Source organism: Lepidochelys olivacea (assembly GCF_965140295.1).
Source record: "Lepidochelys olivacea isolate rLepOli2 genome assembly, chromosome: 23".
Lineage (NCBI taxonomy): Eukaryota > Metazoa > Chordata > Testudines > Cheloniidae > Lepidochelys > Lepidochelys olivacea.
This window is the reverse complement of record NC_140433.1, coordinates 9,429,571-9,496,088: the sequence shown is the minus strand read 5'-3', so window position 1 is coordinate 9,496,088 and position 66,518 is coordinate 9,429,571. Positions and strand designations below refer to the sequence as shown.

Here is a 66,518-nt window from a genome sequence, read left to right as displayed (position 1 = left end):
GGTTCGGTGGAGCCCTCTGGTGTTGGGGTTGCAAGTACTGGATTCAGTGGTGGCAATGGGTCTGGTGCTGGTTGTTCCACCGGTTCTGGTTCTGGGACTGGCTTTGTCTGGGTCTCTGTGACTGGATCCACTACTGCTGTTGCAGACATTGGCCTGGGGTCCGGGTCCATCACCTCTGACCGGGTCCTGATAGAAGTTTCCGGAACAGAGCTAGGCATGACAGCTTGTTAGCCTGGCTGCGGATGACCATTCCCACCCTCTTGGCTAGCTTCACATGATTGGCCAAGCCTTCTCCCAACAGCATGGGGATGGGATAATCATCATATACTGCAATTGTCCACATTTCTGACCAGCCCTTGTACTGGACAGGCAACTTGGGTGTAGGCAAATTGAAAGAGTTGAATTGTCACTTGGATCTCTGGGTTGATTAAATTTAGGTCCACTAAGGAAGCATGGATAGCCAATACTTGTGCTTCGGTGTCCCTCAACACGGTGTCCTTCTTCCCACCCACACTCACAGTTTCCCTCCACTCCAAGGGTATCTGGAAGGTATCTGGGCCTGAGGACGTCTGGTGTGATTCTGGTGCAATGAACTGTAATCTGTTAGGGTTCCTGGGGCAGATGGCCTTCACATGCCCTGGCTCGTTACATTTAAAACATCGTCCAGCTGACGGATCACTGGGGCAAGGTGGGTTGCTGGAGAATGGTGTGGCAGGACGATAAGGTGTCTGGAGTATTCCTTGGTGTGTAGTTGGGGCCTTGGGCTGCCCCCAGTAGTAGGGTGTGGTCTGAGGGTGTCCCTTCTGGTACCCGCTCCAACTGCGACCAGGGTTGTTCCTCTCTCCTCCCTCCACCCGTTTTGTTCCAGTTTGCCCCGCCTCTCTGGCGGTCTGGGACTGCTCGTATTGATCAACATAAGAAGCAAGCATTTCTGCTGAATCTATTTCCTTATCCCATAAACACTATTTTATTTCCTCCCTGGACATATTCAGGAATTGCTCCTGAGCTATCAAATCACACATTCCATTAAAACTAGTGACACCCCTTCCTTGGACCCATTTATTTAACAGATCCTTCATCTGGTTTAGATAAGCCACATTACTTAGTCCAAGCCCTCTCTTAAGGGTTCGACATTTTACTCTGTACATTTCCAATGTAATTTGAAATTGCTTTAAAACCAAATCCTTGAACTTATTATAGTCCAAAGCCTCATCAATAGGCATCTTATTGAATATGTCCAGAGCTCTTCCAGTGAATTTTGCGACCAATGTGGTCATCTTGTGAGCATCAGGAATTTTATGGAGAGTGCACAGTCTCTCAAAAGTGAGAAAATATTCAGCAATATCATTGGATTCATTATACTGTGGACATAGTCGCTGCCGTTTGTAGATTGTTGGGGAAGGATTGTTAGGGTTATCCAGCAGATTCTGCTCAGCTTCTCCATCTCCAGTTCATGCTTCCTCTCTTTTTCCTTTTCCTCCATTTCTTTTTTCTTTGCCTCCATAGCACTCCTGTGAGCAGCCTCTTGGTTCTTTTTTTACCTCCATAGCTCTCCTGTGGGCAGCCTCTAGGGCTTTTTCTGCCTCTTTCGCTGCCTCCAGTCTGGTTAACTCCAGTTTGTGTTGTGCTTTGGTTTCTGTCATGTTTGCCTCTCTGTTTTTAACTAACTTTACACCCAAGAGTTAGAAATAAAACAAACAAACAAAAAAACTTGGCTTGTCAAACAAAATAGGTTGTGCTGTAACTGGATACCTATCTTCTCTGATAGTGGTTGTCAGCCTACAGAAAAATCCTAAAAAAACCCAAACACCTTTGTCTCCAGGCAAATAGACAGAAAACCCCTCTAATTGCTCTTAGGTTAAAAACAAACAAACAAACAAAAAACTTCTTCAGGTCTGTGAAGACTTGTGAATTTCCCTGCAGGAGGTTAACTACCCTGCCTTTAGGTAGAGAAAACTCCAGCTCACAAAAGACAATTCCCTTTTGTCTCTGCTGTGGCCCCCAAGCAGAGATAAGAAAAAAAAGCCTCTAACTGCTTTCAGCTGAAAACCTGCTTTCCAGCAGCCCAAAGGAAAAAAAATCCTTTTTAAAATCTGTGCTTCATGTTCAAAAAATCTCAAATTGATCTCAAAATGATTTCAAGTTAATCCCAGCGCTCTGCCACCATGTCTAGGTTCCTTCCCCCACTCTGAACTCTAGGGTACAGATGTGGGGACCTGCATGAAAACCCCCTAAGCTTATTTTTACCAGCTTAGGTTAAAACTTCCCCAAGGTACAAACTATTTTACCTTTTGCCCTTGGACTTTTTTGCTGCCACCACCAAGCGTCTAACCAATCTATAACAGGGAAAGAGCCTGCTTGGAAATGTCTTTCCCCAAAAAAATTCTCCCAAACCCTACACCCCCTTTCCTGGGGAAGGCTTGCTAAAAATCCTCACTAATTTGCATAGATGAACACAGACCCAAACCCTTGGATCTTAAGAACAAGGAAAAAGCAATCAGGTTCTTAAAAGAAGAATTTTAATTGAAGTAAAAGAATCACCTCTGTAAAATCAGGATGGTAAATACCTTACAGGGTAATCAGATTCAAAATATAGAGAATCCCTCTAGGCAAAACCTTAAATTACAAAAAGACACAAAAACAGGAATATATATTCCATTCAGCATAACTTATTTTATCAGCCATTTAAACAAAACAGAATCTAATGCATATCTAGCTAGATTACTTACTAAGTTCTAAAACTCCATTCCTTTTCTGTTCGGGGCAAAAGCATTACACAGACAGAGAGAACCTTTGTTTCTCCCCCCCTCCAGCTTTGAAAGTATCTTGTCTCCTCATTGGTCATTTTGGTCAGGTGCCAGGAGGTTATCCTAGCTTCTTAACCCTTTACAGGTGAAAGGGTTTCTCCTCTGGCCAGGAGGGATTTTAAAGGTGTTTACCCTTCCCTTTATATTTATGACAACCTCTCCCAGCAATTTTTGCATCAAGCTGATAACTTCTGGTTGAGCTGTAGCATCTCTTTGAAAAAGATATCCAGTCTTATTTTAGTGATGGAAAATTCACCACGTCCCTAGGTAATTTGTTCCAAGTGTTAACTACCCTCACTGTTAAAAACATGCACCTTATTTCTATTCTGAATTTGTCCATCTTCAGATTCCAGGCTGTAGGTCTCATGATTTTTTTAATCCTAAATTAAGGAGCTCTCTACTATCAGACATCTTTTTCTCATGTAGATACTTGAAGACTGTGATAAAATCATATCTTTCCATCTATTGAGCTCTGTACCAGTTAGCAGGTGGGACACTATGATGTAGAGAATGTTTTATATAATAACAATTCTGTAATTACTGCAGCTAATATAGACTCTAGTGTGCTGCTTATTCAGTAGGGTTTCATGGAAGAAGCACCTGTGTTTTTTGACCTAACAGCCTGTCATTTGTTTTCCAGGATAAGATTAACATGTATATTTTGAGTTGGACTTTTTCTGGCTCATGCATCAGCAACAGAACTATAAACTGAATTTTGAGAGCTAATGTTTGTTGCCAATCATTCATGAAACAGCAAGAGCCCAGCTTGACTTTCAGAGTTCATGCTGAGTTTGCAGAGCAACTGGTTACTTGTAGACAGAACACATTTTCACTAGGTCATTGAGAGACACTAAATATGGAGTCTAACAATATTTAAAGAGTTATATCTCAGAGAGTGAACCTTTATTTCATACTAGGGCTTTATCATAAGACTGGATAATGAAGAAGGGTTGTAGAGTCAGATAATATCTTGTCATTTAATTCTATTATGGGGAGAAGGCTGTAGAGACGGAGAAAGCTATGTATTGCTGGACAATATATTTAATTGACCATTGCTGCAAGATACTGATTCTTGATTCCCATCAATTATACGGCAGAATCGGACTCCCAGAGAGGGCAAGTTGTTGTTCAGATTTTGCTTAGCTTTTATTACGTTCAGGAGGGTCAGCAACAGGGTTACATGACAAACTTTCCTGTTTCTTAACAGTGGGAAATATTTCAAGCAAGTGTAATAAAGCCCTAGATTTATATAAAATCCCAGTATAAGTGAGACATCCTGGTGGACATTGTATTTATTTCCCTAATTAACCAGCTGTCCAGAATAACAGTGGGCCATTTAGGAAAATAGCTGTCAGGAATAAGCTATTAAGAAATGAAACACTGATTCATTTTAAGTTTTTTTATTTTATCAATTTGTTTCTTCAAGAGAAAAAAATGTCAGCTTTCACAACATGTAAAATGACTCATTTCTTCTCAGTAGTGGGTTAATGCATCCTCTTCAGCAGAATTTTTGGTACTTGTGTCTCTATTAAGTAGAATTTATCTCTATATAACCTCCCTAGGATGCACATGCTCCCTGGCAGAGCTTCCAATATAGCAACCAACCTTGTTTAAAATCACTCCAATTGAATGGACTAAACTGTTTCAGATATAGTTAAATTTGGTTCTTCCAAGTATTTTCTTTTAACACACTTTGTTGGGAAAGGATTCGTATCAGATGGAAATCTTTATTTAAGGCACAGAAATGAAAAAGCAGTCATGAAAACTGGGATTTTGATGGGGATCCTATGGAAATTTGGCACCCAATTCAATGTGATTTAGGTGCCTAAATCCCTTAAGTCCCTTTGGAAACCCCAGTCTAAAGCATTCCTCCCCAAATGCAAATACAGGTCTAGATGTTGAGCTCTATTTTGCTGCTAAGCAAAAGGAAGGGAGATTAGGGTCTTTTCTTTCCCACCAAGTCTAGATTGTGCAATGCACTCATCGTGTATAGACAGGGGAATTGCAGGGCTGTAAAATTCCAGAGGGAATGCTGCGAAAAGGGCTGACCAAAATTTGTCATAATTTTTTTGTAATCAAAAACAAAGTTTTTGAAAAAACAAAACATTTCACAGAAAGGTCTGCTTTCCTAGAAAATTTTTTGATTTTTCACCAGAATGCTGAAAATATGAAAACTGAACATTTTCATCGAAAACCCAAAGATTTCCCAGTTTGCAGCCAAAAATATTCAGCCACCAGTAGCTTTTAGCTGAAATATTCGTTTTTCAGAATTTTGCTATTTTGGTCAAAAAATCAAATGTTTTTTGCTAAAAAATCACCAGGAATTATATGAGGTTTTTCATCTTCACAGTCATTTTCTGCTACAGGGGGCAGATTGCCTCCTAGAACTCCCTGGTGCTCAGGGGTCGAGCACTCCAAACTACACTCCTACATTGGGTGCAGCCTATGCCCCTCTAAATGACTGGCCCGTGGGGTTAAAAAGGGCCAGAACCATGGCAGGGGTATAACCACTGCTGTGAAGATAGTGCTCAGTTTTGAATGTCTGTAGTAGTGTTGAGCAAATTATGCAAAGAAGGTAACATATTTGTATCTTTTTCTACTGGTGAATTATCTGAGAGCATTTCTCACTTTTCACAAATGTATTCACTATTCAGAGTTATTTTCCAAATAATTGAAACAAAACAATTCTTGGCTGTGAGCTATTCAATGTGAGTAACTGACATTTGATATTTGAGTTGCCCTGGTTAGAATTGTTTGGATGGATAAGTATTCTGTCTTGATTGGGTCCTGGGTTCAGCAAACCATCCCTATTCTGCAAAGCACTAGGGTTCACTAAAATCTAAGGAACTTAAGAATAGTCTTAAATTTTGCTGAAGAGAGATGGCCTTTGCTGCATTGTGCCCTAGATGATCATATCATTTGACATCAGGTTTCTGGTGTGAATATTTGCATTTACTCATTCAAAATTTGCATTCCACCAATATTCTGTCATCTTTGCTTATACTTTATCATTTCCATTAACATTGCTGATATTAAATTAGTTCACTAGATACCTGATGAAAGTGAACACAAAATGGACAAAAGCACAGCCGTCCTTTATTCATTTTTTTATTCAAGTCAATATTTACTGAAAAATTATTGGTCCATTTGACCAGTTATTGTTTTTACTCAGGTCATTTCACTGGCAATTTGCCTGGGTCAGGGGTTATGAAGTATCTGTTTCGGCCTTTGGGCCATCTTCAAAAATGTCAAAATTGTACCATTCCCCCTTTCTCTTAGATTCAATATTAACTAATTAAACCCTTCCTTTTCTTCTATATTGGTTCAGGTTTCCTGGTTCCCCTTGTGTCCTCTCTCCTCAGATGGAGTGAATTTAAAATTCCCATAACTATTAGATCCAATGTTTGATTTCAGAGAGAGGTTAAGGGGCTGGGGACACTGAGAGGGCGGATTCCTAGATATTGGTTATCATTGCCAGGATTGAAGAATGGGTACAGTTTTCTCTGAAAATCTTGAGTGATGGACACAACAGGGCACATTAGCGCTACATTATAGAATGAGATCATTCCCTCTTCCCAGTCCAGAAAAATGCCAACCACTGGGCACTTTTTATCCTCAGAGGTGATTGTGTCACTTTTCCAACTACAATGATATTGACCCTCAGATAGCCGCAAACTCCAGTATTCCTTCTCAGGAGGTTTCTCCATCTTCTCATTTTTCAGTTTCCCCCTTTCATTCTCAGTCAGCACCCCCAGCTCCCACTCTGGCTTGTCCCCAACCTCCACCTCCCAGTATTGTTTCTTCTCTGAAAATCCTTCATTTGCCACCACTATCAAATCCCTGCAGGCTTTCTTCTCTGCAGTGGAAATGACTCGATTTTTATCCTTGAGTGAAAGTTTGGGATGTTTACAGTCAGAATCCAGAGTGATGTTAACTGGAGGGAGGAATAAAAATGTTCATTTCATCAGTAACTAGAGACTTAGTAACTCTCACTGAAATAAACAAACAAATATCAAAGCTGGTGAGGAAAATTAAAGACACAGTAGAGAGACAAACAAAATATTAAATATCTCAGCAAAATGCACTACAACTGCCCAGAACAAGAGCATATGTAATATATATATATATATATATATATATATATATATATATGTAATAGCAAGGGCACATACAGCCCTGGCTAGTTATAGCTTGAATTAACTAACACTCCTGGCCCAAATCATCTCCTCCCATGGTAAAAGCCATGGGCACAGAGAAAAGAAATCTCTGATCTCATAAGAACAGTCATAACGGGTCAGACCAATGGTCCATCTAGCTCAGTATCATGTCTTCTGACAGTCGCCAATGCCAGATGCTTCAGAGGGAATGAACAGAATAGGGCAATTTTGAGTGATTCATCCCCTGTCATCAAGTCCCAGCATCTGGCAGTTGGAGGTTTAGGGACACCCAGAGCATAGGGTTCCATCCCTGACCATCTTGACTAATAGTCATTGATTGACCTGTCTTCCATGAACTTACCTAGCTTTTTTTTGAGCCCTATTATAGTTTTGGCATTCACAACATCCCCTGGCAACGAGTTCCACGGATTGACTATGCACTATGTGTGAAGAAGTACTTCCTTTTGTTTCTTTTAAACCTGCTGCCTATTAATTTCATAGAGTGAGCCCTGGTATTTGTCTTATGTGAAGGAGTAAATAACACTTCCTCATTCACTTTCTCCACAGCAGTCATGGTTTTATAGACCTTTATTATATCTCCTCTTAGTCTTCTCTTTTCCATGCTGAAAAATCCCAGTTTTTTTTAATCTCTCCTCACATGGAAGTTGTTCCATACTCCTGATAATTTTTGTTGCCCTTCTCTGTACCTTTTCTAATTCTAATACATCCTTTTTGAGATGGGATGAGCAGAAGTGAACATAGCATTCAAGGTGTGGGCATAACAGGCATTTATATAGTGGCATTATGATATTTTCTGTCTTATTATCTATCCCTTTCCTAATGGTTTCTAACATTCTGTTTGCTTTTTTGACTGCCACTGCACATTGAGGGGATGAATTCAGAAACCAATCCACAATGCCTCCAAGATCTCTTTCTTGAATGATAACAGCTAATTTAGACCCCATCATTTTGTATGTATAGTTGGGACTATGTTTTCCAATGTGCATTACTTTGCATTTATCAACACTGAATTTCATCTGTCATTTTATTGCCCAGTCACCCAGTTTTGTGAGATTCCTTTGTAACTGTTTGCAGGCTGCTTTGGACTTAGCTGTCTTGAGTAATTTTGTACTGTCTGCAAATTTTGCCATCTCACTAGTTACCCCTTTTCCCAGATCATTTATGAATATGCTGAGCAGTACTGGTCCCAGTACATACCCCAGTACATAAACAGGGGACACCACTATTTACCTTTCTCCATTCTGAAAAATTACCATTTATTCCTACCCTTTGTTTTCTGTCTTTTAACCAGTTACTGATCTATGAGAGGACCTTCTCTCTTATCCCATGAATGTCTACCTTGCTTAATAGCCTTTGGTGAGGGACCTTGTCAAAAGCTTTCTGAAAGTCCAAGATGTTTGTCCATTGGAAAATGCCAGTTTATCAAACTCTGTATTTTCTGCAGGAATGTGGAATTCCGCAATTTTGAGGAAATTTTGTTTTTGAAAAAAAAAAAAGCTCATAAAGCACTTTCCATTTCAGCATTTTTATAATGGAATATTTTGATATTTGTCTTAAAATAATTTTCCCTTCAAAATCTATTTCATTTTATAATGTAAATTTTAACATAAAATAAAAACTTTTAAAAATGAAAATGAAATATTTTATCAAAAGGATAGGTTTCAACTAACCCAAAACAATTTTAAAAAAATTTATTTCACAGTCGATTTTAAAATATGACTCTTTCTTTATAGGACAAATCACTGCAGGACAAAACCAAATCTCTAAATGTCAGTATTTGCCATTAAAATGAAAATGTGGCTTCCTGCACAGTTCTAGTTGTAAGATGTGAGAGAGATGGAAGTTTTCTGCAATGTCCTTGAAAAATTTATTGCATTAAGTTTAAATACCTTTGGAATCCGTTGTATTATATGCAAAGATTATGTATTATTGTGGGCTGGGATTGCATGTAACCTCTACAGGGGGGACAGTGAGGTGAACTCTTGGAAGTGTTATGAATTTCAGAGGTCTGTATTGAACAACGTGCCAGAGAAGAATGGACTTTTGGGACAAACAGGTTCAAGTGGTTTGCCTGGGGAATATCTAGGGGAAGGTGAATGGAAATTCCCCATCTCTGGTTATGCAAAAATCTAGGTTTTTGAAGCTACACCCAAAGTCAGGGACCATTTGTCTGCTGATTATCTGTTCCCAGAGACTCAGGATCAAAGTTCCCTACTGTATAAAGGAGATTTACGGATGTGCTAGTTCTTAATTAAGGTTGTTTTGAATTTGTAACCACAGGAAAGCTCCTGTGCATTTTGAATGACTGATCACCAACCAAAGCCAGAGGTAAAAGTTGGGATGACCTCTAGTAAGTTTATTAGCCTATTTGTAGGGTCTTCTTATTGTTTTAAATGTTGTCTCTGTAATGCTTTCACCTTAAGAATAAATGTGCTTGCTTAGAAAGAGCTGTGTGATCATTTTTGGCTGTGAGCAATTATAGCTGTTCATGGACTCTAAGAAGAAAGCAAAGCACAGATGCTGGCCTATTCAGGCAGTCTGGCTTGCTGGGAATAACACAGTGTAGGCAGGGAACTGTGCAGTCTACAAAATCTCTAGTCAGGAGGGAGAGAGACATGGGTCTCTGCACAAGCATGTTTATGGCTGAGAAGCTAGGAGCCTAGAGCGGGTGTCCTCAAGGGACAATGGAGAGGACATAAAAGTGCAGTGGCCTTGAACTGTGACATAAGGTACCTAGAGACAGAGGCTTTCAAAAATATGAATAAAATAAATAAACAATGCTCATGTGAATTGTGTAAGAGAAAAACATATGTGTTTAAAGGAATGGATCACATTTCAAAATATTCTGCAGGAAAATGGATTTAGCCATGCAACTTCTCCTCAAGTGAATGGGAGCCAAAATATGAAGGTCCCTATCCTGCTGCCATTACTCACCCGATCCATGGATACCAATAGAGTTGCTCACATGTGTAATGCCAGGAGCACTGGGCCCTAAAAACTTTCTTCACAATGGCACTTCATAGTCATTCATGATAGCAAGGGAGAGTTAATGGGCAGGGAAAGAGAGTGGGAGTGACAATAGGCCAGTAGTTAGGATCTAGGAGTCCCAAGTTAAAGTCCCCCATCCAATTACTATTTAATTATTGATAAGAAATGGAACAGCTACCACAGGAGAGACTGAAGCCACAGCTTCAGCTTGGAGGGGGAGGGATAGCTCAGTGGTTTGAGCATTGGCCTGCTAAACCCAGGGTTGTGAGTTCAATCCTTGAGGGGGCCATTTAGGGATCTGGGGCAAAAATTGGGGATTGGTCCTGCTTTGAGCAGGGGGTTGGACTAGATGACCTCCTGAGGTCCCTTCCAACCCTGATATTCTATGATTCTATGATTCATTCCGTAGCCTAGCACATATTGTGCCTTCCTCTAACATGGGGGACCCAAGCTTGCATCCACAATCCTCAACAAGCAAAGGATGCAACTGAGCCTAGGTCTCCTACCTCCCTGCTGAGTGCCCTAACCACTAGGCTAAAGCCTACAAGAGAGGCACAAGGACCTCCCCCTTCAGCCATTTTGTTAATCTAGTCCTCCTTTCCTTTGTTTTTGTCAGAATGCCATTTTCAGGTTGAAATGAAACATTTTGGCTTTTTCAATGAAGTTGAAATTCTTCAGCTAACTCAACACAAATTCCTGAATAGTTTCAGTAGACTGGAAACTTCTTTTTTCAACTGTTAAAATATTTGTCCTAGAGTCTTGCTCAACTACAGTCACCAATTCTTTTATCAACAAATATTGTCCCTTTCTTCTGCAGCTAGGTGCCTAGTCAAATCCCAGTCACATTGCTCTTCAGGGCTGTTGAGCAGACATTCTTTATTCCTCCTTTCAGAACTCAGGACACCAAAAATATTTAATCAAAATATTAAACTTCTGGGAGAAAATAATGTGTGTATAATTCCAGATACAAGGCATCTTACCTGCATTGCTACGAGCCCTCCTGAAGTCTACAACAAAAAAAGAGAATTCAGAATTTCAGCTATAGCATATGGCTTATTTTACATTGAAATAATACAAGTTGTGTAATATTAAACATGGTCTTTCAACTCACCCAGCTCAGCCATGGCTTTTTCTGAAATGGAAAAAGATTGTTACATCATGCTTCTTCATTATTCCCTTGTTAATTCTGTTTTGTAGGAAATCTTTACTCCCTACATGGACTTAGTCAAGTAATATACACTCAGGTGAATAAGGGTCAGCTTCTAAGGCCCCAAACCTACAAAAATCTACATCCATGCTTAATTTTAGACACCGTGAGTCCATTGTGTTAAATGGAACAACTCAGTGCGTGTACAAATTTAAGCATGTGTCTAAATCTTTGCAGGATTGGGTCTAAACATTTATCTTTTTGCCATATTAGCTGCAATAGAATATCTACTGTGCTGTGTTCAATGGCACCCTCATACAAACTAAACTATGCAAAAAAGGTGGCTAAATCTTGAAGTCCATGCTGCATTTAAACAATGGTAATTTGCCTGAGTGAAAATAATGTAATAAGAGAGTAAGAGTCAGATATGTAATGGTATTAAGCACCTAAAGATGCAGCTAGGTACCTAGTCGGATTTTGAAAAGAGGTTAGGTGTCTAATTCCCATTGGTTTCAATGAGAGTGAGGCACTTAGCATGATTTTCAGAAATGTCAGAGTGCCTATCTGCATCTTTACAGAATAAATACTTTTTAAAATCTAGCCCTGGATTCCTTAGGATTTGACCGGCTGACTTGCATGCTTTAAAGTTCTCAGCTTTTTTGATGTCTGAATATAGTGTTTTGTTTTGGTTGTTTTACACTGCATTTCCTTCTTTATGGAAAAGAGATAAAAAGAGCTATGTGGATTTTTTTCTAAAAGTGATGCTATAAAAATGGTTTTGGGGAAGTTTTCTGGCCTATGTGATACAGGAGGTGAGACTAGATGACCACAATGATACTTTTTGGCCTTGGAATCTATCTATGAATACAGAGGGGGGAAACAAACCCCCCCAAAAAATGATGAAGTTGGGGGCTGGCCACCACCAAGGGGCCAGTAGGCTGGGATGTCTCTGTTACCAGGAGGATGCTAAACTAAAGACTAGAGCTGGTTGAAACTATTCCAATGAAACACTTACCAAATTTCTCCTGTATTGCCTGAATTTCTACAAAGAAACACAATTAAACTGTTAACCAAAAGACAAGAGGAGTCCGCAGATGACAGCAACTAAACAGAGAGTTTTAATATAATCAAAATACATTATGGAGGTAGTTTCTGGGAGTGCAGAATGCATTGATCTGCGGGTAGTGAACAAAATTTGACAGATATTTGGCTTTCACAAACACTTAGGCTATTTCTGTTCTCATGGTAGTGAGTACATACATTTCACACCCAGCTAGCACGGGTATAAATAGAGGTGTGGTCAGTGAGGCACTGTTTAGGTTAGTAAAGACACTCCAGAACCTTAGGATATATTCCCTACAGGGCTCTCCTCATGCCCAAGAAGTTCATCCCACATCTGCACTGCTACTTTTAGCAGTGAAGTTGTAACACCGACAGACCCCGGTCAGCAGCGGGCGGGATCGAACCTGGGACCTCTGCCGCTAAATGCATGAGCCTCTACTGCATGAGCTAAAAAACACATAGCTGTTAGCTAAGGCTGTAGAGCAGCCTCATTAATCTCTCTCTGTAAGTGGTCTCGGTGTCACTAGATGGGACAGAACACGACACCCAAGAGGTGTGTGGGTTACATACTTTGCCTAGCTGAAGAAGTGCATCCCAAGCTTCAGAGACTTCCCAGTCGATATCCCAGATGAGCCCCTACTTGTAACACCGTTAGACCCCGGTCGTCAGCAGGCGGGATTGAACCTGGGACCTCTGCAGCTAAATGCATGAGCCTCTAATGCATGAGGTAAAAACCATACAGCTGTTAGCTAAAGCTATAGAGCAGACTCATCAATCTCTCTCTCTCTCTCCTCTCGGTGCCACTAGATAGGACAGAACACCACGCCCAGGATATGTGTGGGTTACCAAGTGTCTCACTGCCTTCCTGCTGCCAGAACCTTTCGCTGCCATGTGTAGTTACACACAGCAGTGCAAACACAGCCTGCTTTTCACTGTGGTGTGTAGCTACATGTATCCAACACACCACCGCCAGCACAGACAATGCCTTAGTTTTATGAAGGCCAGGAATTAAAACAGTGCAGTTGCAGCAATAATGTCACTCAAAACAAACAGCCACAAATGAGATCTAGAGTGCAAGAAACACTCATAAGAGCGGGAAAATATGGACTTTATGGTATTGTAGAGAAACAACATCACTGAATTACCTGTAATTTAGATTAATGAAAACAATAAATCAAGAAAGAAAAAAGATAAAGTCTCCATGTGTGAAGTAAAGCGTGTTTCTTCTTTGTAACATGCTGAATTTTTCCCAAAATGCCCCCTATCCCTGTATATAAGACTCCTAGAAATTTCAAAACTCTGCTACATAGATACAGTAAATTCATCGCATTTATCCCGTTTATTTACAGTTAAGTCCTGGGGCAGAGGTTCTCTGCATTTTTGTCTGCCATGAAGGTGCCTATCAACAGGGCATTTAGCTCTTCCTATAGTTGGTCATTTGCTGTCTGAGATCATAGAATCATAGAATATCAGGGTTGGAAGGGACCTCAGGAGGTCATCTAGTCCAACCCCCTGCTCAAAGCAGGGCCAATCCCCAATTTTTGCCCCATATCCCTAAATGGCCCCCTCAAGGATTGAACTCACAACCCTGGGTTTAGCAGGCCAAAGCTCAAACCACTGAGCTATCCCTCCCTTCCTGCCCTTTAGAAGATTCACCTTCTAAAGTAACATTTTCACCTATATCATCTTCAAGCCTGAATCATCTTCCTCCCCAGTAGTGATATGGCCACACCATTTGAAGTCAAGCCCTTTCTTTGTCTTATCCCCTTTCCTTGTCTTGTGACAGTTGATCAATTCATTTCTCTATTAGCGCCACTCTTGCCTTTTCCAGCTATGTCTCTGATCCTAGTACATTCCTGAGAACACTTTTATTCCATTTCCTTTCTGCCCCATAATATCATACAGGTGTCGGCAGAAAACCCTGGCAGACATGTGGAGCTTTATCCCTTTATGCTGTGCTGCTTTTCAGACATTCCCTTTGTGATATCTGTGCTAAGTCAAATTTAGTTGGTAAAAAGAACAGGAATACTTGGGCACCTTAGAGACTAACAAATTCATTTGAGCATAAGCTTTTGTGAGCTACAGCTCACTTCATCGGATGCTCTAATAAATTTGTTAGTCTCTAAGGTGCCACAAGTACTCCTTTTCTTTTTGGGGATACAGACTAACTCAGCTGCTACTCTGAAACCTTTGGTTGGTAAGTGACATTTAGCAATGACCTTGCTGGAGTTTGGTGAAAGTGTTTTAGTTATTATTAGGTTCTTGAGAAGCAGAAAATAAAATCTTCAGGTTAAATTTTCATGTTTGCTGTGGGTCTCAGATATAGGTGGTAAAAAAAGTTTAAAAAAAGTATAAATTTTTTCAAAATATATCTAAACTTAAATTAATTTTTTTATTGTTGAAAATCTCAATTGATCTCAACAGGATTGGTTGAAACCCCCTTCCCCCACCAAATACATTTTTGATGAACATTTTCATCAGAATTTTTCTTCATAAAACCCACAACATTCTGAAAATTTTATCCATCTCTCGTATAATCATTTGTGTATAATAAGCTTATTTTGTTAGTTTGTAGTGTTGCTGTAGCCGTTCTTGTCCCAGGATATTAGAGAGACAAGGTGGGTGAGGTAATATCTTTTACTGGACCGACTTCTGTTGGTGAGACAAGCTTTTGAGCTTACACAGAGCTCTTGTCTCTTTCACCAACAGAAGAAGGTCCAAAAAAAGGTAGTTACCCACCTGTATCTATTTTGTTAGAACAGCCAGCTCAAAACAAGCACCCATGCTGAAGACTGAAAGAAATCTCTTGAGTTTTAAATATTAAATAGTGAGAGATGGAATTACCTTGTTGAGAGTTTTGGTGCTCAGTGTCTGCAAAATAAAGAAACAGAAGAGGTAATCTCAAAATAATAGGCAGAGGGGTTAGATTTTCATTTGCCAAACCCCACACTAAGATATATGACAGTGCGAACGTTTTGTCTGAGATTTGTAGAGGTACCTAAGGAATCTGGACATTCAATTTCTATTAAAATTAAATCAGGCATCCAAACACCACAGGCAGCTTTGAAAGTCTCAGCTTTCAGATTCATAGCTGTATATAGGCCTTTAAGCATGACCATCTCCCCATCTTTTTCTAACATTTGCAAACAATACACACATATGGGGTTTAGCAAGCTTTTGCAGAGAGAAATAAAATAAAATGTTCCTTTAGAAATAGTGTCCTGACAGCTCTCACAGTTTATTTGTTTATGGTTCCTCTAGCTACACAACCACAGTCGCCACAAACTCCTTTATTCCACCCAGACACACACAGCAGCCTCAAAACAGCTCAGATTAGGCCTGTTTTGACTCATTTCCCAAACCCATCATATCTGAATTCATCTAGGTCAAAAGAAGCCAGTGTAACTGCTCAGATCCATCAGCTGCTTCCCTCTCCCAGTGCTAAAGGGGAAGCTGCAGTCTCTGAAAATGTGGGTTTCAGCCTTTTCTGTGTCCTCTCCCACTCTGTCCTCACTCCTATTATTAGCTAGTAGAGCTGGGTGGGAAAGCCTGTGAGAATGTTCAAGGTTGTAAAAACTTTCCCATTCTATTGGGTCGAAACCCTAGCCCTATTGAGATTTCACACACGCGCGCGCACACATAGACTCACCCTGAGGTAGCCAATGGCATAGTGGTTAGGGTCCTCTGCTAGGATGCAACAAATGCAGCTTCTAGTCTGTATTCTGCCTACTTCATACCAGATGAGTGTCCTAACCACCAGCCTATTGACAGTGGGATCTCTCTGGGGTTTCAACCAGAAAATGCATCTTGGACCTGAAAAACTTCTCTCAACTAAAGCTTTGTCAAAACGGATACACTTCCGTAAAAAGTTTGGGTTTCAGTGAACCAGCATTTTCCAATGAAAACTCTTCACTGGAAAACTCCCAACCAGCTCTGTTAACAAGGGGCATGGAAAGAGTCAGAAGATGGGGGAAACTGGAACCCAAGCGGTCAGTGATCTGGAGCCTGCAGGTTTGCTACAGAGGCCCTCCTGTAGCTCGTCGGAGGGGACCCCAGACTTGAAGAAACCTGTCAGACTAGGATTTAGCTTACAGGTTGAACAGTCTGGGGGAGAGCTAAGTGATGTTGGGGATGGAGGGGGGCATGGACAAGGCCTTTGGCAGTGTGGCTGGGGTACTCAGGTGGTGAACAAGGTTGAATATGGTAAAACCCAGCATTGTTCCAGTGCCCTGCTGCACAGACCAGTTCCCTGGCCCCAGTGGGCAGCTTGGTTTCTAATGGGAAAGCCATTTTACTGAGTCACACACATTTTCTTTTTTATAACAAATCTTAGTGGAGATTTTCAATGGGACTTTTACTTCTAAATCCTTTAGGTGGTTTTGAAAACCTCACCTATAATATGTATGGGATCTAAATGTCACAGGCAGGTTATTAGGCTTTAAATCACTATATAAATCCTACAATTTAAAGGGGAAATGTGGCTGAGCTGGGTGAGAGCAGGATTCAACCTTTCAAATGAAATCACCAAGCATGAGAAATTCAAACCCAGCTGGAATTTTGGGGGGAAGTTATTAATGCTTGAACAAAGGATTTCATTGGGATTTTCAAAAGCACTTAAGGAGTTAGGTGCCTAATTCCCATTTAAATGCAACAGGTGGTAGAGGTGAGGGAGTAAGGAGCCTAAACACCTTTGAGGATCTGGGCCTGAGCAATTTAGGAGCGCAATTCTCAAGGAAAGTCAGTGGGGCTTGTGCTCCTAACTCCCTTGGATCATCTTTGAAAATCCAAGGCTGAGTGCTTAACTCCCTTGGGCTCCTTTGAAAAAAACTTTGAATGGAACAACTGTCTCCCTCTTAACTGCAGCCTCTGTACCATGACATTATAATATTTGGACTTGGACTTCTTGACAGTTCTCCTGGCAAAGCATACACTTACCCAGAGCAGAAAATAATTAGTTGAGCTAAAATACACTCTTACCCAGTTCTTTTGTGAGAAGTCTTATTTCTGAAAGAAAACATATTTCAGAATTACAGCGGGAAACACACATTAATATACTCTAGTTCTGAGGCTTTTATCAGATGCCTCCAAGCTTTCTATTTAGAACAATGTAAATTAATTATGGATCTTTTATTTCCATCTGGACAGGAAGTGGTTGAATTTAACACTATAAGCCAGATTTTCAGCTGATGTTAATCTATATAGGTCCAGTGTTGGAGTAAATCAGCATAGCTCCACCATGAAGCTTCATCAGTTTACACTATTTGAGGATCTGATCCCTTAAGGGAAGGGAGACTTTTCTAACATTCAAAACCCTTTGTCCTTTTCCCCCATTTGATGGCAGTTCAATACTGACAACGATCCCAACTCTTAGGACTAATGAATTTCTCTTCCAAACCAAGTAACATTAAGAAATTAGTATGCAGTAGTTAGATACAATAGGTAGAAAAATGGATGCCAAAGATAGATAAAAACCAGAGACAGATGTCAGAGCTGGTCTCATGCCAGCAGGTCACATTTGCAAACAATTCACAAATACTAGGAGTCTGGTTCAATTTGACCATATTTAAAAACTTTCATATTTGTGACTAAGCAAAGCTTCAGAGGTGGCCAGCACCATTCAATTAATTATATGAATTCAGCATCAAACATGTATTTTACCCAATCAAGCTTTTTAGAATGCTTTACTTATCAAGTCTGCAATACAAACAAAACCGTGTGACTTGAGTGGATACAGCTGAAATACTGTATGCCAAACACCCAATGCTAGGTAAAGGACTTTCATAGACTGCCAGTTCTTCACTGGGAAATTCTGGCAACTGTTTTCACATACAGTAGAGCCTCAGTTTTACAACCACCAATTTTATGAATGACTAGTTATACAAACCATTTTTCCTGATGGAGAAAAATAATCACATAACAAATGTGATGTTAATGAGGAACAAATCGACTTTCCTTCATATCCTGATGCCTTATGTACCCTGGAAATTGCTTTCCAGTGGTGTAAAGGTCAAATAGAAAGCATTGAAGTACGCCATACTGCAACTTATGCACTGGACTTACTGTCATTTTGACATGTTCCATTTTATTAACTTTTTGATTTTATGAACTCTTCAATCCCCGATTAGTTTGTAAAACAGGGAGTTTGCTTTATCAGGTACATTCACAAAAATCAGAACCTGTTGATGAGTAATTCCTTGATTTTATCATTTGTCAAATACTATTTTTCACCAGATCTGATAGATGTACAGAAATATTATTGAAAGGATACATAACATATGTTATAGTTACCGTCTTCGATGGATTTCTTGTCATTTACTGCACACAGAGAGAAATATATTACAAACCTAGAGATAATGATTAGTGCATTAACAGCTAGTTTCAAAAGGTATATAAGTATTACATTAGAACGATGTTAAAAGAAAGTTCAGGTTGTGAAATCAAGCACTCAGAAGTTAGGAAATTCTCGAATTAAGGCTGCTGGAACAACCTTAATTCAAACTCCTTTGTGCATATGACCTATGAGGAAAGGTTGACAGAATGGGATGTGTTTAGAGAAGGGGAGGCTGTCAGGGGACATGATAACAGTCTGTAAAAGGTTGTTATAAAGCGAATGGTGATCAATTGTTGTCCATATCCACTGAGGGTAGAACAGGGAAGAATTGGCTTAGTTTTCAGAAAGGGAGATTTAGTCTAGATATTAGCAATGACTTTCTAACTCTCACGATAGTTCAGCACTGGAACAGGTCACCAAGGGAGGTTGTGGGACAGGTTAGACAAACACTTCTCAGGGATGGTTTAAGTAAACTTGATCCTGTCTCAGTATGGGGGTTGGAGTAGATGATCTCTAAAGATCTCTTCCAGGCCTACATTTCTACAATTCTATGCATTCTGACACGTTTTGAGGACAACATATAATTTCTGCAAAATTTTTGTTTAGTCAGAAAAAAAAGTTTGGACAGAAAAAATTTGACCAACCCTAACGTGGACAACTTCATACAAGAGAGTGTGTCCCATGGAAATCTCTCTTCCCATTCATGGTAGCACAGACTACCCCTCCCATGAAATAATACCCCTGTGGCAACTTCAGCATTGGAAAGTACTATTAGGGAGGTATTTCATGTGTTTTTATCTGTCTTTTAATACAGTTTAGCAGCTAGGAACAAGCAGGAAAGTCAGCTAGCCTGTTCTCTGTGGACCATCAACAAGTGCCCTGCAACATTAGCAGAATCCAGCTTTGGAACTGCTGCTAGAAGTTATTTTAAGACAAATGTTAAACTTTCAGGGCCCACCACTGCGAACTGAGAGTAATCAACAACATAGAGGAGAATCAACCCCAGGGTTTGTACTGTGCAACTAACTAGTAATGCTTAATACTTACACAATACTTGGAGATGAGTAAATATTATATTTATTGGGACTTACCAGCCTGAGCAGTTGTTTCATTGTTTTCTGGAAAAGTAATTAAATAAATAAAACAATGCTTCTTTTAAAAGGAGACAATTTAACTTCATATTATGGTTCTGTGTGCTTCACAGCAGTCATATTTCATAGACCGCATAGGACTGGAAATGTGTGATTTTTCAAGTAACCATCACACAAGTCAGATCTGATCCACACTAACAGTTAAAACTAGTGCTCAAGAAAAATGGGCAACTCCCGAAGGCTGTGATGAATGCAGTAGCTGTTTGGTCAGCTAGATGAAAGCAGTGTTTCCACTCAGTCCATTTCCTTGTGCACAAAGCCCTGTTCAGTGTCACAAGTTCTGAAGAATGGTTGGGATTTACGATATAGTAACAGGTAATACATATGTTGTAGTTGTGTTTTTTCCTTTCCTACATGTTGTTCGACATCTATGTGCCATGAGACTGTCTGTAACTGTCTGTTCTCATGTATTATCATTGCCCAAATGTAATAAAAAGGTAAAAAACCCAGCATAGTGGTCAGGGTCGTCTGCCATTTTGTGATGCCAGGAGCCTGGTGGTAGAGAGGCTAATCATGCAGAACTCTTACACTTGTTACTACATGAAGGGTTAGATTCACAAAGGGACTTAGGCGCTAACTGCCACTTTAGGCACCTAAAACCCAGAATCAGGCTCCAGTGGGATTCACTAAACCCCTGCTCAGCTGCCCCCAAACCTGTTAGCACCTAAACTCATTCAGCGCCTACATTTTTGCAGTCAAACTTCCCTCAGCACCAGGGAAAGATAGACGTTCCTCTGTCTACCTTGCATGCAGGACCCGATCTGGTAAGCATGTTCAGAGCTCACCTATTGGATCAGGCCCTCTCACCTGGGATATGGGAGACCCCTTACTCAAGCTCCGCCCTGCCCTCCCTGCCTCCACATGATGGAGAAATAGGATTTAAACAGGGTTCTGCTACCTCTCAAGTGAATGCCCTAACCAGTGGGCTATGGGAAATACTGAGATGGGGCACACTCAATCTCTCCCGCTGAAGCTGTTCCACTTTGGATAAATAATAATAAAAAAGTCATTGGAGTGGGGGGAACTCATCCTTGGGTCTCCCATTGCTCCAGTGAGTATGCGCACCACCAGGCTACAGAGTCATTCTCATGCTTGCTTTATCTCTCTGGCCCAATGATCCTTTCATTTTTTAATCTACAGTGCAAGAGCTTCAACAGAAAAGACTGAGAAAGGCTTAAACCATGGCTCTCCAATTTGCCACATGAGTTCAATAGCCACTGGGCTAAAAGTTACAATGGAGCTCCTCCCTCCAGCTTATTGCTAACATGGCGAAGGCACATGACAGCCAGAAAGAACTTGGAGCTGAGAATGATAAGCAGAGATAGGTGCCTCCCTGAAGCCTGTATTTAGGCATTTATCGCCAAGTGAAGGGCAGGGCTCAGCACACACCCCTTGGCATGACACCACCCACCGGCTGATTCAGGTGAAGATATATGTAGAGGACTGGCTTGTCTGAATCCCATTCTGAGGCACCTACCTCTCTCCATTCACTATACAGGGAGCCTGGGCACCTCACATATGCTTTATTAATACCATTGATTATCCAGGCACCTGGAAATTAGATGTTGTAAGCATCCCCTCACCTGTTTCTTTGTGAATCTAGCCCGAACAGCCTCACTGAGCAATTTTGGATGGTTTGCAAGGGGTACAGGCTGTACATGGGAATGTGTCACATCTTCTACCCAAGCTCTTTCATATCACAGTGTTTAGACTCTTTAGTGTTTGCTGAAATAACATGAATAGGAAAACGTACTTTTCAGCTTATAAATCGCAGCGATAACCAAGGCTATGCTAATCAGCAATATCACAATGAAGGCAGTCATCCATGGGGAGGTGGCAGGGAAGAAAACATCTGCAAAACAGTTCACAGTGTCCATTATTCTCTCATGTCATTCAACTTTTTCAAAAAATGACAAAACTAAAGTAAATCTTCATGAGAAGCAGGTGAGATCTGAACTCTCTCTAGGACACATTGAAGGCACTGTCTTATGCATGAAGGGGTGGATTTGCATCGAAAGGTTATGCAGTTTTCCCCGTGATATTGTGAATAGTTGCTATAGGTCCCAGACCCATCCCTCCTGAGAGTAAGAAACACATACATCAATGTATTATCAGGGTAGATTCATGCATTCCAGAGAAAGAGAGGGTGCCTTAATGAAGACCTCCAGTAACATCCAAAGATAGGCTATAAACACTCAAGGTGGGATCTTCAAAAGCACTCAGTATTGGCCTGACTCTGTCCCAGTTGAAGTCACTGGTAGAACTCCCATTGATCTGAATGGGAGGAGTTATATCAGTACTGAGCTTGTTCTTGAAAAAAATATCTCCAAGGCCTTAATCATCAGCCATGGAAGGCAATGAAAGTCTTTCCATTGACTTCAGCGTGCATTGGATTTGGTCTTTAGGATGAGATTTTCAAATGTGTCCAAGGGATTTAGGAGCACTGCTCCCTTTGAAAGTCCATGCTTTGCTCCTAACACCCAGAGGCACTTTTGAAAATTCCACGATGAGATACTATGCTGATGGTCATGAGAGAGAGATTAGACCATCCCCTCTGGAACATTCCCACACCAGCATCAACATCCTGGACACAGCAATCAGCTTCAACAATGGAACCCTACAGACAACTATATACAAGAAACACATGTATCACAACACCTACCTCGACAGATTCAGTAAACACCCCAAACACGCCAAGAAATCTGCTATTTACAGCCAGACATTCAGATACCACAGACTATGTTCTGAGGAGAAAGCCTGAGGTACACACCTTAACACATTTAAATCTGCCTTCACTAAACAAGGACACTCCACCAGAGAAGTAGATCACCTCATGGACCAGGCCACCCAAATACCCTGAGAGAACCTGGTTCAGTATGGAAAAAACCCTTTGACCACACCCACTGTCACCTACCAGCCCACACTGGAACCCATACGGGATATCTTTAAATAGTTACAACCCAAACTCGATGGGAACATCATCCTGAAAAAAATCTTTCCTGAATCCTCACTTTTGGCCTTGAAACAAACACCCCAACCTCACCAAGTTCATCAACAGAAGCAAGCTCCCCACAGACCTGGACACCAACTTAAAGCGGCACCAGACACTGCCACAACAACAGATGAAAAGTTGCAGACATATCACCACTGCTAGACGATCAATACCCATCACAACACACCTTTCAAGATCCATGGGTCCCACACATGCCTATGTGGTGTACCTCATCCAGTGCACTAAATGCCCCAATAACAACTATGTAGGTGAAATGAGACAATCACCGTGCTCTCAAATGAACTCACTCAGAAAAATCATAAAAGACGAGAACACTGTATCACCCATGGGCAAACACTTGTCACAAAACAATCACTCCATATCTGACTTCTCAGTCCTCATCCTCAGGGGAAACCTGCACAAAACCTGCAAAAGACAAGCCTGGGAGTTTAAATTAATAACTTTGCTAAACTCTAAAAATCATGGACTCAGTAAAGACACTGGATTTATGGCTTATTACAACAATCTGTAACCCACTAACCCTCTTTCGTCTTATGACTACAGAGCTGCAGACTACCCATGTTACCTTGAATGATCTCTTGCAACAGGTGTTAACTCCGTATGCTAAACAATCTGTTCCACATTGTATTTAGCTGAGACACTCTGAGTACCTTTTGGACCTCTGTGTAAGCTCCAAATCTTGTCTTTTTCACCAACAGAAGTTGGTCCCATAAAAGTTATTACATTGCCCACCTGGTCTCAGAGAGAGAGAGAGAGAGAGAGAGAGATGGCATTCTCCATCAGTCTGTTAAATAGTGAAATTGTCAAAAGACACTGCTGCCCACTGGTGGAGTTAATTTCTACCAAGCAACTGCACACGTAGGATGGGTTATTGTTAGATTTATTAATAACAATACTTCAAAGAATTTTACTTTTTACCTATAGATACTTGTAAGTGGTGGTTCTGTGTAAAAAAAAAAAAGGAAAAGATCAATGAAGATGATTTCTGGAGGAGCTGGGAATTGTGTTCATCTAAAAGATTTGGAATCATTTTGAGACAACCTGTGTTTTTTCCTCCTGGAAGACACTGATACAAGTTCTTATTTACCTGCAATTACAACTGTAGATTCGGTTGAGGTCTCTAGCACGTTATCAATTATGTTACAGGAGATGGCATTGCCAGATCCTGATTTCAGAAGGATCGAACTTTTGGCACTAGCCTCATCTGTGTTGGAGGTTGGGGTGATTGGACTTCCAGTAAGATTGTGTCCTTTACTGTCTGTCCACAGCACTTGCACATCAGAAAACCTCCGCTCAGAAAAACAGGTGACTCGGATCCCATTGTCCTCATAATTGTCCAGGACAATCAATGGTTCATGGCTGTTACCTATAAAGATAAGAGACACATAATTTGTTATGGGGTCCATGCACTCCCAGTGGTTTGTCTATGTCCCTCTCTGCAGCTATAGTTTGTGAAGAAGTTTTGGAATTACGTGGTCCTGACTTGGCTGCATAGTCATGGTTCCAACTTAGATTCAATTGTGGGCCTTTTGATATGCACCTCTGCCCCTAAGTTTGGTTAGGAAAATTGGCCTGGCCTGAAAATGGGAAACTCCACTCTGAAAGTGAAGGAGGATAGCTCTCCATAGTCTGCACAAAGGTGGTCAAACTGTATTTGAAATAAAGGCCATTGAAGATTATCCGGACGTCAAATGACAATCAACGGTTTACTTCTCTCTGGCTCTCCCCAGCTCCAAAATGACTTGTTACTAGAGCTGGGTAGAAAAGGGTTTTCCCATCTTGGGAAATGTTTAGGAGTCTGAAATTTTTATCTCTGCTAGAAATGGGGAAAAATAATATTCGGGGGGGGGAAATGAAAATGTTTCATTTTGATCATTTTCAAATGTTTTATTTCGATTTCATGCAATCGTTGTAGCTGTTTCAGTCCCAGGATATTACAGAGATAAGTTGGGGGAGGTAATATCTTTTATTGGATCCAGTTCTACTGGTGAAAGGGACAAGCTTTCAAGCTTACACAGAACTCTTCTTCACGTCTGGGAAAGGTATTCAAGGTGAGTACTTCTGTTGATGAGAGAGACCTGAAAAAGAGCTCTGTGTGCCTTGAAAGTTTGTCTCTCTCACCAACAGAAGTTATTAATAAAAAGATATTACCTCACCCACCTTGTCTCGTGCTTTGATTGTGACTTTTTTGAGGGTGGGGTAAAATTTTTGTTAGTCCAATGAGGCTTTAGTTTCTAAACACTGAAGTGATTTTGAATCAGAAAACTAGAATTTTTCATTTTGAATATGTCAAAATGAAACATTTTTCACAATTTCAAAACTTCTGTCTGTACATTTTTTTGAATTGGTAAATTTATTGAAACTGACGCTGGTTCTTGAACAGTTTGAGTTTCGATGAGTAAGTACTTTTCAACAATAACAACAAAGTGTTATCAAAAAATTCCCAATGAGCTCTACTTATTACTACCTTTCCAACTTTCCATATATGTCAGTGTCCTTGAAAATAAAATACAGGGCTACACTGAAGAAAATAATGTGTAAATAAACAAAGTTAGTGACTGTTGTATCTAGATAAGAGTGCATTTGAGAGAGAGAGAGAGCACGTGTCTTTCTAATTGCTAGTTGAGGATTAGAGAAACTATAAAGGTGCATGCAAGATATAGCAATCCTGTTTTTAGCTTAAGTGACTCCTCCTAGCCAGTTGGGCTCCATCTCATATACTTCTTTCCACTTCTTGGAAAGGAGAGGAGCAAAGGGTTCAGAGATTCAGGAGGAGTATCTCTTACACATACCCTGTACCACTAACCAGCTGGTAACCACTTGGTCTGCAGCACATTGCCTGAGAGGGCTGTATAGCAGACAAAGAGAATTAAACTACCTACAGTGCAAACTGCACCACATAATGTGATACAGTTCAGGGCTCTACTCATTCTTTGAGCTTCAGAGAAAAAGGAGAGGCAGCTGGGGACTTCATGAAGTTCTTAACTTCCACATGAATCTAACAGAAAAAAAGTCCATGAAATTAACAAACAAACAATTTCCTTAAATGTAAGTCAGTGTTTCTATGTGTTACGTTCACAGAATACAAATAGTGAAATTAGATAAAAAACATAAAATACTCTTGCTGGAAGGTTGCAAGTTTGCACTATGTCTTAGAATTCAGGATGATAATACACAAGAACCCAAAAACACACAGAGAGAAAGCAGGCTGCTCCCTGAAACACAGAGGCCCAACAAACCCCACCTTGCTCCAGGCTGGCTTTCTGCAGACTGCCTGCTGCTAGACCCAGATCCCACACTTCCCTACAGAGCCTACTGCCTGCAAGCAGGGCCAGGGAAAAAACCCTGAAACTCAAAGTGATAGCTTACAATTTTAACTGATTTTCAATACCCCCACCATTGAACATTAAAGACCAGCCAGGCCTCTAACAGTATGAAAATGAACAGTTATGGGAAGGGAGATAAAAATTCAGATAGGCTCACAGTTTCTGAAATTAGTGTGTGAGTGCAAACTATCGCTGTGCATAACAAAAATAAATACAGTGAATTTACCTGCAGTGGAATGGAGGCCCAGCACTAGCACCAGCATCTGAATGGCTGCTGTCCAGGGAACTGAGAAAGTCATTGCTATGAAACAGAAAAGCACATCCTGAAGACCCAGATATGAATACAACAGAAAGAAGGTGGAAGTTCAATAACAAGGAACACAAACCCCACGGCACCTGGAAATGGGAAGCACAAGAGGGCTCTGAGTTCAGAGACCTGAAATGTAAAATAGCTCAGTGTACATGAAAAGGAGGATTATCACAGGGTGACACCAACTCTATTTTTAGCATGGCAGTGCAAGTCCCATTCTGACGACCTGGGCTTGGAGACTCGCTGCCAGGGCTGTGTAGATATATGGGAAAGAGGCCAATGCCCCCGTGACTAGTTGGCTGTCCCTAGCTGGAGTTAAGAGAGACTACCTGGACTTTATGTAGGGAAGAGTCCTGGTCAGCTGGGGAAGTGAACCTGCAGAGGGTGGACGGCTGTGTGGGCCCTGTCTGAGCAAGAGACAGGGAGCTGCTTCGTGCAGGGAAGTTCAGGCAAGGAGAAGTGGGCTGCTGCCTAGAAATGCAGGCCCCCTGAGCTCAAGGGGAGAGACCAGAGAGCAGGGCTGAGAAACAGAGACCTCAGGAAGGACAGGCTGTGCCCAGTAGGAGACTGGAGCAGAAGAGACTTTACTTTGGGTTTGACTTTGCTTTGGGTTTATTTTGTAGTAAATATACCAGTCCCCAAGAAAGAAGGTTGTTCTTGAATATAAGTCTCTGTGGATGATTCCTGAGGCCCTGAGAGAAGGGGGAACTGAGGCTGGGTGCCTGTGGGGCACCTTCCTGCCATGGGGCAGTGTTCGAAGATGGCGGCCCTGTGACAAGGATCAATACAATTATTTAAATGCCTGTCACAAAGACAATTGTGCCTAAGGCATAGTTTCCTTCAGTACAACCACTATGGCTATCCACTAACTGTGTCCTCCACTGGCCCAGCTCCGCTGTTATGATCAGTGAGCCTGTGCAGCTGGGAGCAGAACTTCACCTATTAGCTTAAAATCACTAGATAAATTCATAACAAATTATTTAGATTGCAAGCTCATTGAGTGTTCACCGGAGGCCTCTGACCTGATCTTTAAGGGCGTCTGTTTCTGATTAATGTAAAACCTACGTGCTAAGCAGTAGTGTAAGTAGATGACACCGAAGATTCAGTATATCAGACTTTGCTATAGGTTTTAAGATTAAGAATTAGCATGAGGCCTATCTGAGGCCTGGTTGTTAGCAAGGGCTAGCCTATGTGCTTGACCAGAGGTGATGGAATTTAGCAATATGTGCTTGGCACATGTTAAATAAACTGCAAAGGAACAAGTACACTGCAAGATTGCACAAAATAGTAGATTTTTAGGTCCTTTTGCAATAAGGTAATTATTAATTTAACCACATTGAGATATGAAAACTATCAGGGCATTAATTGACACAAGTGAGGTATTAACTGGCAGAAACTTCACTATGGTTAGCTGGAATACCACGAATGGTCAGTCAGAATACCACATATGTGCAAGAGTCAAACCCCTATCAGATATGAGCTCAAACATGTGTGGATGAATAAAATGTGGTTATCCAGCCTGTTGTTGGGACACCAGGGATGACCGAATGGCGAAAGCCTGAGTATAAACAAGCCCTCTTTGGTGATTTCCACTTCCTTTTTTCAGCTATCTTTGCAGTTTAACAGTCTCTACGATGTTCTAAGTGTGTCAGCATTGGGAATTGTTTTATCCTGTGCCAGCCATAAGGCTGTACCTATGCACAACCCAGGGGGTTATTTTCTTAACTTGCTAGATTTCATTTTTCTATTGTTTCAGTTATACGTTTCTGTATTAAATCAAACTTATAAGGTATCTATGTGTGTCCCACCAATTTCATCCTTTTAATTAATTTTAAGTAACTACCTGGATAAAAAACCTGTTATTAGTAACAAGTGCATTTAGAAACCCAAATTAACCAAGGCTTCAGACTGCGTTTATTTTATGTTTGTACAGCACCGGGCACAGTGAGGTCCCAATCCTGAATGGAGACACTGGGTGAAACTGAATGCAAATGGTAACTAATAACAACAATAAAATCTCCTGATGCACACTGGAAAAAGAAAAAACTAGGAATTAATGAAAGCAATAGGGAAAAGGATTTTATTTCCTTTAAAGATAACATGCATTTACCTCTCAGTGGATTAAAGAATAATTCTATTTGCAAATGGCTAAATCCTGACTCAGCTTCCCAGTGAAGCTGATGGGAGTTTTGTCTCTGTAAAGTCTGAATAAAGAGCCCTTCATTTGGCTCAAGACATGTTATAGGTACAAACTTTTGCACGTGACTTTTACAGAAACACTTACTGTCTGATTCTTTTCCCACTTATAGAAGTCTCATACCTTTGTCACTCCCTTCATTACACTGGAGCTACTGATGGTTTACTTTGGCGTAAATGAAATCACAATCAGGCCATTAGAGCATAAATAAAAGGACTAGGGTGCCACTAATGTTGAAATTCCAGAGTGGCTCAGCACATTTAACTGGTACCGGGTTTCCAAAAGTGCTCAGCTCACAGTTAGGCACCTAGATAAGGGCCAGATGTTCAAAAGGGCTCAGCTCAACTTCCACGGTGACATGCATGGCCAGATTGTCAAAAGAGCATCACATTAGAGATGATTAAAAAGTGGAATTTTTGTCTCATGGGAAAATCTGAGATTTGGATATTTGTTTTTCACCCTAAATTGGGACAAAAAGTGAAAATATCTAAACTTAAAAGAATGAAAAGTTCTGAACATTTTTGATTTGATGACACTGAAACGTTTCATGTTGCGTCAGTTTGAGCATCTAGTGTTGCAGTTCAGATGCCTCATGCCCCATTCTCCTCTATGGACCACATCTCCCATGATCCATCAGGATCTTGGGACTCCCATGGTACATCTCAGCAGCTCAGGGGGTCCATTAGTGTCAACCCAACCCAAAACAAAATGGTTCATTTCAATTTTTCTCAATGGAACATAAGAACGGCCATACTGGGTCAAACCAAAGGTCCATCCAGCCCAGTATCCTGTCTCCGACAGTGGCCAATGTCAGGTGCCCCAGAGGTAGTGAACCTAGCAGGTACTGATCAGTGATCTCTCTCCTGCCATCCATCTCCACCTTCCGACAAACAGAGGCTAGGGACACCATTCCTTACCCATCCTGGCTAATAGCCATTAATTGACTTAACCTCCATGAATTTATCCAGTTCTCTTTTAAACCCTGTTATAGTCCTAGCCTTCACAACCTCTACAGGCAAGGAATTCCACAGGTTGACTGTGCGCTGTGTGAAGAACTTCCTTTTATTTGTTTTAAACCTGCTGCCCATTAATTTCATTTGGTGGCCCCTAGTTCTTATATTATGGGAACAAGTAAATAACTTTTCCTTATTCACTTTCTCCACACCACTCATGATTTTATAGACCTCTATCATATCCCCCCTTAGTCTCCTCTTTTCCAAGTTGAAAAGTCCTAGCCTCTTTAATCTTTCCTCATATGGGACCCATTCCAAACCCTTATCATTTTAGTTGCCCATCTCTGAACCTTTTCTAATGCCAGTATATCTTTTTTGAGATGAGAGGACCACATCTGTATGCAGTATTCAAGATGTGGGTGTACCATGGATTTACATAAGGGCAATAAGATATTCTCTGTGTTATTCTCTATCCCTTTTTTAATGATTCCCAACATCCCGTTTGCTTTTTTGACTTCCGCTGCACACTGCGTGGACGTCTTCAGAGAACTATCCACGATGACGCCAATATCTTTCTCCTGATTTGTTGTAGCTAAATTAGCCCCCATCATATTGTATGTACAGTTGGGGTTATTTTTTCCAATGAGCATTACTTTACATTTATCCACATTAAATTTCATTTGCCATTTTGTTGCCCCATCACTTAGTTTTGTGAGGGGGGGGGAGGGATAGCTCAGTCGTTTGAGCTTTGGCCTGCTAAACCCAGGGTTGTGAGTTCAATCCTTGAGGGGGCCATTTAGGCATCCAGGGCAAAAATTGGGGATTGGTCCTGCTTTGAGCAGGGGGTGGGACTAGATGACCTCCTGAGGTCCCTTCCAACCCTGATATTCTACGAGATCTTTTTGAAGTTCTTCACAGTCTTCTTTGGTCTTAACTATGGAAAATTAAAAAGAAATAGGCAAATTTGACATTTTTCTACAGCTAATTTAAATTTCACAGAAAACATTTTCTATTGAAAAAAACATTTCAATGGAAAATTTCCAACCAGCTCTCTTTAGCAGGTAGGGTGCTGAGACCCTTTAAAATTTGGTCACTTATTTTGTTGCTTAAATTAAAGCTGGTTTCATTTGAAAATATTGCCCTGCTTGAAAAGCTGGCTCTCAGCTCTTTTAGGAATGGGGTCCTTGGATCTACACATTGCATCCTAGAGAGATCTATCACAATGTTCATAGCACTTTCCATCGGGTTAGATTTAAAAACACAGTGGCTCACCACAACAAATCACAGATGTTTATCACTAAATTCAGTTTTACCTGGAAATGACTGGGGGTTTTCTTAATCTTAGATCAGGAATGGAAATTGAGAAGGGCTGATTCCATGGGCTAGTCTTAGAGTTGGGCAGAAAGTGGAATTTCTGTCCTACAGGAAACTTTGCATTTTAAAAAACAAAAATATTCATTCAGATTCGGAACATAAAGCTGGAATTGCAAAATTCCTGCGGAAAGGAACTTTTCAAAAAAATGTTCAAGAAGTGCCAGTCCCACCTCCCTGGGCACCATAGCTGCCTGCCTGTGGTGCTGCCGAGGAGCCAGAGAACTTGAGATCCAAGGTGCCAGCTCCTTGGCACACTGTGTGCCTAGAAGACAGGCAGGCTGTTGGTGGACCAGGAAGCCGGGTGAGCTGGCTGGGAAATAGACGGGTTTCAATCTTCATCATAATCAACACGTTCCCATGGAACATTTCAATTTCAATGAAATGGCATTTTCTGGCAGAAGAATGTTCCATCCTAAAAATATCCAACCAGCTCTAGTTAGTATTGAGGTAGTTGTAGAGATAAGAAATCCCAGCACAAAACCACTGTCTAGGAACCTTGTCTTCTCAAATGCCTTAGGATGGTGGTTCACAGACTAGGAAGAGCACAGCATTTCCAGCTGCTTCATGGAGCAGCTTCTGTCCCCACAGTGACAGATCTGCCACCCTCCAGTGACGCTGCCTGCTAGTTCTAGCCCAGTCCAGAGCTTTCTGAAGGTTTCCAGAGGTTTTTATTGACCCGCTAAATGAGGAAAAACCAATGGCTTTTCTGCACACAGCACAGTTGCCTTATGTCTTTATCAGGTGCAGTATTGCCAGCTCCAAGAGTTCCAAAATCAAGGGACTGGCTTAAAAATTATGAAATTTTAAAAATAATAACAGTACATTTGGGGTTCTTTTTATTCACCTTCTGTTTTTGGAGGTTTTAAATCACACACAGTTCACATTTTCAAGTTTTCACTGCAACCTTGAGGGCTAGAAACTTACTTTTTTGAGGAAAGCTGAGATCCTCACATAATCACAGGACTCCAGGAGCTGGTGATTTAAGAAAAAACCCCAAAATCACAAGACTTGTGATAAAAAACACAAGAACTGGCAACACTGCCAGAGGTCTCTGGTGAAAATTCTATTGTGATCAAATTCACTGATTGCACGTGCATTGGAGAGGCAGCAGCAAACACACAAGAGGAACAGAACTGACAATTGACCTGATACAAGCATCAGGGAATGCAGGGACTTGGAGGGAGAGCTGTTAGAAATGAAAGTAAGAAAACCATGTGTTTAGAGTAGCTGGATTTTTCAATGGGGACTGGGGGAATGAGGCACCCAAATCCCACTGAAATTCAATTAGAGTAGGGTGCCCAACTCACTTTGGCTGCTTTTCAAATTCCTAAAGATACTCCTTCCTGTAGCCAAGCCAGAAAGAAGACATGGGATCAGGATTCAGAAGCTGCAAGAAGTGTCTCTAAAAGGGCCTCTTGGTTAAGAACCAGCCCACAGTACAAACACATCTGAGAAAAGATGGCTTAAGAAGCATGTGTTCATCCCCTGTGGGGAGAGTGAAGGTATTACACCAGGGATCCTCAAACTTCATCGCACTGCGACCCCCTTCTGACAACAAAAATTGCTACACGACTCCAGGATGGGGGGGGGGGGGGGAACCAAAGCCTGAGCCCACCCGAGCCCCGCAGTCCAGGATGGGGAAGCCAAAGCCCAAGCCCCACTGCCCCATGTGTGGGGAGAGGGGGCAGAGGGGGGGCTAAAACAGAAGACGAAGGGCTTCAGCCCCAGGCAGGGGGCCTGTAACCTAAGCCCCACCTCCCAGGGTTGAAGTCTTCAGGATTCAACCCCAGGCGGTGGGGCTCGGGCTTCAGCTTCAGCCCTGGACCTCAGCAAGTTTAAGCCAGCTCTGGTGACCCCACAAAAACAGGGTTGCGACCACTTTGGGGTCCCGATCCACAGTTTGAGAACCGCTATGTTACACTGATCTCTAGTGGTCTTTCTGGTCTGGCATGCAAACACTGATACTCGGCACAGGGCAGGCCTAGTTAGATGGATAGAGAAGGGCAAAGGAACTAGAGGACTGGCCCTCTCGGATAGAAGAAAAGCTGGAAGATTTTCCCGGGAGCGGGACTGAAGAGTGGAAATGCGAAAATTAACCCTCACTCTGGAACAGATCAATGCAATCCCAGCAGCACGGGGCTGGACTGGCTCTGAGCAGCACCAGAATATTACCAAACACAACTGAATTTTAAATAAGCAGAATGTACTACCTGGAGATCTGGATCCCGTAACTCCGAACCCTGGGGGTGCTGGTTATGGCTGCCTGCTACCTTTGAACCCTGGGACTGGGTAATTGCTGTCAGGGAAACCAGAGAGGCTTTTCCCAAAGTTATCTATTAACTGAGGAGTGAAAAACGAAAGCAGTTTTCTCAGTGTGGGGAGAAGGGAGCAGGTGGGGCTGTGGATTTATTGCTCTTCATGGGACAACTACTCTATCCCTCTGCTAAACTAAACAGCCCTTAGGTTCCTTTGTAAATACCAGCCTAAACCCCATGCACTGCCTTTAAAATATCTCTGAATGGGATTAGAAGAGCTGGGTGAAAATTTTCAAATCTCAAACTTTTTTCCATGAAAAACAGGGACAGGTTTGTAATGAGGAAGGTGAATATCTTTTTTTTTTTTAACTTCCTCTGCAGCACAGGCTTGGATCACCTGCTAGGGCAGCTGGGCAGATCTCACCTAATTCATTCCCTGCCACTGCAGGGGCAGCAAGTGTAGAGATATGTTTGTACAAGATAATTATTTACAGAGGCTCGCTCAAAAGGGACTGTATTAGGACTGTAGGAATTCTGAGCCGTCCCCTGGAAGCAGAGGTGCAGAACTCCATGTAGCTGTGCACGGCAGTTCACCACAGACACTCTCAGGTTTGTTTTAATAAAAGATTTATTCCTTTCTCATTCACTGGGTTGTTCTTTAATGAACCCCAAGACAAGATCTTGTGGGGGGAGGGATGGCTCAGTGGTTTGAGCACTGGCCTGCTAAACCCAGGATTGTGAGTTCAGTCCTTGAGGGGGCCATTTAGGGATCTGGGGCAAAAATTGGGGATTGGTCCTGCTTTAAGCAGGGGGTTGGATTAGATGACCTCCTGAGGTCCCTTTCAACCATGAGACTCTACAACCATTCCATGGTACCAGAAAGTCTGAATGAGAAAGAGACTGAGGTCATTTTGAGGTTAACTCCTTTGTTTGAAACTGAAAGCAGAGAAAAAAGGAGCCCGCAGAGCAGCAAATAGAAAAGAAATAAACACTTTTTTATATATTGTATGAGCACAATAGTAGCTTGACTAGTTTAAGAAGGGAAGAAAGCCAAACCTGGATGTGTCACAACCTGCATTCAGTCTGTGAGTGTCAGGCAGTGTTGCAGAACACAAAAAAAATTCTGACAGAAATTTGAATTGTATTTAGCAGCCACAAGGGAGAAAAATAATAAAGTGAAATCATCAATTTTTGCATGTTTTCAGGAAGGAAGCCTTGGATATTTAGAACACCTTTAAGTTTGAAGAAGGTGAAAGCATGAAGTTAAGTAAAATTCTGACTAAATTTGAGGAACATTGCATGCCAAAAAGGAATGAGAGCTTTGAGAGAGATATTTCTTTACATGCATGAACAAAATTGATGCCACCATAGAACAATATGTCACATGATTAAGGCGAATCAGTAAAACCTGTAACTTTGGTGGACTGGCAGTGTCTGATCAGAGATAGACTCATTTGTGGCATTAAAGACAATGTGCTAAGAGAGAGAGACTGCTCTGTGAAGGAGATTTCACTTTCGGAAAAGATCTCCAGGTATGCAAGGCAGAAGAAACTGTGTCAGCACAAGCCAAAGAGCTGAATTCACCAGAAGGGCTTATCCACATACTAAGTACAAAAGAATATAGCCAGAAAAGGTCAAATCAAAAAGTGGAAACATCCCCTATGAAAACCACTGCTGGTGGGGAGACAGTGTACAGATGGCTATGTGGAAGGTGTGGAGAACAACATGGCCCAAACCAGTGTTTTGCATTTGGGACACTGTGTCATAAATGTTGGGAAAATAATGTCCCCAATGCAGAAAAGTCAAGTGCCTGCAGTTGAAGACAACCTGTTTGAGGAGTTTTACATAGACGTGCTGGGATCAAGCAAACCAGATGGGAGGGCCTGGATACTGCCTATGAAAGTGAATGAAACAATTATTCTACTCAAACTGGATGCAGGAGCTCAGGTTACTATTCTGTTTGAACAAGATTATGAGAGACTGAAAATAAAACCAAAACTGGGACCAACATAAATACGAATAACTGGTTATTCTGGAACAAATATACCAGTGAAGGGGAGATGCATTGCTAACATCAGCTATAAACACACTACACATACAGGCTCCCATTTATGGTCGTGCCAAAGGAAGTGACACCAATTTTAGGCCTGTCTGCCTGTGAAAAACTAAGATGGGTGCTCTCACAAGATCAGACTGAACCTGGCTACGAGGCACTCATTCAGGAATACCATGATCTGTTTTAAGGGTTGGGTTGCTTGAAGGCTGAACATACAATGAAGGGAAACAAGCAGGTCCCTCCCATTATCCATCCTTGTAGAGAGGTGCCATTTACTCCATGATAAACTCAAGGTTGAGCTCACAAGGCTGGAAGCAGTGCAAGTAATACAAAAAATTGAGGAGCCAATGGAATGTCTGAGTTCACCAGTCATTGTAGAGATAGATAATTGCCAGCTACGCTTATGCTTAGACCCTAGAGACCTCAATACGGCTATAAAGAAAGAACATTTCAAACTGCCAACCAGAGAAGTGAGGGGATTTGCTCAATTTGCAAATGCACAATATTTCAGTAAATTGGATGCTCCTCAGGATTTTGGCAGGTAAAATTAACTGAAGAATGGTCAAAACTATGAATATTTAATACCCTATTTGGAAGATACATATTCTTATGCCTACCCTTCAGTATAGCTTCAGCACCAGAAATGTACCACAGAGCCGTATGTATGATCTATGAACATATTAATGGTGTTGACACCTCAATGGATGACATCATCATCTGGAGCACAATTAAAAAGGACCATGGCTGTAGACTCTGGGAAGTCTGGGCTGCAACCATATTACAAGCTTGAAACTAAATAGGGAGAAATGTGTTTTAGGGAGTTATAGAACTGACTTTTGTTGGAGATATTATTTCCAACAAAGGTGTAAAACTTGATAAGAGAAAATGATGGCACATCCCCAGTCAAAGAAAAGTATCTAATAGTTCCTAGGAAAGGTTAATTATCTTGGAAAATTAGTACCTAATCTATCTACAGAATGCAGCGGCTTTAAGGCAACTCCTAGAAAATAAAAAGGAATGGTACTGGGGCGCAGAACAGGAGGAAACATGGGAAGGTTTAAAACAACAACTCATACAAGAGCCAGTGTTGAATTTCTATGCACCAGGCAGGCCTATTATAATTTTACAGAAACTTCAGGATTATTGGCAACCAGTGACATATGTATCCAGGTCACTAGTTGGCCTGTGTTAGACAGAAGGTCAGACTATATTATCACGGGGTCCTGGCTGGCCTTAGAATCTATAAAAGAGAGGGGTTGAAGGGATAATGCATGTGTCTATGGAGACAGGGCCTTAAGTGCTGGCATCTGTGGTTGAGGTCTTCAGTGCAATGCTGGGGATTTAACCACAACTCTGACATTGCAGTTCTGGGGGAAGGTTGGGAGTTTCAAAGGAGCATGTAGGAGTTAGGCACCGAAATTGGAAAGGATTTGCTCTCTGAACTAGAGCTGTTCCTCAAATATTTTCAAGAGTTCACAATTCTTTTCAGTCTTGAACTGAGAAAAAAAGGTTGAAATCTTGAAAATATTTGAAAACATTCTTTTTGTTCCAGTCAATCTAACATTTTGTTTCAATAATTTCAAAATGTTTCAGTTTTGAAATTTTTTCTAACCATATCTTCAGTCTAATTAGCTTAAATTTCAAAAGACAAAGTCACTTTGGATCAGAAAACCAGAATTTTTCATTTTGAAAATATCAAAATGAAATATTTTAACAATTTCAAAAGCGCACCCCCAAAACAGATTTTTTAAAATTGGGAGATTTGTCAACTCCTGTTGTCAGAACCTGTTTCACGAATAGTTTTGTGTTATGTTAACAGCACACACAGACATTAGATTACAAACACAAATCTTATTTCTGGAAGGTTTCAAAGTAACACGACTTTATTTAGTAATATTCAGAACGATAACATGCAAGAACCAAAAACAGAGAGAGACAAAGCAGGCTGCTCCCTAAGGCATTGACGCACAGCTCACCCCATGTTGCTGGAGGCTGGTTTTCTCCAAACTTATCCTGATCAAATTATTTCTTACAGAGTCCCCTGCCTGCAAGAAGGACCAGGAAACCCTCTACCAATTAAAGTCACTGCCTATAGTTCCAACACAATTTTCAAATACACATTTTGATTTCAATTAAAAAAGGATTTATCAAAATTTCCCATATACATCAAACTTCTTTAAGCTCCCTTGAAACCATACAGTAAACCCTTGCACTGCACTGGAAATCTCACCCAAGGGAATTAGCTGTGTAAGCTCCTTTGGTCCTTATTCCTATTATTAGGGAGGAGTAATGTGGTCATGGGTGCAGCATGGTGGCACCCACTGAGCCAGCATCTAGCCCCAGCTTTTAATGGGCATTAAATACCTAAACACCTTCGAGGACCCAGCCCTGAGTGACAAGGCGAGAGATGCTTTATAAATCAGATCTGGAAAAAAACACTCAAATTATTTTTATGAGAAATTATGATTTTTTCCCCACAAATATTTTTGAGAGCTTCAGTGGAAACACTGAAACTCCCAAAGATTCCAGTTTTCAAATACACACACACACACACACACATATTCAGGAAAGAAATGTTTAGTTTCTTGGGAAAATGCTGTGCTTGAAAACAACACTTTTTTTTTTTACCAAAAAGTTTTCACTTTTACATTTTTCTATCCAAAAAAGAGAAAATCTCTACCCAAATTTGGTCAAGAAGCCATTATAAAATATTTTAATGTAAATGTTTTGTTCAGCTGTCCTCGAGATCGCTAAAAACACCTTCCCTGAGTTTATATTAGGCAGACAATAAAACTGTCCCTTCTCTCTGATAAATTCTTCCTAAACTAGGGTGACCAGGTGTCCCGATTTTATAGGTACTGTCCTGATATTAGTGGCTTTGTCTTACCTTGGACCCTATTATCCCCCAGCCCTCGCCCCAATTTTTCACACTTGCTGTCTATCCTGAGCTGAGCTGATTGCAGAACTCTGAGCAACTGCTGCTTTCAGGAAACCCAGCTCTGCTTCTTAGGAGAGAGGCATTCAGAGGGCCTCTCCCAGGGTAGCCTCTTACAGTGGAAGCCACAGTGAAACAGCTGTGGAGGAGCCCAGCAAGATTACAGGAAAAGGGGTTAGATTGAATCTGAAAAGCCTGATCAGCCAAATAAAGAACTAGCAGCCATGTTACTGCAACAGCTATAAGCACTCAGCCACCAGGAAATGCAAAGGTTTCAGTTCCCACAGTACACACTTAGGGCCACATTTAAAACTCGGGCTGTTTTAGCCAGATTGTCCCCTCTGCACAAGGAGGGGGAGGGGATAAAAGCTTTGGGGATGTGCAACTGATTGGTTCTCCTGTGCTGTTTTGTCATCCAGAGCCAAGGATGTGTGAGTGCCAGGGTTGGCAGCGGGAACTCACATTGACCTATCTACCCTGCAGAGAGTCAGCTTAAACGTGCAGACTGACTTGGTGCTTTGCATGCCCTCGCGCTGTGCATCGGGTGTAGCAGGGAAAACTCCAGCTAGGGAATCCCAGGCAGTAGTTACAGTGGAGCTGATCGGACAGACCAATGGCCTCAGAGATAGACAGAAGCTCAGGGCTTTTGCAAGGGCAGCTCTGGCCTCTGGAGGATGGCCTGACGTCTGCAGGTTTAGGAGATCACGCCAAGTACTCATTCCAAGGAGGGCAACAACCCTCAGCCCCATAGGATTCCACAGGGAGAGACTCAGGTGCATCATGGGAGATGTAGTGCAGCCACTGTCAAGGCCATCTGATCTAGTGTTCAGAGCCAGAACCATGTGTGACATACTGGGGTACAATACAGACTAGTGGAGGGCTATGTCACCCCCTGCCCTGCACCCTTGGGTGGCTTACAATGCCTTGCTGTAGTAGCTCCTATTTGGGCTGCTCACAAACAGCCTTCCAGTGTGCAGGCCACATGCTGAGTGTCTGTGTGTAACTGCAGCCTGACAGCTACACCCTGGCTCTCAGGGGCCTTGGTTATGCTGCAGAGTGACTCCAACACACCCCCTGACCAGATCTTCCCCCAGAAATGTATGTCCTGTACTTCCCAGCCTTCTCCTGGACAGTACAAATATATAAAATCCATTATTCCTTTAAGGAATACCTGAAATGGAGTTACCCAACCACTTCAATTTAAACACACCGGATTAGATAAAACAGTAAAACAAGAGACAGATTTCAAGTGAGTACAAGTAATGAGGCATAAAAGTTAGAAATGTTAACTAGAAAAATAGAGATAAAATGTTTACTAGTTCTAACTTAACAAACTTTATTAGATTCAAGCAAAATTTCTCACCACATGCTTTACCAGATTACTGACCAAACTCTCAGGTCAGGACCCCTTCCCGCAAAGTCCAATGGCTGTTTTCTTTTGTCTCTCAGGTGCGGAGCATGTGATAGGCAGAGAGAGAGAAAGGGGTGCCTTCGGGTGTTTGTCCCTCTCGCTTGAAAAAACATTTCCATCTGACAAGCAGGAGACAAAGAGTTTATGTAGAAGGATGTTCCCTGCTGGTTTTTTCACCTGTTTGAACTTCCTTTGTTTTCCCTTCCTGCCTTATGACACTGTTTACTGCTTACGTGCAAATTAAGGCAAGTACACATTTCTTTGTTTAGGATAGATCTGTTCGCCGACTTCTGTTTGGGCAGCGCTATGGGGTCTGGAACATGTTTTAGGATTACACCATACAGGGGAATTTTATCACTACATATACAATGTTGCCACACATATTTTACCAGGACAATAGTGACTGGCAATTTCTGAGTTTTCAGGTGATAACTTAAAAGGCATACTTAGAATCATAGAATCATAGAATATCAGGGTTGGAAGGAACCTCAGGAGGTCATCTAGTCCAACCCCCTGCTCAAAGCAGGACCAATCCCCAACTAAATCATCCCAGCCAGGGCTTTGTCAAGCCTGACCTTAAAAACGTCTAGGGAAGGAGATTCCACCACCTCCCTAGGTAACGCATTCCAGTGTTTCACCACCCTCCTAGTGAAAAAGTTTTTCCTAATATCCAACCTAAATCTCCCCCACTGCAACTTGAGACCATTACTCCTTGTTCTGTCATCTGCTACCACTGAGAACAGTCTAGAGCCATCCTCTTTGGAACTCCCTTTCCGGTAGTTGAAAGCAGCTATCAAATCCCCCCTCATTCTTCTCTTCTGAAGACTAAACATCCCCAGTTCCCTCAGCCTCTCCTCATAAGTCATGTGTTCCAGTCCCCTAATCATTTTTGTTGCCCTCCGCTGGACTCTTTCCAATTTTTCCACACCCTTCTTGTAGTGTGGGGCCCAAAACTGGACACAGTACTCCAGATGAGGCCTCACCAATGTCGAATAGAGGGGAACGATCACGTCCCTCGATCTGCTGGCAATGCCCCTACTTATACATCCCAAAATGCCATTGGCATTCTTGGCAACAAGGGCACACTGTTGACTCATATCCAGCTTCTTGTCCACTGTAACCCCTAGGTACTTTTCTGCAGAACTGCTGCCAAGCGATTCGGTCCCTAGTCTGTAGCGGTGCATTGGATTCTTCCGTCCTAAGTGCAGGACTCTGCACTTGTCCTTGTTGAACCTCATCAGATTTCTTTTGGCCCAATCCTCCAATTTGTCTAGGTCCCTCTGTATCCTATCCCTACCCTCCAGCGTATCTACCACTCCTCCCAGTTTAGTGTCATCTGCAAACTTGCTGAGGGTGCAGTCCACACCATCCTCCAGATCATTTATGAAGATATTGAACAAAACCGGCCCCAGGACCGACCCCTGGGGCACTCCACTTGATATCGGCTGCCAACTAGACATGGAGCCATTGATCACTACCCATTGAGCCTGACAATCTAGCCAGCTTTCTATCCACCTTATAGTCCATTCATCCAGCCCATACTTCTTTAACTTGCTGGAAAAAATACTGTGGGAGACAGTGTCAAAAGCTTTGCTAAAGTCAAGGAACAACACGTCCACTGCTTTCCCTTCATCCACAGAGCCAGTTATCTCATCATAGAAGGCAATTAGGTTAGTCGGGCATGACTTGCCCTTGGTGAATCCATGCTGACTGTTTCTGATCACTTTCCTCTCCTCTAAGTGCTTCAGAATTGATTCCTTGAGGACCTGCTCCATGATTTTTCCAGGGACTGAGGTGAGGCTGACTGGCCTGTAGTTCCCAGGATCCTCCTTCTTCCCTTTTTTAAAGATGGGCACTACATTAGCCTTTTTCCAGTCATCTGGGACTTCCCCCGATCGCCATGAATTTTCAAAGATAATGGCCAATGGCTCTGCAATCACATCCACCAACTCCTTTAGGACTCTCGGAGGCAACGCATCTGGCCCTATGGACTTGTGCTCGTCCAGCTTTTCTGAATAGTCCCGAACCACTTCTTTCTCCACAGAGGGCTGGTCACCTCCTCCCCATGCTGTGCTGCCCAGTGCAGTAGTCTGGGAGCTGACCTTGTTCGTGACCTTGTTCGTGACCTTGTTCGTATTTGGTACAATAATTATTACAATGGTGTGTAAGGTGTGAATACATGGGGTCTATTCCATCACACCATGCCAGAGATCAAAGCCAGAGTAAGAATCCAAAGCCACGCCAAGGATTAAACCAGAGTCAGACGTCACACCAAGAGACAACGATGGATTCAGCAGTGGGGGTCAGGACAAGGAGGTAGAAGCAAGGAGCAGAGCATGGATCATGGTTTCAGGAGCAGTGACAAGCTGTAGTACCAGGAACAATGAGTAAGACCCAAGCAAGGAAGCAGGGACTGGGTCCCAAGGGGGCTAGGTAGCAGTTAGTTGAAGGCCTTGCAGGTAGTTGCTCGGAAAAGGGGTAGGGCAGGAACAAGAAGACTTATACAGCAGTGTGCTGCTAGTCCACTAACCAGGAGGCATTGCAGTGGCTCATGTGGACACAGAGATTATTGTCAACTTCACTCCTAATGACAGAAAACTCCACCAATATTGATCTTTTCCTGCAGAATTTTTGATTTTCCCAAAATCGCATTTTCTCTTGGGAAACATGTTTCATTAGAAACATTTCGACCAGTCCTACTCACCATTTATCCCTGTGCACAGGGCATGCAGAGTGGTTTGGAAGCATTGCCAGCCCTCTGTGGAGATAGAGGTGGTTAGGGACTATTTAGAAAAGCTGGACGTGCACAAGTCCATGGGGCCGGACGAGTTGCATCCGAGAGTGCTGAAGGAATTGGCGGCTGTGATTGCAGAGCCATTGGCCATTATCTTTGAAAACTCGTGGCGAACGGGGGAAGTCCCGGATGACTGGAAAAAGGCTAATGTAGTGCCAATCTTTAAAAAAGGGAAGAAGGAGGATCCTGGGAACTACAGGCCAGTCAGCCTCACCTCAGTCCCTGGAAAAATCATGGAGCAGGTCCTCAAAGAATCAATCCTGAAGCACTTGCATGAGAGGAAAGTGATCAGGAACAGCCAGCATGGATTCACCAAGGGAAGGTCATGCCTGACTAATCTAATCGCCTTTTATGATGAGATTACTGGTTCTGTGGATGAAGGGAAAGCAGTGGATGTATTGTTTCTAGACTTTAGCAAAGCTTTAGACACGGTCTCCCACAGTATTCTTGTCAGCAAGTTAAGGAAGTATGGGCTGGATGAATGCACTATAAGGTGGGTAGAAAGCTGGCTAGATTGTCGGGCTCAACGGGTAGTGATCAATGGCTCCATGTCTAGTTGGCAGCCGGTATCAAGTGGAGTGCCCCAAGGGTCGGTCCTGGGGCCGGTTTTGTTCAATATCTTCATAAATGATCTGGAGGATGGTGTGGATTGCACTCTCAGCAAATTTGCGGATGATACTAAACTGGGAGGAGTGGTAGATACGCTGGAGGGGAGGGATAGGATACAGAGGGACCTAGACAAATTGGAGGATTGGGCCAAAAGAAATCTGTATAAGTAGGGGCATAGCGAGCAGATCGAGGGACGTGATCGTTCCCCTCTATTCGACATTGGTGAGGCCTCATCTGGAGTACTGTGTCCAGTTTTGGGCCCCACACTTCAAGAAGGATGTGGATAAATTGGAGAGAGTCCAGCGAAGGACAACAAAAATGATTAGGGGACTGGAACACATGAGTTATGAGGAGAGGCTGAGGGAGCTGGGATTGTTTAGCCTGCAGAAGAGAAGAATGAGGGGGGATTTGATAGCTGCTTTCAACTACCTGAAAGGGGGTTCCAAAGAGGATGGCTCTAGACTGTTCTCAATGGTAGCAGATGACAGAACGAGGAGTAATGGTCTCAAGTTGCAGTGGGGGAGGTTTAGATTGGATATTAGGAAAAACTTTTTCACTAAAAGGGTGGTGAAACACTGGAATGCGTTACCTAGGGAGGTGGTAGAATCTCCTTCCTGAGAGGTTTTTAAGGTCAGGCTTGACAAAGCCCTGGCTGGGATGATTTAACTGGGAATTGGTCCTGCTTCGAGCAGGGGGTTGGACTAGATGACCTTCTGGGGTCCCTTCCAACCCTGATATTCTATGATTCTATGATTCTCAGCTCACTTTCCACTGGGGTAAATGGTGACATGAAGTGCATAGATTATAAGATCCAAAGAGAACATTGTGACCCTAGATTCGTAGATTCTAAGGCCAGAAGGATCTAGTGTGATCATCTGACCTCCTGTATAACGCAGGCCAGAGAATTTCCCTGAATTCTCAGAGCAGATATTTCAGAAAAACATCCAATCTCAATTTTAAAATGGTCAGTGATGGAGACTCCACCACTGTCCATGGTAAATTGTTCCATTGGTTAATTACCCTCACCTTTAAAAATGTACGCTTTATCTCCAGGCTGAATTTGTCTAGCTTCAGCTTCTTGCCATTAGATCAAGATTATCTCTTTCTCTGCTAGATTGAAGACCCAATTATTAAATATTTGTTCCCCATGTAGCTACTTAACGACTGGGATCGTTACCCCTTAACCTTCTCCATGTTATGCTAAATCGATTGAGCTCCTTGAGTGCATCAATATAAGGCAGGTTTTATAATCCATTAATCATTCTCCTTGGTTCACTTCTGAATCCTCTCCAATTTATCAACATCCTTCTTGAATTCTGGGCATCAGAACTGGACACAGCAGCAGTGTCATCAGAGCCAAATAAAGAGGTAAAATAACCTCTCTACTGCTATTCAGAATTCCCCTGTTTATGCATCCCAGGAACACATTGGCTCTTTTGAACATAGTATCACAGTGGGAGCTCATGTTCAGATAATTATCCATCCTCTTTCTCCCCTACCCCAATTCTTTTCAGAGTCACTGCTTCCCAGCATAGAGTCCGGTCATCTAGTCTGGCCTCCTGTATAACACAAGCCATAGAACTTTCCTGAATTAATTCCTATTTGATCTAGAGCATCTCTTTTAGCAAAACGTCCAATCTTGATTTCAAGCTACTTCTGATTTATATAAGGGAGAACAAAAGGAGACCCAAGCTCAGTATGCTCAGAGGATTCAGGTGTGAGAAAGCCCACGTGAGTCTCATGGAGTGAAAGGCAGTAAGCATCTTTCTATTCTTAGTCTGAGTGGGGGATGTAGGCCACAGACAATATAAGCTGGCAGCAGAAGTGGACTCACCTGAGCAGAGAGCAACTCAAGCCTCTTTTCTCATGACAATCTAAAGGAGTAGAAATAGCCTGTATGTGGAGAGCTGTCCACCACAACCATCCTGAAAGGGATTGAGAGAGAGACTGCACATTCTCCTCCCAAACTGTTATAAGCAAGAGCAGACTCAGAGCTCAGGCCTGCAACAGCATCCCCGCTGCCTCACCCCAACGAGAAGGAGAAAGGTCAGCGTGGGAAGAAACTGTGGGTTTTCTTACACCTACTCAAGGGAGCAGCGTGGAGAGGCTGCTGCTGAGCTGCACAAGCCTCCAGGAGAAGAGGGAAGTGCAGAGCAGAGAGCTGAGATGCACCTTATCCACCCATGACCAGAAGAGCAGAGGCGGGTCAGAGCAGGGCTCAGAGCAGCTGCACTTCCTCCACATTGTGATGCTCTGGAGGAGCGGGAGCAGGATGCAGGCCCTGCCGTGGGGAGCAGAGACCACTCCAGAGTTCTCGGGCTGCACAGCCAATGGCAAATCTCGCAGGGCTTCTCTCACAGTGGCTGTGGCTTCTCTGTGAGTATCGTGACACTTGGCTCTGTTGTGTGTGTGTGTAGCTCTGAGAAATGATGCATGGTGAGTTTCAGCCTGGTTCCCCTCTCCTTCGCCCTTTTATAGGCCCTTTTACAGGTTGCCGTAGCCTGGATTCTGCTTTACCCTAATGCCCCTTTACACTGCTCTGGAGTGCAAAGAGCCTGTGAAGCAGGAATAGGTGCATCTCTCTGGGGCCCCTGGGGCCTGCTAGAGGGCCGCAGTGTAAACGAGAGGCTGACCCTGCACAATGGACTGGGACACTCTGCGATGCAGAGTTTAAAAAGTCACCAGTTAGAAACAGGGTGAGATGAGGCTTGAACAGGCTGGATGCAGCTGCTCACATGGACCTGGCTCAGTCTATTTGTTCCAGTGACCCTCAAGCCAAATGCAAAGGCTCCAGCTTGGGCAGAATAGAGCATCTGCCTCCTCTGTGGGATGGGCTGTCCTGAGCACATCACCTCCACTCCAGTCCCCCACCCGGCTCCCAGCCTGCATTCAGTGCCTTCCATGGGCTTGTCTTCAAAACCACTAGTGAGCAGGTCCCAGCTATATCCTCAGCTGCTTCTCCATCCACCACCATCCAGGGGAGCCATGCTTCCTGGGACAACTACCCAGGGCAGAGTGTGGTAAAGCTGGAGACGTGGCATTTTCTGGAGATGGGACTCTGTGGGATGAGATCAGAGAATCATAGAATCATAGAATATCAGGGTTGGAAGGGACCCCAGAAGGTCATCTAGTCCAACCCCCTGCTCAAAGCAGGACCAAAGGTGAAATACGCAGTCTGTTCACCTTTGGGCCCCTCCTCTTTGTTAAACGTTCCCACCATAACCAAAATGAAGGAGAAAATATCTTATACCCCAGCAGAGCTCCCTAGAGCAAGGGAAGGGAAAAGAGCAGAGGCTACATAACAATTCTTCCTTTCCTGAAAGGGGTGTTTTTGATGTACGTGAAGCAATCAAGTACCATGGTGATTAGTGCCATGGTGACAAGAGCTGGGGGTTGTTTGGCTTTTTGCAGGGCGGATGTGGTGGAAAATTCCACACAAAATGAAACAATATATAGAGAGAATGTTTGTCAAAAGTTTCCATGTAAAATGTCACCTTTTCATTGAAAAACAAAACACCAACACCAAAAAGATTTATCTGAAAAAGTTTGGATTTTCAGGTTTTTGGTTTTTTCATGAAAGTCAAAATTTTCTGTCTAAAGAACACATTTTCTGTAGAAATTTGCATTGAGCTAAAATCCCAATTTTCCACTGAACAGTTTTGATGGCAATTTGTCAACCAGCCCTAAGTATCAACATAGATGTTGTATCAATCTTATCTTTCTTTTTGTCTAGTTAAAGTCTTTTTAGTTTAACTGACGATATGATTAACTTACTGGACATTATAATGAGAAATTTGCTGTTGAAAAGGATGAGGAGAAACGTATTTCTCTTTGTAAAAAACAAGAATGAACATTTAATTTAAAAGATTAACATGTATAAAATGTGACCAATTCTAGATGTAGTTTAATAGCTACACTTTCTAAAGAACAGACAGTGGGGGTGAAATATCTTAATGAATCTTAGTTTCACTCATAAACTTCATTTCATTTGCACTTCAGGGAAGTTCTACCTTGAAAATAAAAGAAAATGTTTCTTCTTTTGTTTTGTTTCCTTTCCCTAAAATACATTTGCTTTTCTTTCCCAAGCTCTGAGCTTTGCCTCACAGCAATGGCAGCATTCCAGCTGCACTTCTTCTGGTGAGTGCTTGCTCAAAGCAGCTGCAGAAGTAAAACCAACTAATGAAACTCAGTTAACTTCAGTGAGGTTTCTCTAGTGTGAGTAAAATTTGACCAAGTGCCAGATAAGCTCCAGATCCCGTTGTGAACACTGTGAAGTTCATGGGGTCCCATTAATGTCAATGGACTCCACACAGGTGCAGAAGGCTGCCCCTGCACAGCTCATTGCAAGATCGGGACATAAAACTAAAGTAGAATATTGCATTTCCCAAAGAACCTAAGGGTCCGATCGGCAAAGGTATTTAGTAACACTAGACATATGACTGGAAAGACCCTCCGGGGTCATGGCCTCCAATCCCCTGCTGTCATAAATATAAAGGGAAGGGTAAACCCCTTTGAAATCCTTCCTGGCCAGGGGAAAGCTCCTCTCACCTGTAAAGGGTTAAGAAGCTAAAGGTAACCTCGTTGGCACCTGACCAAAATGACCAATGAGGAGACAAGATACTTTCAAAAGCTGGGAGGAGGGAGAGAAACAAAGGGTCTGTGTGTCTGTCTATATGCTGGTCTTTGTCGGGGATAGACCAGGAATGGAGTCTTAGAACTTTTAGTAAGTAATCTAACTAGGTATGTGTTAGATTATGATTTCTTTAAATGGCTGAGAAAAGAATTGTGCTGAATAGAATAACTATTTCTGTCTGTGTATCTTTTTTGTAACTTAAGGTTTTGCCTAGAGGGGTTCTCTATGTTTTTGAAGCTAATTACCCTGTAAGATATCTACCATCCTGATTTTACAGGGGGGATTTCTTCATTTCTATTTACTTCTATTTTTATTAAAAGTCTTCTTGTAAGAAACTGAATGTTTTTTCATTGATCTTAGATCCAAGGGTTTGGGTCTGTGGTCACCTATGCAAATTGGTGAGGCTTTTTATCCAACATTTCCCAGGAAAGGAGGGGTGCAAGTGTTGGGAGGATTGTTCATTGTTCTTAAGATCCAAGGGTCTGGGTCTGTGGTCACCTAGGCAAATTGGTGAGGCTTTTTACCAAACCTTGTCCAGGAAGTGGGGTGCAAGGTTTTGGGAAGTATTTTGGGGGGAAGGAAGCGTCCAAACAGCTCTTCCCCAGTAACCAGTATTAGTTTGGTGGTGGTAGCGGCCAGTCCAAGGACAACGGGTGGAATATTTTGTACCTTGGGGAAGTTTTGACCTAAGCTGGTAAAGATAAGCTTAGGAGGTTTTTCATGCAGGTCCCCACATCTGTACCCTAGAGTTCAGAGTGGGGGAGGAACCTTGACATGGTGGCATAGTGGTGGGATTAACCTGAAATCATTTTGAGATCCAGTTGAGATTTTTTGAACTAGAAATACAGATTTTAAAAAGGAATTTTTTTTTTCCTTTGGAAAGGAAGTCCAGAAAGCAGCTGAAACTGAAAGCAGCTTGTTTTTTCTCTGCTTTGTGGCCAAGCAGAGACAAAAGGGGATTATTTTTGTGAATTGCAGGTTTTCTTTGTCTGGAGGCAGGGTACTTAACTCCTGCAGGGAAATTCACAGTCTTCCAACCCAGAGGTTTTTTTTTTCTCCCTAAAAGTAAATAGGGGGGGGGGTGTTCTACCCATTTGCTTTTTCTTTGGGCTGGGTAAGCAGGTTTCCAAGTAGTTGGAGGTTTTTTGCTTTAATTTGGGCCCAGAGCAGAGACAAGGGAATTGTCTTTTTCTGTAGGCTGACAATCACTATCAGAGAATAGGTATTCTATTCCAGCACAGCAAAATTTTACAGCCAAGTTTTGTTTGTTTATTTCTAAACCTCGGGTGTAAAGTTAGTTAAAAACAGAGAGGTTAGAATGACAAAATCCGTGGCTCGACTACAGCTCGAATTAGCCAAATTTCAGGCTGAGGAAAGACAAAGGGAACATGAAAGACAGATAGAACTCATGCAGCTGAAGAAGGAACAAGAAAGGGAGGCAGCGAGAGAAGCAGAACAACACCAAGCGGCTGCTCACAGGAGAGCTATGGAAGCAAGGGACAAAGAACTGGAGGAGAAGGAAAAAGAGAGGAAGTATGTGGAGGAGATGGAGAAGATAAAGGCTCAGCAGAATATCCCAACAAACCCTAGTAATCCTTCTCCAAGTACCACTTCCCATCCCAGAAAGTTCCCTACCTACAAGGCAGGCAATGATACTGAGGCCTTCCTAGAAAACTTCGAAAGGGCCTGCCTTGGGTACAACATCTCTACTGACCAATACATGGTAGAGCTGAGGCCGCAGCTCAGTGGACCCTTAGCTGAGGTGGCAGCTGAAATGCCTAAAGAACACATGAACAAGTATGAACTGTTTAAATCCAAGGCGAGAGTCAGAATGGGGATAACACCCGAGCAGTCTCGTCGGAGGTTCAGAGCCCTAAGGTGGAAACCAGACATGTCATTTACCCGACATGCCTACCACATTGTGAAACATTGGGATACCTGGATATCAGGAGCAAGTGTTGAATCTCCAGTAAATTTGCCCTTCCTAATGCAAATGGAACAATTCTTAGAGGGTGTTCCTGAGGAAATAGAAAGATACATCCTAGATGGGAAACCCAAAACTGTAATCGAGGCAGGAGAGATTGGAGCCAGATGGGTGGAGGTGGCAGAGAAGAAGAAAACTGGTCGCAGTTGGAGCGGAGACCAGAAGGGACCACCCCAGACCACACCCTATTACCGGGGGCCGCCCAAAGCCCCACCTACCTCCCAAAGAACCCTCCAGACCCCTTATCGTCCCACCACCCCGTTCTCCAACAACCCTCCTCGCCCCAGTGACCCGTCAGCTGGACGATGTTTTAAATGTAACGAGCTGGGGCATGTAAAGGCCAACTGCCCCAAGAACCCCAACAGATTACAGTTCATTGCACCAGAATCACACCAGAGGTCCACAAGCCCAGATACCTCCCAGATACCCTTGGAGCGGAGGGAAACTGTGAGTGTGGGCGGGAAGAAGGTCACCGCGTGGAGGGACACCGGAGCACAAGTGTCAGCTATCCATGCTTCCTTAGTGGACCCCAATTTAATCAACCCAGAGGTCCAAGTGACGATTCAACCCTTCAAGTCCAACTCTTTCAATTTGCCTACAGCCAAGTTGCCTGTCCAGTACAAGGGCTGGTCAGGAATGTGAACTTTTGCAGTCTATGATGATTATCCCATCCCCATGCTGTTGGGGGAAGACTTGGCCAATCATGTGAAGCAGGCCAAGAGGGTGGGAACGGTCACCTGCAGCCCGGTTAAACAAGCCGTGAGGCCTAGCTCTGTTCCGGAAACTTCTATCAGGACCCGGTCAGAGGTGATGGACCCAGACCCCAGGCCAATGTCTGCAACAGCAGTAGTGGATCCAGTTCCAGAGACCCAGACGGAACCAGTCCCAGAACCGGAACCAGCCGAACAACCAACACCAGACCCAGTGTCAGCACTGAATCCAATACTTGCAACCTCAACACCAGAGGGCCCCATCGACCTGAACTGGCAGCAGCCGATAACCCGACCCAAGAGGCTCAGCCGGAGCCTGAATCCCAACATAGTGCACCAGCGGAGAGCGGTTCACAGTCAACAGAAACAGCTCCATCCCCTATATCGCTTCCAGAGGGACCAAGCCTAGGTCCACAATCCAATGAGGAACTGATGTCTCCAGCATCAAGGGAACAGTTCCAGACCGAACAGGAAGCAGACGAAAGCCTCCAGAGAGCTTGGACGGCGGCACGGAGCAACCCACCGCCTCTCAGCTCTTCTAATCGATCCAGGTTTGTTGTAGAAAGAGGACTTTTATACAAGGAAACTCTTTCTGGGGGACACCAGGAAGACTGGCATCTTCAGAGACAGTTGGTAGTTCCAACTAAATACCGGGCCAAGCTCTTGAGCTTAGCCCATGATCACCCTAGTGGCCATGCTGGGGTGAACAGGACCAAAGACCGTTTGGGGGGGTCGTTCCACTGGGAGGGAATGGGCAAGGATGTTTCTACCTATGTCCAGTCTTGTGAGGTGTGCCAAAGAGTGGGAAAACCCCAAGACCAGGTCAAAGCCCCTCTCCAGCCACTCCCCATCATTGAAGTTCCATTTCAGCGAGTAGCTGTGGATATTCTGGGTCCTTTTCCGAAAAAGACACCCAGAGGAAAGCAGTACATACTGACTTTCATGGATTTTGCCACCCGATGGCTGGAAGCAGTAGCTCTAAGCAACACCAGGGCTAAAAGTGTATGCCAGGCACTAGCAGACATTTTTGCCAGGGTAGGTTGGCCCTCCGACATCCTCACAGATGCAGGGACTAATTTCCTGGCAGGAACTATGAAAAACCTTTGGGAAGCTCATGGGGTAAATCACTTGGTTGCCACTCCTTACCACCATCAAACAAATGGCATGGTGGAGAAGTTTAATGGAACTTTGTGGGCCATGATACGTAAATTCGTAAATGAGCACTCCAATGATTGGGACCTAGTGTTGCAGCAGTTGCTCTTTGCCTACAGAGCTGTACCACATCCCAGTTTAGGGTTTTTCCCATTTGAACTTGTATATGGCCGTGAGGTTAAGGGGCCATTGCAGTTGGTAAAGCAGCAATGGGAGGGATTTACACTGTCTCCAGGAACTAACATTCTGGACTTTGTAACCAACCTACAAAACACCCTCCGAACCTCTTTAGCCCTTGCTAGAGAAAACTTACAGGATGCTCAAAAAGAGCAAAAAGCCTGGTATGATAAACATGCCAGAGAGCGTTCCTTCAAAGTAGGAGACCAGGTCATGGTCTTAAAGGCGCTCCAGGCCCATAAAATGGAAGCATCGTGGGAAGGGCGATTCATGGTCCAGGAGCGCCTGGGAGCTGTTAATTATCTCATAGCATTCCCCACCTCCAACCGAAAGCCTAAGGTGTACCATATTAATTCTCTTAAGCCCTTTTATTCCAGAGAATTAAAGGTTTGTCAGTTTACAGCCCAGGGAGGAGACGATGCTGAGTGGCCCGAAGGTGTCTACTATGAAGGGAAATGTGGTGGTGGTGTGGAAGAGTTGAACCTCTCCATGACCCTTGGGCGTATGCAGCGACAGCAGATCCAGGAGCTGTGCACTAGCTACTCGCCAACGTTCTCAGCCACCCCAGGACTGACTGAACGGGCATACCACTCCATTGACACAGGTAATGCTCACCCAATTAGGGTCCAACCTTACCGGGTGTCTCCTCAAGCTAAAACTGCTATAGAACGGGAGATCCAAGATATGTTACAGATGGGTGTAATCCGCCCCTCTGAAAGTGCATGGGCATCTCCAGTGGTTCTAGTTCCCAAACCAGATGGGGAAATACGTTTTTGCGTGGACTACCGTAAACTAAATGCTGTAACTCGCCCAGACAACTATCCAATGCCACGCACAGATGAACTATTAGAGAAACTGGGATGGGCCCAGTTCATCTCTACCTTGGACTTAACCAAGGGGTACTGGCAGGTACCGCTAGATGAATCTGCCAAGGAAAGGTCAGCCTTCATCACACATCTCGGGCTGTATGAATTTAATGTACTCCCTTTCGGGCTGCGAAATGCACCCGCCACTTTCCAAAGACTTGTAGATGGTCTCCTAGTGGGATTAGGAGAATATGCAGTCGCCTACCTTGACGATGTGGCCATATTTTCGGATTCCTGGGCAGACCACCTGGAACATCTACAAAAAGTCCTTGAGAGCATAAGGGAGGCAGGACTAACTGTTAAGGCTAAGAAGTGTCAAATAGGCCTAAACAGAGTGACTTACCTTGGACACCAGGCGGGTCAAGGAACTATCAACCCCCAAAGTGGATACTATCCAAAAGTGGCCTGTCCCAAAGTCAAAGAAACAGGTTCAATCCTTCTTAGGCTTGGCCGGTTATTACAGACGATTTGTACCGCACTACAGCCAAATCGCTGCCCCACTGACAGACCTAACCAAAAAGAAACAGCCAAATGCTGTTCAGTGGACCGAAAAGTGTCAGAAGGCCTTTAACAAGCTTAAAGCGACACTCATGTCTGACCCTGTACTAAGGGCCCCAGACTTTGACAAACCGTTCCTAGTAACCACAGATGCGTCCGAGCGTGGTGTGGGAGCAGTTTTAATGCAGAAAGGACCTGATCAAGAATTCCACCCTGTAGTGTTTCTCACCAAAAACTGTCTGAGAGGGAAAGCAACTGGTCAGTCACTGAAAAAGAATGTTACGCCATTGTCTACGCTCTGGAAAAGCTACGCCCATATGTTTGGGGACGGCGTTTCCACCTGCAAACCGACCATGCTGCGCTGAAGTGGCTTCACACCGTCAAGGAAACTAACAAAAAAACTTCTTCGGTGGAGTTTAGCTCTCCAAGATTTTGATTTCGACATCCAACACATCTCAGGAGCTTCTAACAAAGTGGCTGATGCACTCTCCCGTGAAAGTTTCCCAGAATCAACTGGTTAAAATCGTCCTTGAGATGTGGAAAATATTGTTAGTCTTTATGTACTTGGTAGTATATTTAGAGATGCATGTGTCTTATTAACTCTGTTTTTCCTAGAGCTCCAGGAAGAAATCCCAGCCAGTGTTTCACCCTAGCTGAGATTTGGGGGGCGTGTCATAAATATAAAGGGAAGGGTAAACCCCTTTGAAATCCTTCCTGGCCAGGGGAAAGCTCCTCTCACCTGTAAAGGGTTAAGAAGCTAAAGGTAACCTCGCTGGCACCTGACCAAAATGACCAATGAGGAGACAAGATACTTTCAAAAGCTGGGAGGAGGGAGAGAAACAAAGGGTCTGTGTGTCTGTCTATATGCTGGTCTTTGTTGGGGATAGCCCAGGAATGGAGTCTTAGAACTTTTAGTAAGTAATCTAGCTAGGTATGTGTTAGATTATGATTTCTTTAAATGGCTGAGAAAAGAATTGTGCTGAATAGAATAACTATTTCTGTCTGTGTATCTTTTTTGTAACTTAAGGTTTTGCCTAGAGGGGTTCTCTATGTTTTTGAAGCTAATTACCCTGTAAGATATCTACCATCCTGATTTTACAGGGGGGATTTCTTCATTTCTATTTACTTCTATTTTTATTAAAAGTCTTCTTGTAAGAAACTGAATGTTTTTTCATTGATCTTAGATCCAAGGGTTTGGGTCTGTGGTCACCTATGCAAATTGGTGAGGCTTTTTATCCAACATTTCCCAGGAAAGGAGGGGTGCAAGTGTTGGGAGGATTGTTCATTGTTCTTAAGATCCAAGGGTCTGGGTCTGTGGTCACCTAGGCAAATTGGTGAGGCTTTTTACCAAACCTTGTCCAGGAAGTGGGGTGCAAGGTTTTGGGAAGTATTTTGGGGGGAAGGACGCGTCCAAACAGCTCTTCCCCAGTAACCAGTATTAGTTTGGTGGTGGTAGCGGCCAGTCCAAGGACAACGGGTAGAATAGTTTGTACCTTGGGGAAGTTTTGACCTAAGCTGATAAAGATAAGCTTAGGAGGTTTTTCATGCAGGTCCCCACATCTGTACCCTAGAGTTCAGAGTGGGGGAGGAACCTTGACACCTGCTATCAAAGGAAACCCCATTAAAGAGACCTGGGGGGGGTTAGGCCCCCAATTTCCAAACCGTTTGAAGGCAATTTGAGCAACTAAGTCCTTTAGGCTACTTTTAAAATCTCAGTCTAAAGATTTTCTCTTTGACAATTGATCCAGTAATTCTAGCAGAGTGTGATCCTGCACTCACTCATGTCAATGGACCCTTGATTATGTGAAAATCAACTATTTAAGGACGATGAGTCACTGAGTTTTTATTTTTCCAGGCACACTTCCTGCTGCTGAGATGTTCTTGGGGACAATCTCTGCTAATGAGGGGGACACTGTCAGTGGCAGATGTTTAATCCCTGCAGGAGCCCCTGTCTCCATTGTTTTCTTTTGTAAGGATGGGATGGAAATTTCAAGGCTGCAGGAAAATTCTCTTATGATTTAGCTTACAGCGTGGCTGGAAGCTCAGGCAATATTTCCTGTGGATACATGTCCAGAAATGACAATAACCGGGTGTTAAATTCTCTGTTAAGCGTCACTCGGTATCTGAAGGTCTCAGGTAAGACAGTTTTCAGAGTAACAGCCGTGTTAGTCTGTATTCGCAAAAACAAAAGGAGTACTTGTGGCACCTTAGAGACTAACCAATTTATTTGAGCATAAGCTTTCGTGAGCTACAGCTCACTTCATCGGATGCATACTGTGGAAACTGCAAAAGACATTATATACACAGAGACCATGAAACAATACCTCCTCCCATCCCACTCTCCTGCTGGTAATAGCTTATCTAAAGTGATTACTCTCCTTACAATGTGTATGATAATCAAGTTGGGCCATTTCCAGCACAAATCCAGGTTTTCTCACCCTCCGCCCCCCCCCACACAAACTCACTCTCCTGCTGGTGACAGTGCTAATTACTTAAAGGATAAAACATTGCACTTGTTTGTTATCAGAAATTAAAATTACTGTGAACTATTTTTTTACAGATAGTTATGAATACTTTTCAGTTCTTTCAAAATTCCCTGTGAAACTTTTCTAGTTTTTTGATGAAAAAACAGAAATCAAAGATTTTGTTGGTAATGTTTTTTTGGTTTCAGTTATCTTTTTTTTTTTTTTACCAAATAATGACAGTTTCTACCAAAACTCAAACATGATGAAATTTTCATTGGAGAACAAGAAAATTATTCACTTTCAAAATGTTCACTTTGGTCACAAAGGCATTTTTTGTGAAGAAAAATATTTTCAGGGGAAAACATTAGAGCAGCTCTAACATGTTGTAAATGTGGATGTTTAGGGACATACTTTGGTCACATGGGGACAAGTGAGCACCCAGTGTGCTCCCAATAACCTTCAGTCTTTTGGTAAACAGGCTACTTATTACCGTGTCTAAACGGGAGCTGTGCTGTTTTGAAAATCTAGCCCATTCCGGCAACCCAGACTCTCCTAAACTGAGGAGGCAGTTCCCCTGTTGCCCTGAGCCCTGTGGGAAATCCAGCATAAAGTTAATAAGGCCTGAGGCTACAAAACATTTCTTCAGTTCCTCTGCCTCATCTGGAAACACCCCTATTAAGATAAGGAGAGGATTAAGGGGCTGGCTCAGCATTTCCAAGGAGGATCACTCATAGGAACATGGGGCACAGGACTAGAAGGGGCCTCCTTCCACAGCAAATCTAGCTCCTGCTATTGCAGGTAACCCCATCTTATCATCCTCTTCATAAATTTACCAAGCTCTGTCTTTGAACTAGTGACCGTGTTTGCCCCCCACTCTTCTCATTGGGAGGCTCCCTCCTCTGATGGTTAGAAACCTTCTTCACATTTCCAGCCTGAATTTGTTCCTGGCCACTTTATCCCCATTTGTTCTCATGCCAGCTGTTTTCTGCTTTTGCACCATCTCTGCAGGTGCCAGTTCCAGGAGCAGCACGACTGAGAATCCATAACTGATTTGTATTTACTCTGACACAGTCGGTAATTTCTGTTGTGGGCTAAGAGGCTGGAGCCCATTCTGGGGCTTAGTCTACACTACAAAGGTCTGCCGGCACAGCGATTTCAGCTAGGAAAGTGAAAAATTCACACACCTCAGTCAACCTAGTTATGCTGGCAAAACCCTGGTGTAGACGCAACTACACCAACAAAAGTGTGCTTCTGTCAGCCTGTCATTCGGGGAAGTGGTGTAGCTATAGCAGCCGAAGAATGACTTCTGTCAGCATTCAGTGCAGTTGTAGCCATGTTGGTCCCAGGATATTAGAAAGACAAGGTGGGCGAGGTAATATCTTTTATTGGACCAACTTCTGTTGGGTATAGAGACATGAAGAAGAGCTCTTTGTGTCTCTAAAGCATGTCTCTCACCAACAGAAGCTGGTCCAATGGACTATAAGGTGGGTAGAAAGTTGGCTAGATTGTTGGGCTCAACGGGTAGTGCTCAATGGCTCCATGTCTAGTTGGCAGCCAGTATCGAGTAAAGTGCCCCAAGGGTCAGTCCTCGGGCCGGTTTTGTTCAATATCTTCATAAATGATCTGGAGGATTGTGTGGATTGCACCCTCAGCAAGTTTGCAGATGACACTAAACTGGGAGGAGAGGTAGATACACTGGAGGGTAGAGATAGGATACAGAGGACCCTAGACAAATTAGAGGATTGGGCCAAAAGAAATCTGATGAGGTTCAACAAGGACAAGTGCAGGGTCCTGCACTTAGGACAGAAGAATCCCATGCACCGCTACAGACTAGGGACCGAATGGCTTGGCAGCAGTTCTACAGAAAAAGACCTAGGGGTTACAGTGGACGAGAAGCTGAATATGAATCAACAGTGTGCCCTTGTTGCCAAGAAGGCCAATGGCATTTTGGGATGTATATGTAGGGGCATTGCCAGCAGATCAAGGGACGTGATCATTCCCCTCTATTCGACACTGGTGAGGCCTCATCTGGAGTACTGTGTCCAGTTTTGGGCCCCACACTCTTCACAACTTGTACCTACAGTTTTGGTTTGAGATATATTTTCTGGATCTGATTTGGATTTGGCTTGACATGGAAGAAATCTTGCAAGAACAGCTGATTTTGTGAGACTTGCATGATTTGAGACCAAAATCATATGACCCACAGCTTGTCATATTTCACCACTGACCCTGAGCCGATATACTAGCCCGGGACTGACCTTGAGTCTGAACTTAGGTCAATATTTTTCAAATGTCAAAAATTGGATGAAAATATTTGATATTTGAAACATAAACTAGAAAAACATTCACAAAACTTTTTTCTTGATTTTTTTTATCAAGTCTAAGGCCAGATGAAAGTATATGAATTTCAAAATTTTATATTTCAAAAAATCAGGAAAAAATCTAGATGAGTTTGTGAATTCTTCTCCACTTTTTTGTGATAAGCTCTGATGAACTCTTCACCTAGCTCTAACCCTAACCTAAATCTTAACAGAACTTCAGAAACAAACCCCTGTCTCTGTATCCCTTAAGTAGTTTGTTTAACTTCTTCTCCCTCTCACTGATATTCTGGGGAGAGGCAAAGAATTTTTCTCTAAACCTTTCTAATTTTTTTTTTGCAGTTGTAACTAAAAGGAGAAAAGAAAGGTAAGAATGGGGTAATTCCATCATGCCTCTCACATTACACACAGAAAGAGATTACTCCCATATAATATATCAACTTGTGTCCAAGTCAAAGGATTTGGTACCTACAGCAGCCCCCTACAAATGGTAATGCTGTTGTGGGATATATGGGATACTTCAGCTGTCTACCTGGATTATGTTATGGCTCCCCACTGTCACTATAGTATCTGAGGTAATGATGATGCTTGATAGCTAGTGACTTCATTCATGAAATCAGGGTCCCTTTGTGTTGGTCACTGAACAAAGAGGTAATAGAGAAGACTGTCCCTGCCACAGACAGTTTAAAGTCTACATATTGTTATTAATCATTAATAGTATGGTTGTTCTTGCTATTGTTATGATTAATCATTGCTATTGCAACAGTGTCTAGAGGCCTCAAACATGCTGGGCCTCGTTGTGCTTGGTGCTGTACAAACACAGAGTATATGACAGTCCCTGACTCTGAGCCCTGGTCTACACTATGAGTTTAGGTTGGATTTAGCAGCATTAGATCGGTTTAGCCCTGCACCCATCCACACTACAAAGCCATTTTTTCTGACTTTAAGGGCTCTTAAAATCAGTTTCTGTACTCCTCCCCGACGAGTGGATTAGCGCTGAAATCGACCTCGCTGGGTCGAATTTGTGGTAGTGTGGATGCAATTCGATGGTATTGGCCTCCGGGAGCTATCCCATAGTGCTCCATTGTGACTGCTCTGGACAGCACTCTTAACTCAGATGCACTGGCCAGGTAGACAGGAAAAGCCCTGCGAACTTTTGAATTTCATTTCCTGTTTGGCCAGTGTGGTGAGCTGATCAGCAGAGGTGACCATACAGAGCTCTTCAGCACAGGTGACCATGATGTAGTCCCAGAATCGCAAAAGAGCTCCAGCATGGACTGAACGGGAGGTACTGGATCTGATCGCTGTATGGGGAGATGAATCCATGCTATCAGAACTCCATTCCAAAAGACGAAATGCCAAAATATTTGAAAAAATCTCCAAGGGCATGAAGGACAGAGGCTATAACAGGGACCTGCAGCAGTGCCGCATGGAACTTAAGGAGCTCAGGCAAGCCTACCAAAGAACCAGAGAGGCAAATGGCCACTCTGGATCAGAGCCCCAGACATGCCGCTTCTATGATGAGCTGCATGCCATTCTAGGGGATGCCCCTACAACTACCCCAGCCCTGTGCGTGTACTCCCTCATTGGACTCTCACGCAACAGGGATGTGGATTTTGGGGATGAGGAAGATGAGGAGGAGGTTGAAGCACAACAAGCAAGCAGAGAAACCGTTTTCCCCGGCAGCCAGTAACTGTTTCTCACCCTGGATCTAGTACCCTCCCAACTCACTGAAGGTGGGCTCCTGGACCTAGAAGGCAGAGAAGGGACCTCTGGTGAGTGTACCTTTGTAAATATAATACACGGTTTAAAAGCAAGCGTGTTTAATGATTAATTTGCCCTGAAGTCTTGGGATGCATTCGCGGCCAGAACAGCTACTGGAAAAGTCTATTAACATGTATGGGGATGGAGCGGAAATCCTCTAGGGACATCTCAATGAAGCTCTCCTGGATGTACTCCCAAAGCCTTTGCAAAAGGTTTCTGGGGAGGGCAGCCTTATTCCACCCTCCATGGCAGGACACTTTACCACGGCAGGCCAGCAGCACATAGTCTGGAATCACTGCATAACAAAGCATGGCAGCGTATGGTCCGGGTTTTTGCTGGCATTCAAGCAACATCCATTCTTTATCTCTCTGTGTTATCCTCAGGAGAGTGATATCATTCATGGTCACCTGGTTGAAATTGGGTAATTTTATTAAGTGGACATTCAGAGTGGCCATTCCTGCTGGGCTGTTTGCCTGTGGCTGAATAGAAATCATCCCCGCTGTTACCCACGCAGTGGGGGGAGGGGTGAAGCAATCATCCCAGAGAATTCCATGGGTGTGTGGGGTTGGGGGGCTTAGTTGGATTTGTGCTGCACGTTAACCCAAAAAACCACAGCCCCTCCTTTTAAATGGCCAACCCATTTTAAAGGGCCAACCCAATGGGTGCTTGGTATGTGAAATGAGGGTGCTGCTGTTTGAAACCATTCCCACATGTTAGGAAGGTTAAAGAAGCCAAAAGACTGTAGCTTACCATGTCTTCCTGCAAGCCGAATTTTGTTGCCCGCCGGCCCTGCATGTGTGATCTCTCACAACATACCAGCAGGCCCTCAATATAAGAGACAAAATGTGACCTTGTAAAGAAATCACACATGCTATGTAATGTTAACAGCTTGGTTCACCATGAAAGAGTCTACCCATTGTTCTCTAAAATGTCTCTTTTTAAAGACTAATCTCCCTTTTTTCCCTCCCGCAGCTGCAAATGTTTCAACCTTCCCCCTATCATCTCGGTCCCAGAGGCTATCAAAGATTACAAGCTGAAAAAAACGCACTCATGATGAAATGTTCTCTGAACTCATGCAGGCCTCCCACGCTGAAAGAGCCCAGTACAATGCATTGAGGGAGACAATGTCAGAGTCCAGGAAAGCACAAAATGAACGTGAGGACAGGAGGGATGAGCGAGAGGAGGGATAAGCGAGAGGACAGGAGGGACAAGCGAGAGGAGAGGTGGCATCAGCGTGATGAGAGGAGGCAGGATGTAATTCTGAGGCTACTGGAGGATCAAACTGATATGCTCTGGCGTATGGTTGAGGTGCAGAAAAGGCAGCAGGAGCACAGACCGCCGCTGCAGCCCCTGTGTAACCAACCGCCCTCCTCCCCAAGTTCCATAGCCTCCTCACCTAGATGCCCAAGAACACGGTGGGGGGGCCTCCGGGCACCCAACCACTCCACCCCAGAGGACTGCCCAAGCAACAGAAAGCTGGCATTCAATAAGTTTTGAAGTGTAGTGTGGCCTTGTCCTTCTGTCCTGCCCTCCTCCCCCACACCTCCCGGGCTACCTTGGCAGTTATCCCCCCATTTGTGTGACGAATTAATAAAGAATGCATGCATTTGAAACAACAATGACTTTATTGCCTCTGCAAGCGGTGATCAAAGTGGGGAGGGGAGGACAGGACGGTTGGCTTACAGGGAAGTAGAGTGAACCAAGGGGGCAGGTTTTCATCAAGAAACAAACAGAACTTTCACACAGTAGCCTGGCCAGTCTTGAAACTGGTTTTCAAAGCTTTTCTGATGCCAGTGCACCCTGCTGTGCTCTTCTAACCGCCCTGGTGTCTGGCTGCGCGTAATCAGAGGCCAGGCGATTTGCCTCAACCTCCCACCCCCGCCATAAACGTCTCCCCCTTATTCTCACAGAGATTGTGGAGCACACAGCAAGCAGTAAAAACAGTGGGAATATTGGTTTCGTTGAGGTCTAACTGAGTCAGTAAACTGCGCCAGCGCACTTTTAAACATCCAAATGCACATTCTACCACCATTCTGCACTTGCTCAGCCTATAGTTGAACAGCTCCTGACTACTGTTCAGGGTGCCTGTGTATGGCTTCATGAGCCATAGCATTAAGGGGTAGGCTGGGTCCCCAAGAATAACTATAGGCATTTCAACATCCCCAACAGTTATTTTCTGGTCTGGAAAGTAAGTCCCTTGCTGCAGCCATTCCCACAGACCAGAGTTCCTAAAGATGCAAGTATCATGTACCCTTCCCGGCCATTGATGTTGGTGAAACATCCCTTGTGATCCACCAGTGCTTGCAGCACCATTGAAAAGTACCCCTTTCAGTTTATGTACTGGCTGCCTTGGTGGTCCGGTCCCAAGATAGGGATATGCGTTCCGTCTATCGCCCCACCACAGTTAGGGAATCCCATTGCAGCAAAGCCATCCACTATGACCTGCACATTTCCGAGAGTCACTACCCTTGATAGCAGCAGCTCAGTGATCACGTTGGCTACTTGCATCACAGCAGCCCGCACAGTAGATTTGCCCACTCCAAATTGATTCCCGACTGACCGGTAGCTGTTTGGCATTGCAAGCTTCCTTGGGGCTATTGCCACTTGCTTGTGAACTGTGAGGGCTGCTCTCATCTTGATATTCTGGCGCTTCAGGGAAGGGGAAAGCAAGTCACAAATTTCCATGAAAGTGCCCTTATGCATACGAAAGTTTTGCAGCCAGTGGGAATCGTCCCAGACCTGCAACACTATGTGGTCCCACCAGGCTGTGCTTGTTTCCCGGGCCCAGAATTGGCATTCCATGGCATGAGCCTGCCGCATTGCCACCAGGATGGCCAAATTGCCGGGGCCCGTACTTTGAGAGAAGTCTGTGTCCATGTCCTCATCACTCTCCTCACCGTGCTGCCGTCACCTCCTCACCTGCTTTTGCAGGTTCTGGTTCTGCATATACTGCATGATAATGCGTGTGGTGTTGAGAGCGGTCACAACTGCCACGGTGATCTGAGTGGGCTCCATGCTTGCTGTGGTATGACGTGAGCAGGAGAGCAGAGTGACAGCGGAAGCGGCTGGTGGATGATGATGCTGACAGCAATATGGCGCCCACACGGAAAAAGGCATGAAACGATTGTCGGCAGTTGCTTTCACGGAGGGAGAGAGGAGTAGGCTGACAGCAGATGGTGCTGCTGGCTGGGAGAGCTATCCCTCTGCCAATATTCCAGGCAGGACTGAATCTTCATTAGACAAAACTTAAAGAAGAGAATAACCTGAGTCACTCCCATTTCTGTGCAGGTGCCCCTGACAGACTTTACCGAGGTCTGCCAGGAGCACCCATGTCCGCCCAGGCGCCCCCGACAGACCTCACTGAGATCTGCCAGGAGCACCCATGTCTGCCCAGGCACCCCAACCGACATGACCAAGGCTGGCCAGAGCACCCAGGAGATGACGAGGATGGCTACTAGTCGTATTTCACTATCTGCTGCCACAAGGCAATGAGCTGCTGCTGTGTAGCAATGCAGTCCAACATCTGCTAGCACCCAGGAGATGTACTGTGACGGTGAGCTGAGCGGGCTCCATGCTTGCCATGGTATGGCATCTACACAGGTAACCCATGAAAAAAGGCACAAAATGATTGTCTGCCGTTGCTTTCACAGAGGGAGGGAGGGAGGGAGGGAGTGGGGGCCTGATAACATGTACCCACAACCACACACAACAATGCTTTTTGCCCCATGAGACATTGGGATTTCAACCCAGAATTCCAATGGGCGGCGGAGACTGCGGGAACTGTGGGATAGCTACCCACAGTGCAATGCTCTGCAAGTTGATGCTAGCCTTGGTACTGTAGTACTGTGTCCACCGACTTAATGGACTTAACGGTTTTAAGTGGGGGGACACACAATCGACTGCATAAAATCACTTTCTAAAAAATTTCGACTTCTATAAATTTGACCCTAACTTCGTAGTGTAGACATACCGTAAGAGTCGCAGTATAAAGGGGTGTGAACAAAGACAGAGATTAGCCCCATTAGTGATCTGGTGGCTGTGTCCATCTGTGAGAGTCCTTCCTCACCAAGAAAACTCCAGCTAACCTGGGGCAAAATCCACTAATCCACTAACAAGTGGTAAGCTTTGCCCATGCAGTTCTGCCCTAGTTGTTCCATGCAGCTTGTCAGAGCAGAGTTAAAATATCACAATTTCCAGCAGAGGCATGTCCCTAGGATGATGTGGCCTCCCACTCCAAGCCTGCTTCTGGTCAGAGGGAACAAGATAAGACGCTTTCTCCTAATCCAGCAATACTGGGTTGCAAACCACTCATCCAGAAAACAAAATTCCCATTGCACAGGACATTCCAATATTTCAGCATTTGTTTTCATGCCGAATAGGAATGAAAAATCAAAATGTTGACATTTTCTGCAAAACTAAAATTCCCACAAAATTGTTTTGGAAACTGTTAGGATATAGATATTCAGGCCTGTCTGCAAAGGCCTATACTGTAAGAATTTAGGTGTATTCTTATCACTTGGCTAGTGATAGAGGTATAAAAGAAAGAATCAAAACCACTGTCTGCCAGTGTAAGGGCCTTCTTTTACTGTGACAGTCTGTGGCCCTGTGCTTAGGCTCAGGCCTTTGGCTAAGCAGCAGAGGCAGCCATAAGCTGGGAAGCGACCGGTCACATCCTCACATTCCAAACTAGTCACATTGAAATAAGGTGCTATTGGGCTGTTAGGCACTATCAGGACAGGATTGCATTCCTATCACCTCCAGAGAAAGGGAAGTGCCTAGAAAATGTAAAAGGAAACTTAGTTTGATAGCATCCTGTCTGGCAAGAACTCCCTTATCAATAGCTGGGATGTGAAATCCTCACTTCTGTGTTGTCTTGTCATTGTAGTTCCCACTTTGCTATTGTTTGTCTGTATAATCTCTGTCTGGTTCTGTGATTGTTCCTGTCTGCTGTATAATTAATTTTGCTGGGTGTAAACTAATTGAGGTGGTGGGATATAATTGGTTACATAATCATGTTACAATATGTTAGGATTGGTTAGTTAAATTTCAGGAAAATGATTGGTTAAGGTATAGCTAAGCAGAACTCAAGTTTTACTATATAATCTGTAGTCAATGAGAAAGTGACTGGGGGTGGGTGGGAGTGGGCATGTGGGTGTGTGAGATGGGAACAGGGAATGGGGGTAAGGAAATTGGAATCATGTTTTGCTAAAGGGGGAGATGGGAACAGGGAATGGGGGTAAGAAAATTGGAATCATGTTTTGCTAAAGGGGGAGATGGGAACAGGGAATGGGAGTAAGGAAGTTGGAATCATGTTTGGCTAAGGGCAGGAATGGGAACAGGGACACAGGTGTAAGGCTTTGTGGTGTCAGAGCTGGGAAGGAGGATACTAAGGAAGGAAACTGGAATCATGCTTGCTGGAAGTTCACCCCAATAAACATCGAATTGTTTGCACCTTTGGACTTTGGGTATTGTTGCTCTCTGTTCATGCGAGAAGGACCAGGGAAGTAAGTGGGTGAAGGAATAAGCCCCCTAACAGAAACATCAGAAGGTTTTGTTTTCATAATATTGAAACATGACTATACTATGACATATTAGCTGTATGATTCGTAACTATAGTATATATTATAAATAATTAAAATTAATATTTTAACAATATAAAAGTCACAATGAAATTAATTGAAACAAAGTTGAAATGAAACATGTTCGCCTTATTGAAGCGAAACTTTTGAAGTTTTTGAAACAAAAAGTTTTAACAGTATTGAAATAAAATGAGAAAGTTGGAGTAATTCATTTTGACTTCCTCCAGTCAAAAATTTTGTCAAATCCACATGTTCCCATGAAACCCTTTCCAGTTCAACATAACTGAATTTTCCAACCAACTAATTGCTAAGACTGTGTGGCTCCATAGCAGCCTCTGTGTCACTTTTCTTGCATATACTTCTTAAAGAGAGATGGCTCTTAATTTCAAAATTCACTCCATAGTTTGGAACTGTGGTGCTTGGACTGCTTGGATGTAGGGTTTCATTCAGCATCCTGATGAGACAGTGACTACTTGTGCAGTTCAGATGTGGATACAGATTTGGATTCTAACTCTCCACAGCCTCTATGTTCAGTCTGCATGAATTTCAGGATTTTGAGCCAAGTCTATCTCTTATTTTAGACTATAAATATGACTCATGTCTCCTGTTCACTTGTGCAACTTTTCTCTTGTTTTTACTAGGTTGCAAAGCCTCCGTGAGAGAGCGATAATCCCATTGAAGATCAGTAAGTGGGTACGAAAATCAGACACATTAATCACTTATTGCTCTGAGCTACAGATGCATTTGCTGTTTGGTTTTTGAAGGAATGGGGAGTTTGGTGAAGTGTATGTAGTAATTCAGGGGCCAGGATCTCTGACAAGTCAGTTAAGAGCACATATTGGAATAAGTATGGAAATTATTTCCACCAGCAGCAATTTTTAACTACCAGTGGTTCTGTCTACCTCGGTACTTAATTTATCAGCATGGTACCTAATGCTTTCCTCACTGATTAGAAAACATAACATCCTATTTTGCTCTCTATTAGCAGCTGAGTGGAGGAACTAGGAATAGTCGCAGGTCTCTTGATTTTAACAGTAGCGACCAGTTCTCTGGGTCACATTGCCATTTTAAAGCTATGTTGATTATAACTGATTTCAGAAGCAGCTCTCTATGAATGTGCATCTGGCACAAATCAGGTCTGGAGTACAAATCCATCCCAAATTACCTCTTCTGGATGTATAGCTCAACAGGTTGATTTCAATAATCATCTCTGAGTTTAAATATTTTAAAAAAATTTTTTGGGAACTATGTTGTGCCTATTACATTTGCTGAGACACCAGTTAAACATATTGTAAGGGGAAAAATTCACTTTTTAAAGCTCCTTACAGCAAAACCTTACCAGAAACCGTATTATAACAAAAATTATTATAGATGTGACCTTTTTTTACAGATAACAATGGGGTTGCGTATTCCCATGGCATGGTAAGTGATTATGCTGTGCTGTTAAGCCATAACGATACACTGAAAGTCTGACA

At 43.2% G+C, this 66,518-nt stretch overlaps 1 protein-coding gene across 2 annotated transcripts; it reads right to left on the bottom strand.

Moving 5' to 3' along the window:
* Window positions 1–5,902: 5,902 nt before the first annotated feature.
* LOC311511512 (butyrophilin subfamily 2 member A1-like) lies at window positions 5,903–33,134 on the bottom strand. Of its 2 annotated transcripts, XM_084612183.1 has the most exons (13): window positions 33,048–33,098; window positions 31,762–31,809; window positions 26,230–26,304; window positions 23,765–24,043; window positions 21,418–21,516; window positions 19,605–19,631; window positions 18,471–18,497; window positions 17,160–17,186; window positions 15,027–15,053; window positions 12,136–12,162; window positions 11,085–11,105; window positions 10,954–10,980; window positions 5,903–6,741 (listed from the first exon to the last, which is right to left on the bottom strand). In XM_084612183.1, the coding sequence occupies exons 3-13, from the start codon at window positions 26,300–26,302 to the stop codon at window positions 6,218–6,220; spliced, it is 1,158 nt and encodes a 385-aa protein (XP_084468309.1). In that variant the 5' UTR covers window positions 26,303–26,304; window positions 31,762–31,809; window positions 33,048–33,098; the 3' UTR covers window positions 5,903–6,217. The 2 variants fall into 2 exon arrangements, with proteins under 2 accessions (XP_084468309.1, XP_084468308.1); XM_084612182.1 differs by lacking the exon at window positions 31,762–31,809 and having other exon boundaries at window positions 33,048–33,134.
* Between the last annotated feature and the right edge of the window lie 33,384 nt (window positions 33,135–66,518).

What these genes read in the sequence shown, in the direction of transcription:
- LOC311511512 (XM_084612182.1), bottom strand. Translation starts at nt 26,302, where the DNA reads ATGACTTTCTCAGTTCCCTGGACAGCAGCCATTCAGATGCTGGTGCTA. An exon ending in GGGCCTCCATTCCACTGCAG is followed by an intron (nt 24,044 to 26,229) that starts GTAAATTCACTG and finishes TTATCTTTATAG; the next exon opens with GTAACAGCCATGAACCATTG. An exon ending in ACTTCTCACAAAAGAACTGG is followed by an intron (nt 15,054 to 17,159) that starts GTAAGAGTGTAT and finishes TTTATTTTGCAG; the next exon opens with ACACTGAGCACCAAAACTCT.